Below are 72,089 nucleotides of genomic sequence, written 5' to 3' on the forward strand. Positions count from 1 at the left end.
GAAGCAACGATGGGAGGGCAGCCTTCGAGTACGACAAACCAGGACAATTGGCGAATGACCATGACGAACCAGCAGCGACGTTGAGATTAGGGGTGGCAAACGGGCCGAAACCCGTAGGGCCGATCTGCGTAACCCGCCAAAAAAGGTGGACATGGGTTGGAAATTTGAAATTGCCAAACTTAAAAAGCCCGCCTAACCCACACCGCCTAATCCGTGGGATTTGGTGGGGCGAGGCGGGCTTCCCCGGTGGGCCAGGCATTTTTTTTGTCAGGGCTATTTTTTGACAAATTTTTATGATGTTATTCATCTACAAGCGGATAAAGATAATAATTGAAGATGTTCTAAGTTATATTTTGGATTATATTTTATGTTTGATTGATTATAAACTTAAAAATGTTTAAATATATGTTTTGGACAATGTTTATTTTATTTTGGACAATGTTAATTTTATTATTTTATTTCAAAAAATTTGGTTTACGATTATGTTTATTACATAAATTTTTTTTAAATAATCCAAAAGCACTGTTAACTCTTCTGTTTTTGTTTTTGTTTTTTTAAACGAAGAAGTCATGTATTACTATTTACGTATTAAAAGTTCTTATAACAATTATCAAAATTAAATTAGTTCTAAGTGCATGCTATAATGATTCTGATTACAGTCATTATAGTAGCTATGTATGGTTTTAGTAATATTTAAAAAATGTTATTAAAATTAAAATACTAATTTTTTACTATTTAACAAAGTTTTTAATTTTAAAAATTAAAATTAAAATAAAAAATATTATATTAATTTTAGCAATACTTGTAAGTGTTACAAAAATTCTTTAGTCACCAAAATCACTGCAATTATAGACATCTATAAAGCACGGACATTAGTACTGATACGAGATACGACACGACACAGAACACGCAAACACATAAATTTAAATTTGTATAAGATATAAAGACATGACATATATATAATATAAATTTTTTTTTAAATAAATTATAAAGAATAATATTTTATTAATATCAAAATATAAATTTATATTTTAACTATTTTTAATGATTTTTTAATTATATAAAATATTTAAAATAATATTTATTTATATACATAAAAATATATATTATTTTAAAACTTATTTTAATTATATAAATTAAGAATAAATTAAAATTAAATACGTTGATACATGGTAATATTTAAGTCTATACGTATTCGGAAAAATAATTTATAATTTTTATTAAGATAAATTGAAAACAGAACACACAAATATCGAATAAGTGTTATGTTCAAAATTTAAAACACATACGAGTACGATGATGACTCAACAAAATATTTGTAGTTCATAGATGGACAATATATATATATACTTCTACTTTTAATAATAATCTATGTACACTTTACTGTGTATGCATGTTATATATTCGCGTATGCAAGAAGGAGAAGACTACAATAGCAGCATCACCACACCACTACGTAGTTTAGCAAAGGTCCTTATTGCTTTGTGTACGGCATGAAACAGGGTTTAAAATTACATAAGACAGGTTGGCCCCTCATTTCTTATTACTATTTACCAGTTAGATCTTATCAAAGGTTTTATTAATTGAACTGAAGAATGTGACGAGTCTTATAAATTAAAGCTCGAGAATCACCTTCACGTGTTCACGTACACTGTCGTCTGTGTTCCTTTTTTCAATCTAATTAACGTTTGCAAATTATATATATAATATATATTAAGAACGGACCCACATACAAAATTGTGGGGGCATTTGCCCCATCGAATTATAGAAAATATAATAATAAATATACATAGAAATATATAATGTCCTATTATATCATTGTATTTGTCTCATACTTATTTTTTTATTTATGTCGTTAAAAATTTATATTATTAAATATCAATACAATAAAAAAATTATATATAAATTTAATTTATTGAAATAAAAAAAATTAAATTGACTTAAATTAAAAAATAAATAATGATAATAATAATAATAATAATAATAATAATAATAATAATAATAATTCAATTGGTTAGTTATCTGAAACCAAGTCTAGATTTTTAAATATAAATAAAAGTATTAGTGTTTAATAATTTTTTAAAAAATTAATTGAGATAATATTATATATTATTTATTTGTTTTATTATTTTATTTAATTTAGTTCTAGCTTTGTATATAATAAAGTTTTTCGTCAAACAAACATCTACTATAAATATAATAAAGTTTCAACTTTACAATTAAATAGCAAAATTTGCTAAATAATTATTGAATAGAAAGATATTATCTACGTGAGATAATAACATTAAAAAAACAAAATTTTACTGTTTTATGGTCAGAAAATATTTAGCTTTATTAATTCATAATTTTATATAAGAGATGAAGATAGGTGAGTACCTTTAATTAATAAAATTGAAGGCTCGACTATGAATGCATCGTTAGACCATCAGTCACATAACATAAGGGCAGGGTCACAAGAAGAGAAAGGATTCATTTTATGAAATTTAAAAAACTTTAAATAAAGTGATAAAAGAAGTTTAAATATTTAAAAATTTAAAAATTTTATTTAATTAAAAATAATTAGTAATAATAACTTTTTTATATTTTTTTATATTGTTATTTATTTTTTAGATATTAAAGATCTTAATATTTGAGTTAGACTTTTATTTATATTAAATTAAATATTAAATATATTTTTTAAATAAAAAATAAAATTATATAATATATAATAATTTTATATATTTAATAATTTATTATTATTATTATTATTATTATTATTATTATTATTATTATTATTTTTCTAAAAAGCTAGGGGGCGTATATATGTCCGTCCCTCTATATATATATTTGAAGGTAATTTTTTAATTAAAAAATCAAATAAAAAAATTATATATATGTTTATGTGCAAGATTGTGAAATCAAGACGTCAACATAATTCCTAATTTCCTATAATTATATTGTCTGGATCCTCAATCTGGAATTATAAATTTTTTGTAATTGATTATTGGGACGTAAATTTTGTAAAAAATAAAATTGAGAATCTGCTATTTTTTGACATATCTCTCAATGTGTAGTTAAATAAAAAGTAAGTCACCGTGGTTTTATCTATTATTGAAACTGAGTATATAGCTCTATTTTTTTTGTTGTTCTCAATTATTTTGATTAAAAATTCAATTAGCGAGATTATAAATTGAAAGTCAATAATATATTTTTATTTTGTAATAATATAAGTGTTATAAATATTTCTAAAAATTATATTCTACGTTCAAGAACAAAATGCATTTAAGTGATGAGATATCACTCAATTAAAAAATATGTTCAAAAGAGTAATATTGGAATTTAATTTATAAAATCAGAAAAACAACTTGTTAATATATTCACTAAACCGTTAGCTGAGGACAGAATCTAAAAATTAAGAACAACTTTAGAAATCATTAGCTCTGAATCTTTGATATAATTTTACTAATGTTCCTTTTATGAAAATTTTGTCTCGTAAGACGATGTGAGATATTTCTGGACAGATGATGAGTTTTTGAAGTCGAGCAACAAAAAAAAGGCACTACTTCACCACGTCTTCTCGTCGTCTGCCACCTCCTACCCCGCCTTCTTACCGCCAAAATCCTCTACTCTCACTCTCGAGGTCACTGGTCACCGACTCACCATAGTAATGCGTCATCGCGTGCCTAAGTCCTATCTTCGCGTCAGAGCCTTTTCGCTATCTTTGCATTTCGTCGTCTTCCCGTCAGGGCTTCCTCGTCGTCAAAGCCTGTTCGTCGTCCAGCAATATCAGCCACTTCGCTTTCTTCGCGTCAGAATCTCTTTAAAGTGATTTTGATTCTCTTAGCCCTAACTTATATTTCTGATTCTAATTACTGTAATTTTAATTATGTTTTGATTGCTTTGGTACTGATTATGTTAATTATTTACTGTAATTTTGATTCTGTTAACTCTAATTTATATTTCTGATTCTGATTGTTATTATACTGATTATATTAATTATTTGCTGTGATTTTAATTCTGTTAACTCTAATTTATATTTCTGATTCTAATTGCTATGATTTTGATTATATTTCTCAAATTTTTTTTTTCTGTTTTTTCAAGTTTTTTCTTATATTTTTTTAAATTCGCAGATATCTACGAATACCCAGATCTCTGGCGGATATGGGGTCTCCACTACCCGTCGCGAAAATTGAACGGGGACGGGGTGAGAGCATGGAGACCAATTACCATTCCTAATTATAAGTTAGTTTTAGTTTTTGCGAACGTTTTGTTTGTACACATCAAAAGAAAACTATTTGAATTATTTTGAAACAGATGATGCTATTTTTCGGTGCTTCAATTTGCTTCTCATTTAAAAATTAGAAGGAAAAAAAAATTAAATTCCAGGTTACTTATTTCAATTATTTCAAAATGAAAAATATAATTTTTTTAGTTTTTTGAAGTTTTTTTCATAGAAGTAGTTATAATAATATTAAGTATATTATTCATAAAAATTAAATTAAACAAAATTGATAGTAGTTCCTTTAAAATAGAAAATATAATTAATTAATTGATTAAAAAATTAATGTAATATAATAGAATTATAGTTGTCAAAATTGAACCGATAATCAAATCGATCAGACTAATAGATCACTGGATCATTGATTCAATCGGTGGGTCATTGGTTCAACCGATCAACCAAAACTAAATGACTAATTTATAGGAATAATATACCACAACAATCTACTAAGAATGATATACAATAGCAACCAACATATATAATAAATAATCAACAATCAACAATCTAAAAACAATAGATAATCAACAAACTGAACCAGTGTTATCAATTTCTGTTTGAACTGAATAGAAATCAAAACATAAATCAACAATCAACAGAAATCAAACAGAAATTAACATAGATAATCAACATAGATAACAGCAATATATTACAAAAAACTAAACAATCAACAATCTAACAGAAATCAAACAGAAATCAACATAGATTATCAACATCATTAATCAATTAATTCTAACTAAAGTATTAAATTATTGAAAATTTGAAAGACTGAATAACTTAAAAAAAAATGCATACCTGGCTGATGCACCGCCGGCAGATAAGAGGGAGACCGGAGAAGAAGCACAGCGCCGACGACGATAACTGGACACACAATGGCACATGACAGGAGGCGACGAGCAGTAGCAGTAGCAGGAGACGACGAACACATAGGAGCCGACGATGTTCGAATGTTCGATGGAGGTGGCGCTGGCTGTAGTGGATAGTGCAGTTGCAAGACTGCGAGAACGGAAAGGTGGCGTTGGCTGAACGGGTCTCTTTTACTCTCTCACGCTCTCAGTCTCAGACTCTCAGCTCTTACACTCTCACTCTCTCACACTCTTGAGCTAGGATTTCTTTCAACTCAGTTTAGTTTAATTTTTTTTTTAATCGAAACGACGTTGTTTCACGTAAAGAAAGAAAAAGAGTTCGAATCGGTCCGAGTTAAATCAAATCCGTCGGTTCACCGATTTTAGTCAAATCCGATCAGTTTAAATCGAATTTTGTCGTTTTTTTATTCGGTCAACAAATTTATCAAAATCGGTTTGATTACTGATTCATTGGATTTTTTATCCGATCGGACAGATAGGTCCGATTTTAATAATACTGAATAGAATAATTAAATTTAAAAAATATTTAAAGGTTGAATCATTGAATAAATTATATTTTTCATGACCCAAATAGTGACGTGGTTCCTTACAATTAAGGCAAAGTATTTGATGGAACTCTCTTTAACAGTTGCATGGAATTGTGTAAAATATTTATGAATTGGACCGTTTCGTATAACAAAATTTTTAACTGCTCCAAAAATTTCAATAAGTATCAACTGTTATTTTCCTATTTTCAATACTACTCTGATACAAAGCGCAATTCATTGGAAGTGAGCAAAAATATCAGGAATTCGATTATCAAGAAGTTAAAATGCAAAAAGAAGAAATAATAAAGAATAACCACCAAGTTAACAATGAAAAAAAGCAACTTTAATAGGATATATTTTGTGTATCAATTTTAACTTTTATATTAATTGAATTAATTTAAAATTAAAATGTATATTGAATATAATCTTTAAAATAATGCTAATATCAATAAAAAAATATTGTATTATTTTAAATAACGAGTAATACAATGTAGTCACTTATATTTCTATTAAACTCATTAAATAAACATTATAATGTTATTAATAAATTAAAATGAGATCAAGTATTAGATCACAAATTTTATATTGAATATCAAATCAATTTTTATGATATATAATCTCATAAATATTTATATAATATTTGGTAAGATCTAAAATGAAATGAAACTAAAACTAAGTATTAGAGATGTTCCAACTGAAAATCCTTTCAGAATCAAACTCTACAAAATTTTTAAAATTCATCACCAAAAAATCTAAACAAATTATCAAACAAATTAAAGAAGATGCATGTAATTTTTTTCCAACAAAATATTTGTCCTCATCTTTATTTTGGTTAACATACAAGACCAACCCTACAACATAGAATATACCCAGATCCATTTTGGCCAGGTGCTGAAGGTGGCCTGTCGTTGAATTTTTTTAGCGGCTGCGTCTACAGTAAGAGCTGAATCTAGGATTATTTATACTGATCCATGAGTTCGATTCGATTGAAAATCCATCAAAATCGATTCTTTTGTAACACTAATAGTAAGGGAGCATGTGATTGAGTTGTTGTACTCAGATGGAAGGTCGTCGTCGTTTGATGGGTCAATGATGTGTTTGTCATCTGGTTGTGATTTGTGAACTTTTACCAATATGATCGTTGTTAACAAATTATTAAGAATTTTGTTGTCAATAAATAAATATAAAAGAATTATAATTTGGGACAAATTTATAAGCATTTTGGACTGTTGCACTCAATGGAACTTTGTATAACAGATCCATCAAATACTTTGCCTACAATCAAAGAGGTAATTAAAAGGAATGTTGTCAAAGAACATATAGTTGGAAAACGCGTACAACTAGGCATAAGGAGAGATTTAAGATATAAAAGGAAAATTAAAAAAAATAGGGAAAACACCAACAGGTGACAAGGAAGCAAAAGACACAACCGAATTATATAGTGTTAAAATAGATTCTATTCGAATAGTTTATTAGATTTAGGGTTTAGAATTTAAATAAACTAAAGTTTAGTATTTAGAGTTCTTAGGTTCTGAAATCTCCCAAATTTAAAATACTCAATAAAAACATGTTCCATGTCAGATTAAAAATAGAAGATAAAAAGACATAAACTAAATCTAGTTAAATATGGAGATAATTCTTTTGGGAAAAGAAAAAACCCACAAGGGAAGTCTCAATCCAAAGTCATTGCATTGTGAGAAGAAAGAAGTCAATGCAGTTCTTCTCACATTTGGTTTTCCATCAACATCAAGACATACAGAGAGAAGTTGTTTTATGATTCCAATATATTTTTATTATGTGTAATCTATACAACACATATCGAATTAAATGTACTATACAAACCTTGATTCTTTGATTCATTTCTTCCTCGTATTCAAAACACATACAGAACGAAAACCATAATGCCATCCGATAAATCAATATCTCCAAAGAAAGAAAAAATTGATGAGGATGGTGGGTTTTGCTTCGAATGCAGACCATTGGCTTTCGTTCTTGGATTACCCTTCGCTTTATTGGCATTGGTTTTATCTGTTGTGGGTGCAATTGTTTGGATTCTTGGGTATGTATTCATTTTCTTCCATTTCTTCTGGAATTTTCTTTTTGAATTCTTTGTTCTAGTTTATTTTCTTTGTTATTTGTTTACAACATTATATCTACAATCTCATGTAATATTTGCTATTTTTATTTGGGGGAAAAAAATCTCTTCCATCAATGATTGTTTAATATTCATATTCAGATATGAAAAGCTCCTCTTTATTAATTACATCTCTCTTATCTTTTTTTTATTTTTCTTGTTTGATTTGTTTTCAATTTTCTAAACTTGAATTGTGAAAATGGTAATAATGCAGGGCAATATTGAGGTGTTTTTGTCCATGTTGTGGATGCATAGCAGAATTGGCCAATATAGCTATGGATCTTGTGCAGCTCCCAGTTCGAATTCTTAGATGGTTCATTGACCTAATTCCTTGTTAGAACCTAGAAGATAAAAGAAGATCAATATATTTAATTTGTAGCATATTCATCTTTTTTCTTTTTTAATAAAAAAATTTTGCCCTATAGTAAGAGTACACTCTTTTCTCGGTATACTAGGTTGCCTCCTTTCTATGCCATTTGTGATTACCTCTCCTCAATTGCTAGTTTATATTTGGGTTTATTTATATATATATATATATATGGATGATAGAAAATCTATCTTGAAATCTAAATTTATCTATCATTTAATAATTGGATACCCAAATTATTATTATTTTTTCTTTTTTGGAATTAGATTTGATAGAATAACTCAATATTATCATCCGTTGTCGAACTTAAAGTATTGTATAATTGTATTCATTATGGTCCTCTCATATGTCAAAATATTATTAGAGATAATGTTATACAACATAAAGAGATAACATATTTTATTAAAATAAAAATGTGATTACATAAATATAAAAAAATAAATATTGAAAATAAAATAATTATAAACTTGAAAATAATTTACAATATCCATTAATTATTAAGAGTGTGGTGATATATATATAGAGAGAGTGTTTATTTATAAAGAGAACAGGAGAAGCAAAGAAATGGAGGAGATGTACCAAATGAATTAATATCGATTAGGTGAATGAATTACAAATGAGAGATACTAGCTTGAGTTCACATATTAGTTCAAATAATAAGTATATAATTTATAATTTTATTTAAATAAATTATAATATATATTAATATATATTACATATTTATCAATTATATTTTATGTCTTTTGTCAAAATCATATATAAAAAATGATTGTAAAATTCTATATCAAAATATTAGGATATAGATATGTTGTTCTCTTCTATTATAAAAAGAGCGATATTATATATCAGTAAATATTATTATTTTTTGTCAGTACTTAGTCAATAATAATTTATATTTATATTTACAAAATTTTGTATACAAAAAATATATAATTTATATTTATATTTACTAAAATTTATATACATAAATCAATATAATTTGTACTTATATTTTTTAAAATTTATATACATAAATTAATAAAATTTATTTGTTAAAAATAATTCAGTATTTGTGTTGATTAAATAATAATAAAAATTATTAATTCCTAATAATCATGATTCTGAAAATCGAACCGGACTGGCCGGTTCAACCGGGTTAACTGGGAACTGGTCATATGGTCGATTTGGTTAATTCTAAAAATCGGCTAACAAAAAATCGGTCAAAAAACCGGTCGAACCAGTAGTTAACCGGTGAACCGTCAGAACTGGCCGGGTTTTTTAAGGGATTTCTGGTTCATGGCTACATTCAAAATGGCGTCGTTTCTAGTGTCATATATATGACAAAAACACCCTGAAGATTGAAACCCTAGCCGCTATCTCTTACCCTCATCCCACCCCTCTCTTTCTCTTACCTTCATCCCACCCCTCTCTTCCTCTCTGAAATTTGATCTCTGGAGAAGAATCCAGCCCCAAACCCTCTTGGAAGCCACAGCCACCATCCTCCCTCTGTTTTGTTAATTTGGCTCTGCTCTTGCAAAACCAGATATCTTCTTGGAATTAGTATTAATCTCTGCTAGAGGATTGGTTATGAAGCTTCCTCCATCGCTATGAAGCCTGAGTCTATGGCTTCTCAACTCAGTTTCAGCATTCATGTCATCTTGGTGGAGGACTGCGGCAAGCAATTGGGTGCCGTCAGATCTAGATAATTGGGAGGATGAATACCGGCTCTGTGTTCTCTTCTAGAACTTAGCGCTTAAAATTTCAGAACCTGGTAGCAAGCAACATGCATACCTAGGAGCACCAGGTTTAGAAATTCTTCCACTTGATACGGCCAAATCATAAGAGATCTCATCCAACGCAAACTCAAGGCCTTGCACACGAGTCTCCAGAGAACGTATTCCACTCTCAGATCTTGAACCCAACCCTAATTCTTTTTCCACAGCAACACCCAGCCACCATCCACTCTTCAGATCGGCCCTCTTCTCGTTGTCGCCGTGCTCGGAGCTCTTCTCACCGTCGCATCTCTCTCTTCAAGCTCTCTGTATCTCTCCCACGGTTGCTTACTCACAGTAGCAACCCTTGCTTTCACCTTCATCCTCCGACAGTTGTTGAAGTCCACTGTCCTTCTGACTGAGTTAATTTTTCTAGTTTTGAGTTAATTTTTCTGAAATAATTTTGTTGATTGTTGATGGTTTTTTGTTAATTTTTTTGTTGATTTCTGATTTTATTGTCCAATTGTAATGGATTTTAACTTCTGAATTTCTGGATGTATGTTAAATGTTGATTGTGTTCTGAAATTGCATGTATCTTTTAATTTCTGAGTTTGTCTTTTGAATTTTTAGATGTAATTGTTAAATGTTGATTGTGTTCTGAAATTGCATGTAAGTTTTAAGTTTTAACTTCTGAGTTTGCTTCTGAATTTCTAGATGTAATTGTTAAATGTTAATGTGTTCTAAAATTGCATGTATGTTGGTTTGTTGATGTGATTAAAAATTGTATAAATTTTTGTTTAATAATTCATATTTAGTTGCTGATTGTATTTAATTTGTGCAAGTTTGTGTTTGTGTTTGTGATGGTTGCTGATTATAAAAAAAATATTTTATATTTAATTAAACCGATTGAATCCCAGTTGAACATCGGTTGAACCGTTGAATCGTTAAACCAATCACCTTACCAATTCATTGACCGGTTCAGTTTTCGGAACCTTGCTAATAATTTCTCTTATAAAAATCTAATTAGACTTATCACATTTTAATTTATCGTCCTTTCAACTTATGATAAAATAAACAAAAATATTGTAATTTAAATATGACAAAATAAGAAATAATGCACCCTTATATATATTTAACAAACATAAGTATTATAATTATATGCATGTGTGTAAAATCATATCTTATTAATCATTATGAATTAAAAATATATAATATATAATATTAATTATTATAACATGTATAATCAAATTTAATATATGAATTCAAATTCAAATTCAAACTCCACTCACAAATTTGTGAACAAAGATAATTTAAGCTTAAACCGACTTATGAGTTTGACTCTTTTAATTAAATTACTTCCAAGAAAAATTTAACTATGGAACCAATTTTTTTAGTTAACATTAAACAATTTTTTTAAAAAAAATGTTAGAGATTAATATTTTTTATTAATATTAGTTAATATTTTAAAATAATACTTGATAAAAAAAAAAGAACAAATAATAAATAAAATAATAAATTAAAATTAAATAAAAAAATTACTCTACTTTTTATTCAATTTTTAATGATAGCTTGAAAATTGAATCGAAAAACTCACTCAATTTTTTACCCAATTTTTCGATACAACAAGAGAATGACTCACTCAACCTCACTTGTCCATACCATATATAGTTTTATCATGAAACCAAAAAGTGTTTTGTTACTCCTTGAATCTCGCTATATTGCGACTATAATAGTTAATGATATATTTATAACGTTTAAATTAAAGAAAACCCTAATCCCACGAACATAAAATTCAATTTGATAACTAAACAAACAAAATTAAAATTCATAAAATGAAATTTAACATTTTAAAATATAAACTAATAACTTCTAAATAATACTTAAACTCTTTATATCACGAAGGTATCATTAATGATAAAGGACTCAAAGGATAAACAAGAAGACAAGTACTCAAATTGAATGAAAAAGATAAATTAAAGTTGAAATAGAAAATAAAAAAATAGATTTAAATTGAATACAAAGAAAACCATTTTATTTTTTATCCAATTTCTTGATACGACAAGAAAATGACTCACTCAATCTAATTTGTCTAAACCATAGTTTGGAAATTGAATCGAAGGGACTCACTCAACTTTTTACCCAATTCTCCGATGTAATAAGAGAGGGACTCACCCGACTTCACTTGTCCACACCATGATTTCATCATGAAACTAAAAAGTGCTTTGTACTATCCTTTAATCTCTATATTACGACTTCAATAGTTAATGAGGTATTTATAATCTCTTATTAGGTTAAAATAAAAAAAATCGTAAGCCTCCAAACATAAAGCACAATTTAGAATCTAAATAAACAAAATCAAAATATATCGAATTAAATTAAACATTCTAAAAGTATAAACTAATAACCTCTAAATAATACTTAAACGCTTCATATTACGAACATTTAAAACACGTATCATTCTTCTCCTCTTAAAAAGGATTCGTCCTCGAATCTTGTAATTAAGAAAATAGTATATGAAAATGACAAATACAAGAAAGATAATTTTTTTCCTTTTTTTCCTTTTTTTGCACTATATGTTTTTTTGTTATCTCTTTTAAATAATAAAATCAACAAGAACAACAAAACAACAATAAAATACAAATATGGAAGACAAATACGACAAGAATCTAAAGAAGAATGTGAGAGATCAGACACTGAAACTCAATTTTTTAGGACGCAAAAAAAAAATATAGATTAATAAGGATTAAACTAATACCTGAAATATGATACCAAATAATAAAGAAAAAAAGGGATAAACAAAAAGATAAAGATTGAAATTGAATAAAAAAATAAATTAAAATTAAATAAAAAATGAAAGAATAAGTTAGAATTGAATACAAGCAAAATTTCTCTTTACCAAATTTCTTGATGCAAACAGAAAGGAACTCACTTAACTTAACTTGTTTAAATCTTAGTTTGGAAATTAAATTGAATGGACTCACTCAAGTTTCTATCCGATTTTCCGATTTAACAAGAGAGACGTACTCGACCTCACTTGTCTACACCATGATTTTATTACGAAACGAAAAAATACTTTGACACTCCTCTGATTTCTCTATATTACAACTATAATAGTTAAGGATGTATTTATAACCTTTTATTAGATCGAAATAAAGAAAATACTAAACCCACAAACATAAAACTTAATTTAATAACAAAATAAACAAAATCAAATATATCAAATTAAATTGAACATGTTAAAAATATAAACTAATAACTCCTAAATAATACTTGAATTCTTTATATTACGGACATTTGAAGTATGTATTAACATCTTATTTTTATACTATTATAATTTAAGATTTAGTATTTAACGTTTAGAATTTAATTTTTAATGTCTATAGTTGGCCAAATATTGGACAAAAATAATAAAATATTTTGATAATATATATAGCTTTCTTATTTATTTAATTTTGTTACGATCCAGCTCCCCAACTAGGTCGAGAAATGTGTAAGCGACCCATGGCCCAAGGTATAATCTCTAACTATAGTTGTAAAAATCAAACCAGATCAATCACTGGTTCGATTACTGTAAAAATCAGATTTTCAATCAGTCCGGTTCAATTTCTGATTGCATAAGGACAAGAACCGATGTGATCAGTCAAAGTCAGTGAAAATCGGTCAAAATCGATAAAAATTGGTGAAAACCCGATCTAATCAAACTGCTTGAGAGAAAATTTTATAATTGATAAAAGTGTGGTTTGAATCTGGCTCCTTATTACTGCATATTTCTTTTGTCATTGAACTATGTTATTCCTTGATATTTATATGCTAATTATTAATTATATAGTAAAACGGCACAATAACTTTTTAGATATTATTTTAGTTTTGTACTCATTTATATTTAAATTAATTATATTTTTATTATTTATAATTATTAATAAAAATATTATTAAATATGTATAAATAAAAATATCAAATATTTTTATTAATTACAATATAATTACTTTTTTATGATATGATTATATGTTATTTATTAATTTTATTTTTTAATAAATATATATAGTATATAATAATATAATAAATATAAAAATAAAATTAAAAATTTTTAATTGTAAAAAAATACTAGAATTTTATATACTTATTTAATAATAATTGTCTAATCGGATTATAACTTGTTGATTATAATTTATTGAAACTTGATTGTTTTAAAATATTAGTGAAAATATGTATTTTAAATTTAATTTTAGGTTTTTGATTATTTTATATTTTTTATTTACATAGGACTAGTTCTACCGATTCAAATAATAAGTCATCGGTTGAATCAATAAACCAATAAATTAGTAATCTAACTGGTTCAATCACTAGTTCGATTCTAACAACTACGTCTCTAATCCTATTTTTTGTGCCTTTTGAACCTTAGACCGACTTGATCTCAGAGTCATTGTAGGATCCCGCCTCATTTGACTTCAAAGCAATGACTGACTGGTGACTCTGTGTCTCATTCTCATTCAATACTGTGAATAATTCTTGATTAGGACAAATTATAAATTATAAATTATAAATTTATATCCTAAATTCTAAATTGAAGGTTTTTGATAACCTAGATAAAGGGGTTGAATCTATAACCTTTAAAACTTGAATAATAAAGTCTCAAATCAAATCTTTTAACTCAGCTTCTGTTTGATTTGTGTATATGATTATGTATGAGACAATTTCGTTTTGTCTCATAAATTATGAAAAACAGAATAAGAGCAGAGAGAAAGAAGATGACACAGCCATATATCCTAGTTCAGTTGCCTAGTGCAATGCAACTTACATCTAGTCCCCACTACAACGTTGATAGAATTTTCACTATTTTTCAAGTAATACATATACCAATTCCGATTCCTATAACTCAACATAATCCTATCTGAGATACACAAACTTCAATATAAACTTGATTTGGCTATGTAACTATCTAAACTCAACACACTAAGAGCTTACCCAAGTTAACAAGAGATATCTCTCAAGTACATGATACAAAACAGAAATACAACAAAAAAAATTCTGAAATAACTCTTAGCTTTTTTCTCTAAGTGTTTCTCTCAACCTTTTCTCTCAATGCCTCTCTTTCTTGCCTTTTACCTCTGAATGAATACAAAAAAAGATATAATATTAAAACAGAAATACAAATAGTAAACCATGAAAGAGATGATGATTTACAACCTTGATTTTATGTGCTGAACTCAACTTCTGAACTCAAAACGTTGTTCTTCGTCTTGGTGGAGTGTTCCCTTTAGTGTAGGTGCAATTCTTTTAAGACTTTAAACTCAGTTTGTGAGGTTTCTCTCTTCTCTTTCTTTCAGGTTTTCTCTCCTTATTTTCAAATGAAAAGTAATTTTTTCTTTTGTATTTTTCTTGAGCCACGGCTAACACAACTAGAAAATAGATAAATACAGACAGATTTACAGACAGATTTAGTCTTTATTACAGACGGATTTTTGGTTACCGACGAAATTACCGACGGATTTTGTCCCTCTGTAAAAGCTCCGTCGGAAATTATTTACCGACGGATTTTTTTTCCGTCGAAAAATTACCGACGGAATTTTACTAGTTACCGACGGATTTTCTCTTTGTAAATTCTCCCTCCATTTCCTGAAGGCGACAAACTTACAGACGGATTTTCCGTCTGTAATTATAGACGGATTTTCAGACAGATTTTCCGTCTGTAATTACAGGCAGATTTTCAGACAAATTTTCCGTCTGTAATTACAGGCGAATTTTCAGACGGATTTTCCGTCTGTAATTACAGACAGATTTTCAGACAAATTTTCTGTCTGTAATTACAGACAGATTTTCAGACGAATTTTTCGTCTGTAATTTGAACTTTGGAAAATCATGATTACAGACAGAAAATCCGTCTGTAAGGTAAAATAGAATTTTTTTACTTTTTTTAATTACAAAATAAACTTGCTTTCATACAAAATAAATATAAATTTAATACAAATTTTTATCTAATTTATATTTGAATATTTATAATATTTTACAAAATAAACAAATTCATCGTATTAAAAATAAACAATATTTACAATAAATTATTCAATATGAATTTAAGATACAGCTGAAGTGATTTCATTTGTTCTAGGGTCAGCACTTTCTAAAGAAACGCCACAAGGATCTTCTTTAACCAGAAGGGCAAGAACATTGAGTGAGCTCCATGTTTTTGTCACATTGCTGCTTGAATCTCCCAAAGTAACAGCAAAAACAGCATCAAATCCTCCTGCTCCTGGAACTCCAGCCAACAACACTCCTTCCAAGTTCAGTGTAGCATCTAAAAGTTTTGTTTGTGATTCTGGTTTAATCTGCATGAATTGCAAGGAAAGAGTAGTGATATTCTACCAGCAGATATAATTTATAATCAACATCATTCAAACAGAAGAAGCCTAATAATAAGTGCCAAATCAATGAAAGGAACTTACAGGAACACCTGCAGCCTCACCCATTAGGCGCATATGATATCTAATCCCAAGCATAGCTTCTTTTGCACCTAGCAATGCTTTAATAACTGCTTCCTTGTTGGGTTCAGAAGCTTGCTCTATCCACTGCAAGAATTGCATTTTCAACATCAACACAAGAAGAAAAGCAAGAACATGAGAGCCTGAAGTGTAGTCTCAAGAACATGATATCACATATGTGCATTAGAAATTCAGTCACACCACTTGAAAATTGAAAACCAGGCAAACAGTAAAGTTGGATATATAATCTCTTTCAAACCCATCAAAAGTCAACTTAATTGTATAAGTCTAATAGTAAAGATGTCCTATCTCATTAAAATAACTAATAAATAGGAATGTAGAAATTTAATCTAATGCAAGGCATACCATAAGGCCAAAATGTTCTAGTTATTTAACAGTGAGCATTATCAATCAGTTTACTCTACATCCACAGGAGTAAAAATTCTAATTTTGATGTTACTTCCATTAATTAAACAACCACAAATGATTTGAAAGAAATACCTTTTCTGATCTGAGCTTGCTACAGCTATCAATCACAGATTTATATGCATCCCATTGTTCCTTTGCTAATTTACTCAAAAAGTTCAGTTGAATTTCTAACTGCGAATTCGCCTCTGACAATCTTCTCCATGTGTCCAAGGATTTCTGAGGGTCAGACTTTTGCCATTTTTTTACAGCACCAACCATTGATGGCGTAGATGAACCACCAGTTCCTGGTTCTCCTGGTAACTAAAAAACGATATATAGTCAGAATATTAACCAATAAACTTCATATTTTTCTGATAAGAAAGTCATTCAACCTGAAGTAAAAGGAAAATGTGGGGGTATAAGAGATTTAAATTGCTTACCAGAGTCATCAAAGGTGGTAAAGAGAACTCAGTCCTCTCATGGTCCCAGTTTCCATTCAGAATGTCACTGATAACTTCTGGTGCAGGCAATGCTTGTGCTGCAACCTGCAATGTCAGCAAAACAATGTCTAGTCACTATAAGAGATAACCAATAGAAGATCCTAACATGTTTAGCAACTGGAATGGCAAACTAAAATGATGGGGCTAATAGCAAGAATTAGAAAGCTCAAGTTTTGTTGTACATCAAGGAAAACTAATGTTCTTGTAATTGAGTATATTTAGGCCAAACAAATCAGGAGAGTCATTCATACCAGTTATATATTTAGACGATAAATATTCACAATACCAGCATGACCAGTTGAAATGCATATATATACACAAAAGTGTGCAACAGAAATCAACATAATTAAAGCATTTTTTGCCTAAAACACAAGACACATTAACCCCAAATTCAATAACAAAAAATCAAAATACTATACAAAATCAATACCCTATAAATGTGTCAAGTTTTATGATACCCTCAAAAAACCCGACCATTAACATTATGCAATGGCAATTCTACATCAACTATTAAGGCAGCAAAACTCACAAGGAACTAACAAAGACGTGCAGTTACTGCAAGGCTATGCTTTCCACTGGAGATTCAAACAAGATTCCAGAAAAACAAAAGGAAAGAAGCATGAAAACTTCAGAGGAGAGATGAATGACTACTTTGGTATCTAAGATCACAATCAGAAGCTAATAAGCTATATCACTATGTGAAGGAATATATTCACCAAACAACAATATCACGAGGTATATAAGTAACTAATACCCTACACTCCATCTTTTTTCCCCTTCTCCAGTGGTTAATCCACCAACCTACCATCAAATACATTAACCCTGTTTTCTTAGTTATTCCACGACTTCAGCTAATTTCTAAAAAGGCTTCAGCTAATTTCTCTTTCGTGGTAGAAAATGTTAAACCTGCACCAAGATTTTCATTCAGTTCATCTCACGGGCAACAACAAAACAAGAGAATTTAAATTTCGGGGCAAAGGCAAATCAAACACTTCTACAACAGTAATAAATAAATAAATCACATACGCTAATAAGGATTTCCACTTTTTAGAATATATTCTTCCACTTTTAAACGACTATAAAGCATGGCTAGCAGCCTAGCAACAGTGCAACACAATCCATACTACATAGAGCCAAATAATACGAACATTTATTTTCTTCTTTTACAATTGCTGCATCTACTTTCACACCTTGGTGGCCTTGACCCTATCACTCTTACCTTATTCTTCACAACAACATTCTTATATTAACACTTAATTAACATGATGCCATTAATTATTAAAACATTAATTAGCTAATAAGTTTGATTATTTTAATTTGTACCTGGGAAACTTCAATTACATTGGACATTGCTCTTCCTGCATGCACATATTATATTAATTAACTAACTTAGAAGCTAATTAAGCTAATAAGTTATTACTAACCTTGAGCCATGAATAAGGAAGTAGAAGAAGCTGCAAAGAGAATGAAGATGCTGATGAAGGTGGTTTGTCTATATTTGTGCCAACATGAGGATCCATTCATTCCCATCTTCTAAGGAAGGGGCACAATTCAATTGAAAGAGACTGCTGCACACAACAACAAACCAATATATATATATATATTCTCACTACTACCTTCTTCTATTATTGCCACTCCCACTAACCTTATTATGATGATAAATGAATAGTATGGTAAATGAATGGTACTCACCCTAGAATAGTAGAGAGAGAGAGAGAGGAGGATATATGTGCATGTGGCAGTATAGAAGGGTGAAATTCTGAAAAGGTGTCCTAAGATGGGTCACCTTATTTAATGCGTGTACCCTATGTAATGGTAAGGTCATGTAAGCCCTCATCTATTGATTCTCAGAGAAATTATTTTTTCACAAAACAAGAAAACAAAATTCTCTACTTTTAATTTACTTTATATGGATAATTTAATTTAAATATATATGTATTTAGATCATTATTCTTAAGTAGTAATTTATTAATTAATACTAAATTTGTTATTCTTAAGAAAACCAATAGCAGCCGTGCTCTGCAGTTATTCAAATCTCCATAGTAAAAGCAATTGCTTGAATAGAACTTTAAGATAAATCAAGAAAACAGCTCAAATTAGCAGACTATTGAAAAAATCGAACTAAATTTTTGGTACTCCAGTTTGCAAATAGTAATAATGATATTACACAAGAGAGGGAGAGTCCCAGGAAAACAAAAAGGCTGTGTGTAGCTATGTACCTTTGACAAAAATCTTGGAAGAAATTGCTCGGAGGAAAAGAAGTTGAGAAAGAGAGCTGTGCTGTTGACACCATATTTGCCGCAAACCCTCCATGCTTCAGCTTCATCATTGGGCAAGAATATTCGTCATGGTTATGAAACAAGCCACATATCTTACAAGATTTTCCAACACCAAAAAATATAATAAAAAACAGCAAATGACAAGCAAAAATATGCTGCTACACTTTTCCCCATAAAGGGCTAAAGTGAACTTAAAGCATGTATAACAGTTGATACATCGAAGTGAATCTGAAGATTGTACCAATCCATAAAATTTTAATTGCAAAACCATCATCAGAAGCATATATATAAGAGGCCTAAAACATGAAACTTGAAGCAACTAATAAAACTTAATCATGAGTTGCATTTCTAAACTAAATGAAAAAGAATGAAAATATTCTTCACACAGTTCACGAGCTCTATGTAACAGGTAGATTGAGCATAATTATACCCCTGATCTTCTAAACTTCCAAACTTCACTTGAGTTCCTCCAATAACAAAACCTTTCTAAATATGCCGAAAACTGATACTTTCTACTTACCTCAGGACAACTGCAGTTGTATATCTAAATTAAAAAGAGAGGTTAGTGGCAGACATATATATCAGCAAAAGGAAAACTAATCTGAAATTAATACAAGTCAAACAACCAAATAAACAGAAACACCGTCATTAAGAAGTAACCATAAGCTTTCAAGCTATAGAACAAACACACAAATTGAACAGTACAAAGTACCCTTTTCATGTAAGGAGAATTTGCACATCACTGAATATGAAGATAAGTAATTTATAGAAAAACTAAAGGGATAAAACAAAACACATTATTGTAATGTAATGTATCGTAGAACAAAGGGATAAAAATGAAGGTAAAAGACATCACAGTCATTGTATCAAACATGTGGTGATCATTACCCCAAGTGGTGCCAATACAGAAGGCCTTCTCCTTCTGCACTTCCAAACACTCCTGCCAAATAAATAAATAAACAGGGAGTTTAAAAACGAATTAGAATTAGTATTCATAATTTCATCTGAATCAGAAGTGAAAGCGTGAAGAAGCTGAGATGTTCACCTTGTCGAGATCCTCACGAGAACGAGAGGTTCTCGTAGTTCTTGTACTGCTTCAGTCGAGTCTCGCGGTACTTCTGTAGCTGTGGTTAAGCTTCACCCATGGAATCCATTATATATCCTTCCCATGGAGCTTCAGCACAGCCACACGCAGGAGGAGACAGAGACCGGCGACGCAGGAGGAAAAACATAGCGTTACGGGTTTCAGCCATGGAGGAAGGAGCGACGTTTGAAGGCTTACGAGAGAGTGAGCACGACAGAGGCTTTGAGACGGAGGGAGCGTCGATGGAGGGAGCGGCGAAGCAGGGGTTGGAAGCGCGACAAAGTTCTGGAATTAGGGTTGGAGGCGCGACGAAGCTCTGGGGTTAGGGTTGGATGCGGCGGCGGAGGGAGCCCGTGCGACGCAAGGTACGACGGAGAGAGATCTGTGACGTCAGCGGCGGACGAAGCTGGTGTGATGGAGAGAATAAGCAACTCGGTGACGGAGAGAGGAACAAGCTCGTTTGATATGGGTAGAGTGTAAATGGATCGAGTGGATAGAAATAAGATTAGGGTTATCTCAATATTTATCCACGGAAAATTTAAATTACAGACGGATTTTCCGTCTGTAACCATTTTTCACGGAAAAAAAATTAATTTTTTTGATGGAATTATCGACGAATTTTTTTTTTTGTCTGTAATTTATGTTAATTCATTTTTTTGGTTTTCTAACAAAAAATCTTTCTAAAATTCTTTCTGTATTTCTGTGGGATAAAATTTATCAAAAATATCTGTCTGTAATAACTAGTTTTCTAGTAGTGTAAGGTTTCTTTTACAAAGGTCAACTTCTTGGTCTTTTAACCAGCTAAAAGTCTCTTTTACCTTTTTTTATTCAAACCATAAAATTAGGAATTTGAAATTTGAATATTGGCTTGATCGAAGAAGGAAGAGCAGCACAAACTTACTTGCTTACTGATGATCCCAAATTTAAACTTTTAGATTTGTGCTTTGGCTCCAAATAACAACATCAATCATTGATTTATAGCAAAAAAATTTTGTCACCACTTTCATTAATTTTTTTCAAAATAATGGTGTATAAAAAGGAAAAAATATGAAGTAATTGACTTTCATATTAAAAAAAATTAATTACCTTTAACTTCTCTAAATTCTGCTGAATTTGCTTTTAATGCACTTGATTTAACATTAACTTTTTTTATTAGTTTTTTCTTTCTTCTACTTTGATATTTGAATTAAAAAGTGAGCTCTTTCATGTCTGACCAATACCCGAAATGAACAAACGTTGGGACTTAACTCAACTAAGGGTTGTTTTACTTTTGCTTGGGCTGAGTTGGTATAAATCATTTTTCATTCAGTAGCCTTGAATGCATTTGGTTTCATATGTTTGGACTGCAAAAATAATTTGAACCTAAACACTAAATCAACAATATTAAACCCACTTAAGGTTTTAAGTTATTAACCCAAATTAATATATTTGTCATCATTAATTTGTTATTTATTTTTCTAAACTCAACATAAACCTATACTTTAAGTTCTACAAAATAAAAAATTTTTAAAAATTAATAATATCAACTATTTAAAAAATTAGTTTTCAATATTTTTATTAAAAAATAAATTTTAGAATAATCTATAACTTATGTCTAATTTTTTATTTAACTTATTTTTTATTATAAATTTTAAATATTTAATAATTTTTTATTTTTATATTTTTAAAATTAAATATTAATTTTTAACTTTTTTTAATAAGTTAAACAAATACTCTTAGACACTATAGCAATCTATACAGGCACGGATTGAGTAACAAGCATGAGGGGCACTTACTTCTATACAGGCACGGATCGAGTAACAAGCATGAGGGGCACTTACTCCATTGTGTTTTTTATTTTTTTTAAAAAAAATAGTTATATATAATGTGTTTCTATTTTAAATTTTAAATGACTCTATTACAAATAAATTAAATTCAATGGTCAAAGTTTTAAGTTCACTTTTTTTTCTATTATTTTGACTATTATTTAACCTAATTAAATTTAGTTTTTGTGTCATCACTTTTTTATTCTCTTTAATATTTTTCTTATCTTTATATTTTCAACCTTCTTTTTTTATTCCTTATCTAGTGATCATCTTTTTTTATCAAAAGATAAATTTTAAATTCTTTATGTTTTTTTATATAGCTCTCTATGACTTTATGTATCTTCCAATTTCATTGTTTCTCTTTTTAAAATTTTCAATTACAAATTTTAATTCAAATAGTTATAGTTTTTAGGTATTAATCTAATGTTTTATTTTCTTCATGACTTTATATATTTTATTTTATTTTCAATTTATTCATCCTTATTATTTGTTTTATATCTTTTGTTCTATTATATGTACCTATATTACATATAAAATTTTAAAATGAATTGATTAATTTACTAATTTAAAATATATTTTTTATTTTTAAAAATAATAATAAAAAATATTTCAATATTACAATACATAATTAAACATGCATAAAATCTTTTATCTAATATTATATCAAAATTAAATTAAAAATATATAACAAATTTGATTATTTTAAAAGGAAATTAAAAAAATTATAAATTATATTTCTACTATTTTATATAAACATACTATACAAATTTAATTTTTCTAGTGTTTATATATAATTTTAGTTTCAAATTATAAATACTAGTGTATCATTAATCGCTAATATGCTAATTAATTCAGATTTTTATTATTAAATATGTATAAAAAATTAGTTAGATAACAAATTTTCTATAATTTAATAAAAATATTTTAAATTTAAATTTTTAAAATAAAAAATATATTTTTTATAAATTATATATAATAAATAATATTTTAAAAATAAAAATATTCACTAACTTTTTAAATTTTTATATCTCTATATAATTAATAATATTCAACAAATTTTATTTTAATGTATATATTTTTAACTCCACCTTTAAAATTTTTTGTCACTGATTAGTGATTCCATAAGCATTAAGCATACGTATAAGGCTAGAAGTGTACGTGCGTTTCTGGAAATTTCCACGGAGATCGAGATACACTTCACTGACACCTACGAACTATAAACAGTTAAAACGAAAGTGTTCATTCATACACACTTATTTCCTTGCCAATACCATTATATCATTTGTTCAATCAACTGACACAACAGAAAAAACAGCAAAAGTGAAGAGAAAGAGAGAGATGGGTGTGGATTATTACAAGATCTTGCAGGTTGATAAGAATGCAAAGGATGAAGACTTGAAGAAGGCTTATAGGAAACTTGCCATGAAGTGGCACCCTGATAAGAACCCCAACAACAAAAAAGATGCTGAAGCTAAGTTCAAGCAGATTTCTGAAGCCTACGAGGTATCTTTCTTCTTATGGCAATTGCAAACTTTTAACCTTTTTTAATCGGAATTTGTAGTGAAAAACTGAACTGAGTAGAACTTTGAACCCGGATCATGCTTACTTTTTTGTATGTGATCCTTACAGTTGATACTGCTGATATTCTTTCTTTTATCCTGAGATGATGGTTGAATGGTGAATATGAAAGATTTATCTATCTGGATTGTGGTTTTATCTTCTTAATACTCTTATAACTTTATTTATTTTTCCTCTTCCAGAAACCAGGATCAAAACAGGGCAATCTGAAAGATGCTTATTATGTTTTGGATTTTCTTGTAATTCTATGTGATGCTAAATAGCTGATGGTTTGTCCTATCTGAAAGGGTAGAGCAAATTTTGTAGCTTTTACCAAATTGTAGTAGAAAAGGAGTTGGATTCAATAAACAGTTTGATGATAGTAATGCTTACTTTGTTCCCATTATGAATATCATAGGTTCTTAGTGATCCTCAGAAGAGAGCTATCTATGACCAGTATGGGGAGGAGGGGCTTAAGGGACAGGTACCCCCTCCTGATGCCGGTGGACCTGGTGCAGGTGCTGGAACTACTTTCTTTTCGACCGGAGATTTCCCAGGAGGATCATTTCGGTTCAATCCCCGGAGTGCAGACGACATTTTTGCAGAATTCTTTGGGTTTTCAAGCCCGTTTGGTGGCTCCGGTGGGAGAGGAAGTGGCATGAGGTCGAGAGGATTTTCTAGTGGAATGTTTGGAGATGATATGTTTGGATCCTTTGGCGAAGGAGGAGGGGTGCATGTGAGCCATGGGGCGCCTCGCAAGGCGGCTACCATTGAGAACAAGTTGCCCTGTACCCTGGAGGAGATATACAGAGGGACCACCAAGAAGATGAAGATTTCTAGAGAAATTGTGGATGCTAGTGGGTGAGTAATAACATTTTCTATATGGTAGTAAATTAGAGCATGCATGCAATCATTGAAGAAGAAATTAACTGCATTTTTGCATGTGTGCAGGAAAACCATGCCGGTAGAGGAGATATTGACCATCAACGTGAAGCCTGGTTGGAAGAAGGGCACGAAGATCACCTTCCCGGAGAAGGGAAACGAACAGGTGAACGTGACGCCAGCAGACCTCGTCTTCGTCATCGAAGAAAAGCCGCACGGCGTCTTCACTCGTGACGGAAACGATCTCATCGTGACGCACAAGATCACCCTCGTGGAAGCCTTGACCGGTTACACAGTGCGCCTCACCACACTGGATGGCAGAACCTTAAACATACCAATCAACACCGTGATTCATCCCAACTATGAGGAGCTTGTACCGAGAGAAGGCATGCCATTACCAAAGGATCCATCAAAGAAGGGCAACTTGAGAATAAGATTCAACATCAAGTTCCCAACCAGGCTCACTGATGAACAGAAATCAGGAATTAGGAAACTCTTGCCTGCATCAGCATCAGAATAAAAATTAAAATATATATTGATGACAGTCGTATACAAGCTATTTAGAGAAATATTATACGTATTATTTTTGTCTTTCTTTCAACATTTTTCATGTTATAAATATAAATAGATCTCTAAAAAATTTTTCTTATTTTATTACGTCTAGATTCTTGAAATTTACAAAAACAATATATATATATATATATATATATATATATATATATATATGTTTTTATTTTAATCAAATTATTTGGACAAATAAATCTTTAAAGATATGAAAAAAAAAGTATATATCTTCTTTTTATAAAGTTTAGGAACATTAATATAATAATTTTTTTTTAGACATGAAAACGTCTAATGCAATCTGTCAATTGTGTGAATTGAATTCGGTGGTTTGGTTGAGAAATTCAACTTTAATAGGATCAAATGGTATAAAAATTTTATGGAAAGGCGAGAAATGATTTGAGTACCCAACTCTCTGTACACTATGTTTAAGTATTAACACGTTATCATTCTCAGATTGACATGACCAAACTCACTCAAATAATACAAATCAAGTCTAGGAGATGATTTTGCTGTCCACGAATCTAATTTCTCCCAGCGATGCCATCATTTAACGAGAGGGGAGAACAAATTTCCTTGCACATTTTTGTATTCTACAAATTCTATCCCGAGTACCTACCCATTTACCTATTCCTACATTACTTGAGCGCATATATATATATATATATATTCAGAATTATCCTACAAACACTATGGTGTCACTTTATTCATGGCATGTTTCTTTAATCACTGGACTCTGATGAGGTTGAATCTGTTCCATTAGGATCCATGTTCTGGTCGGCATTTTCTCCGGCGTCAGTATCTGATTTGTGGCTTATATAATCTTCAACATCAACTTGTCCGTCTTCATCATCATTGTCATCAACGTCCTCATTTTCATCATCATCCACATTATGGTTGCTCCCCTCTACAAAGTTCTCAGATTTTCCACTAAATCCACCCTCATATCCATCATTATTATCATCAATTAGATATTCATACGCATCAACTGTTGACTGATAAATATCATTTTCATAGGCCAATTTTTCTGAGCTGCTAGCACTTCTAGCAGCAGCTTCCACTTCACTTCCATTCATCTTTTCATTGATAAAGATACCAGCTGTATACCCTGTGATATCATCTGGAGTGTCCTTCTCAACACCAGTGACACAGACCTTGACAGCCGGTTTCTGTCTACTTCGAACACTCCGACGAGCACGTACATTTTGTTCTGCATGCCTACATGATCTCCCTTTCCATCCAAGTAAATTTCCTATTCTCATGCTGCTAGAGGTCGTGCTTCTCTTTCTAGAATCATGTCTTGAACTAAGAACCCGTCCTTGTGATCTCCCACTCGCACAAGAATGGCTCCGGCCCTGTCGGGACCTTTGTCCTCTGCTGTAGCTTGCAAGGCCAGCACCAAGACCAACCATGTTTTCAACAGTATGCTTAACCTTATGCATGCTTTGTCCCTGCCGGGATCTTTGTCCCTGTTGGGACGTTTGTCCTCTTTCTTCAATTGCACTATCACGGCAAGATGATTTGGCAGAAGCATATTTTGTCGGAAGCTTCTGAAAGTGACAAGGACTGGCGTAAATTTTTCAACGAGAAAACATAATTTGATCAAAATTCTATTGATGGCATGCCAACCAACTCTAACTCAGAAACTCAAATATGGTTCCTATCGAATAAATATGTCTAAATTCATATAAAAGTTTACTATATTGAATCAGAAATACCCACCATAACAATTCCAATTCTTTTATCCTTTTCAGACTCCATCTTCTGCTGAAAGGTGTAAGAGGTGCATGCATCGAGTTCCATGAGTCTCAGAGCCACCGCAGCTGTTGTGCACGGCACCCATGGAAGTATCCTTTCAGCACCTACAAAATCATTAGTTGGAGGACATCCAGAAGAACTTCTCGAACCCAGCAGCTCAGAGGTAGTTTCATAGTTTGAATCCAAATACTCCCTCTTTATAGCGCTTTCTAATACAGTTAATATCTGAAAGTGTAACACATTATTAACTGGTAAATAACAAGCTTAGAACAAAAGAATACATCACAGATACTCAAGTAGCTTCAGGCTATTAAAAAAGGAGGACAAACTGATTTGGATTAAAAAAAAAAACCCAAATCTTAACACATTAGCAGAAATACTATACTTTGAGATGCTTAACTTACAAATAACTAGACATATACCCTTTTAGTTAGGTCAGAATAACTACACATATACAGATTACTATTTCAGAAGAAAGTGTTAACTTGTATACACCATAAAATTGCAATAGGGAAAATTTAAGAGATTATTGTCCACAATTTTACATTTAAGGCTATGTTATTTCCTCCGGGTACCAGTGTTCAAAACATGGCAAATCTATCAACCATAGTAATCACCTAGATTTCCTCCTGTAATCTTCGAAAAACATTTGGCAGCTACAAATTCAATTATTAACACTTAAACAGTCTTCAAAACCAACCATCAATTTAGCATTAGTTATACTTTTTGTAATGAGAAAGGAAGATCAAGGATTTATCATTGACAATATGATGACAACTATATGACAGGCCAGTATAAAAATGCTTAACAAGTAGCAAAACAAGTTGAAGTTCCAAAGCATGCTCTATCAAAGATATGTTGAAATATAACCTCCAGGAGGTCTTCAGTTGATGAGCAAGCATCCAGTTTTGTACACCATGATTTCCTATAACTGTTGGTCCAAATACCGTGAAAAGCTTCTTCGGGAACTGAAACCTACCACCATGGCTAAATATGATCAGTTGCAGACTTCCAGTGAACAAGAAACAGAAACAAACAATAAGGAAACACATTATCTAAATGCTAAAAATCATTGCCAAACAAAATAAAAGTAGGTCATCACCTCAACAATTGACAATAAGACCTTCAGCAATCTCATTCTCAAAGGAAGATAAGATGAAACATGAAAATAATCAGTGTCAATCTTTGCCTTGCCGTGAGCATTGAGAGTTCTATTGCAGGAAGGGCATTTGATTCTATCAAAGAAATAAACATCATGACATGAATCACACACAGTCAACAGTTTGCTACGCCTCCTCTTCCCAAACTTCAAGGCACATAATATTGACGAATTTAGGCATTCATTTAGCATCCATTTCTCAAAGTCCTGATATCTCAGAAGAGCATCCCTGTTTTCAGCTTCATTTCTTCCAAGCTGAACTGCAAAAGATGTCGAGACCTCTGAAGCATCTGAATTATCGATGCACACAGATGTAGGATGGTGAATATCACTACAATAATTGTTCGTATCCACTTCAAAAGCTTCTGTCTTGAGCCTCTTGACAGTGTCCCCATTCTCCATTCTTGCATCACCATTATGGACATTCCTTCTAATAGATTCCTTGAACGCCATCTCAATACTTTGCAACATCATATGCAAGTGTGACTCCCTGATCCCACGTACATCCAACGAACCCAATAGGGAATCAAATCCCTGTAAGTAAATGGAATACATAAAAGAACCCAACTAGTTCATGACATGGATACAAAAAAATGCACATGCAACAGAAAGAATTAGTTCATGACATCAATGAGAATTAAACTTGATATCTAAATGCTCAAGAAATGAAGACATCAAACAACTTCCAATAAACAACAAACTTCATAACACTGAGGTGATCATTTCCACAAGCAAAACATCAGTAACAGACATCTCTTGGATAAAATACATCAGGCTAGACAGGGTGTGACGACTTAAACAATGAAAAATGCCGCCATATGGCACACAATGCTCACATGGAAATCATATAATGGACATCAATCTCACAGAAGCAATACCTTTTCAGAATCAATCAATTTCCAACAACCATCATGCAACTCCACAAAAATCCTGCCACAACCAGGATCATTTGGAGAAGCAGATGCAATGAACTGCCAGTATCGGTTATGTCTGCGATCCAAGCCAAGAGGCAATGTCCTATACATGTAGGTTTGTTCTGCCAAGTAACCAATGTAAGATTTTATATTTGACCTTGATTTTTCAGGAGCAAATCCAAATTGTTGAAGAGAATAATTATCTTGGTTAGCAGAACTTTGATGGAGCTGGTGGCTAACTTCTAATGAGGAACTCTCAATATGATTTGGATTTTCCAGTAGTTCGTTGATCTGATTGCACCGGCCAAGAGGGGTTAATAAAGCCTCGTCATTCTTGTTATCAACAGAAAGGAATGGCTTCTGTTTGTCCTCAAGTGATGGAAATGCACTATTTGATTCACTCCTGTTGCTGAAATTAGATACAGGATGCATCTTAACAAAGTAGTCCTCTTTGATACGACGTTTACCCAGCTGTGCTTCTGCCCACATCTGCTTCTTTAAAGCATTTGCAGCTTCTAGACGATCCTGAAATATCTGCTCATCAGAAAACCATATATTTTTAAGGCAACCCACAACAATAGAAAATGATTTTAAAATGAGGAATACCTCAAGTGTAACACGAATTAAGTTCCCTTCAATTGCCACATTAACCAAAGCAACGAGAGCATTAAGACGCTCCTCAACACTGAGGTCAGAGTACTCTCCTTCCATCAACCCCTGTACCCACGACTCATCTGGAATGCTTTCATCAATATCCATACCTTCAAGATTAGGATTAGACACATCATTGCTGCAAACAGCAATATCACAAGAGGCACTAATCCCTTTGTGCATATCAATGCCTTCAGAAACAATTGACAGTATATCCTCATCCAGTTTCTCATGGTCATAGCAACCAAGTGTTTGAGAAACCTTACCAGTGTCCTTTCTAATTCTCATTACGGTTTCTGAATTAAATTCTACAGAACTGAAACCCCCATTTTTTATATTAGTTTCAGCTCCTAAATCATCAGTTTCAATATCTTCTGCTACATCACTTTCAGAATCATCTTCTCTTCCCCCCTCTTCTGCTTCACCAGCATCCATATATCCACTTTTGAATATCCTGATTCTTTCCCTGGCAGCTGAAAAAATTGCTTCAGCATCAGACAGATCCTTTCGATATGCAGGACGTACACAATACGTCAAAGGAGCTATCCTTTCAAATAGCTTTGTGTCTCTAGACAATGCAGCAGATATAGAAGCCTCTGGAGTTTTGCTTGTTGTAAGATCACGGAGCCCAGATTTCTAAAGAAAGAACATAGGAATGCCTGAATAATTCAGTTTCAAGAAGAAGACATCCAGGAAAACATAAAAAGAAAATAAAAAATAAAATAAATTGCACAAAACACCTGAATTTTCTCTGCAACTTCCAATATATTGAGGCCATTGCTCCCTTCAACAGAAAGGACGTGAAATGCAGCAAATTTAACAGTTCCAGGAGTCAAGCGATGTCTTGATCTACTTGGCTTAGATAATCCCTTCTCTTGCATGATAGCAACTGCATTTTTTACTGCAGCTCCACTGCGTAGATGAGAGATTATGTCTTTACAATCATGACCCTGCACTTGCAACCCGAAGAAAATAAAGAAAAATACCAGTTTTTAAGAAATGCTTAGAATGTTTTTTGTTCCTAATATGTAATTTTTGGGTTAAATTACTCTGACAGTCCTATAGTTTAACCAAATTTGAAACTAAATCCCTATAATTTAAAAGCTTTTAATTGGGTTCTTATACTGTTTTGAATTTTGTAATTAGGTCATTGCTGCGCAAAAAATGATAAGAGTTAGCAGAATATTCCTCTCCAAATTGAGGCCTTTTTCCAGTATAACACTTTTTAAAACCTTTTACCAAAACGTGACCCTTTTCAAACTAGTGCCCTCGTATTTTTTTGGCACACTGACTCAGAGACGGCCAATCCAAATCTGTATTCCATGTAGAAAGCACCAATCACGAAAGCGCCTCCTATGCAAAAACGCTAAGTGTTTAGCACATTCCGCTATGGATATGCTGAAAGTAAAGGCGCATTCAAGTTGGAAACGCGAGACGAACAAGCACCTCGTGGAATAATAATTTTTTTATACATAATTAATAATTAAAAATAAGTAAATTAATAAATTAATGTTGATAAAAGTAGTGTTACATTTAAATATATTTATCAATTTAACTAAGTTTAATATCATAAATAAATATTGATAAAAAATACAAAAAAAAAAACTATAATACAATATAACGAAATATATATTCTTAGTTAAAGAAAATTGTTACAATAAAATATAGTATTCCAATTAATTATATGATATTTTTTAATATACTCATGATAAAAAAAATATTAGATAATTGATCAGAGTATTATTTTATAATAAAAAAAATTCTAAGATTATGTATTTCACCATTAGGTCTTTTAAAACCTTTTTGTTTTACATTTATTCATAACTTATTTATGGGAGTACTGTATTCCGTGATTAAATTTTTTTTACCCAAATATTTCGTTAAATTATATTTTAGATTAGCTGTGATTAATACTCATACCCATTGTAGCTTCATGTTGCATTTGATTCAATGACAAACAATTAGAAGCTTAGTTCACACGGTGTCAGTCAATCAATATTTTTTTAATTCCTTGTGGAACAAGTTTTAACTTTACGTATTAATGCTACAATGGGGAAGAAAAATGTGGACAATAAAAGGAAAGTTCCAATTAAAGATGAGCCGGCATGGATAAATATACATGATTAGACTTTAGTATAATAAGATTTTGACAATATGATGCTATGCACTGATGCTACACCTGCAGTACATAGCCGGTCCAAAGTTCGGATAAACGAGGAGGATTGTGTTAAGTTTTCGACAGCCAACATAAAAATTTAGTCGAATCTTCATGACATGGATTAAAGACATTATTGCGCTAAACCTAGGTCGTTGCCCGAAAGCAACGCGCTGTATGACCCACGTACAATGTCAAATGAGCAAGAGCTACTGCATCGGTGCTCGGATGTAATGTTAAATGAGCAAGAGTTCCCACGTTTTTGTGAACGGGCGAGGGTAAATAAGCTAGTTCACAAAGGAAAAAGTAAAGGTCAGAGCGACAGAAGGTTGAGATTTTGGACATGGAACATAGGCACTCTAACAGGAAAATTCATGAAGGTGATGGATACCATGACAAAGAGGAAGATTAACATCATGTGCCTATAAGAAACAAAATGGATCAGTGCAAAGACTAGGGACTTGGATACCTCCGGATTCAAACTTTGGTATACAGGAAAAATGAATAATAGGAATGAGGTAGATATTATCGTGGATAAGCAATGAAAGAAGGACATAGTGAATGTCAAGAGGGTGGGTGATCAGATCATCTCTATCAAACTTGTGGTGAATGGGAGTACTTTTTATATGATTAGCGCCTATGCACCGCAAGTGCGTTTGGACGAGCAACACAAGATAAGGTTTTGGGAGGATCTAGAAAGTTTGATCCAAGAAATACCTTCGAGAGATAAAATTTTTTTAGGAGATTTAAATGGTCATGTTGGAAGAGAAGTGACTGTGACTGGATATGGAAATATTCACGGAAGCCATGGTTTTGAGGTGGTCAATACGGAGAATAAAACTATTTTAGACTTTTCCTCAACCTTTGACCTTCTCATCACAAATACATGTTTTAAAAAGAGAGACGGACATCTTATAACTTATAGGAGGGGCATGACAAGCTCTCAATTCGACTTCTTTTTGTGGAGGAGAATTGACCGGAATTTTGCATTAATTGTAAAATTATTCTTGGAGAGAGTTTAACAACACAACATAGGATGCTCGTCATGAATTTTCGCGTTGAGCAAAAGTTGAAGAAAAGACGACCTACGAAGAATCCAAAGACGAGGTGGTGGCGGATGAAAGATGAGGAATAAAGAAGCTTCCTAAGACGGATAGGAAAAGAGGCAAAATGAGAAAAGGATAGAAGCGCAGAGATGTGGAGGGAGATGACAGAAGTTATTAGAAGAACAGTAAAAACAAGTTTTGGTGAATTTAGAGAGATAGGACCAAGAGACAAGGAATCCTGGTGGTGGAATACGAGTGTATAAGAAAAGATCAGGCAAAAAAGGTGTGCTTTAAATAGTTGACTTTGTGCCGTAATATAGATAATTGGAAAAAATATAAGGAGGCTAAGAAAAAGACAAAAGTGGTTGTAAGTGAAGTAAGAACAAGAGCGTATAAGGATCTCTACCAGTCTTTAGGCACGAAGGAACGGGAAAAATTTATAAATAGAAACGAGAGACTTGGTTCAGCTTAAATGCATAAAGAATAAAGATGGAGAGGTTTTGGCTCAAGATGAGAAGATCAATGAAAAGTGGAAGAGCTACTTTTATGAATTAGTTATTGAAGGACAGAAGACTCTTCCGAACCTTGGTCGGTTATGCATGAGGGAAGAAGATCAAAACTTCGACTGCTATCAAAGGATTCGAGACTTCGAGATAAAAGAGACTCTAAAGCGGATAAAAAATGACAGGGCAGTAGGACCGATAATATTTCGATTGAAATTTGGAAGAACCTTGTAGAGAAAGGCATTAGTTCGTTAACCACGCTTTTTAATGAGGTTTTAAGGTCAAAGAAGATATCAGATGACTAGAAAAAGAGCACATTGATACCTATCTACAAGAATAAGGAGGATATACAAAATTGCGCAAATTATAGAAGGAACAAACTCATGAGTTATACCATGAAATTATGAGAAAGGATGACAGAACGAAGGCTGAGACAAGAGACACAGGTAAAAGAGAACCAATTTGGGTTTTGTGCTAGGCAGATCCACCATCGAAGCTACATATCTATTAAGAATGATGATGAAAAAGTATCGTAATAATAAAAGAGATCTACATATGATGTTTATTGAATTAGAAAAAGCATACGATGGGGTATCAATAGAGGTCTTATAGAAGATTTTGGAAAGGAGGAGAATAAGAATCGCATATATTTGTGCAATTAAAGACATGTATAATGGGACTACAACCAGTGTGAAGAGTTAAGATAGTGTGACACACGCATTTCCTATTGGTATAGGATTACACAAGGAATAATTCTTAAGTTCATATCTTTTCACATTAATCCTGAAAGTACGCAGAGAGCATATCCAAAAACGTGTGCTATGGTGTATGCTTTTTGCCAATGATATCGTCCTTATGGGAGAGTGAAGAAAAAACCTAAATAAAAAATTAGATTTACGGAGAGAAGTTCTAGAAATATATGGTCTGCGCATAAGCCATACCAAGACGGAATATATGGAATGTAAGTTCAGCTACCGAAAGAAAAACTCTAATACAGAGGTAAAGATTGGAAAAAAACATCCTACAAAAAGTTAAAAATTTTAAGTATCTTAAGTACATCATACAGGATAATGAAAAGATTGAACATGATGTAGATTATAGAATCGAAGCAGGTTGGTCAAAATGACAGAGTGCGTCTGATTTTATATGTGACAAAAAAATGCATTTAAAACTTAAAGATAAATTCTATCACACTGCTATCAGACCGATTATGTTTTATGGTACAGAATGTTGGACGACCAAAAGGGAACAACAACATAAGTTAAGTGTAGCAGTGATGAAGATGTTAAAATGGATAGAATAAGGAACGAAGATATAAAATAGAGTTGGAGTAGCACCTATTATGGAAAAGATAATAGAATCGTGTCTCACGTGGTTTGAACATGTGACAAGAAGACTGACAGAACACCCAATCAGGATGGTGGATGAAATGAAAGATGGACAAAGAGTGAAAGGCAGAGGAAAACCTAGGAAGATCATCCATGAAGTGGTCAAACGAGATCTACATGTAAACGGTTTCTTTGTAGACATGATATATGATAGAACTCAATGACGTCGTTGTCGTTGTCGATGCTATGCACTGATGCAAGTACAGATCCATTTAGGTACAGATACTAAAGTTTGACATTTTTCGTAGTATATAGTATACATATATGTATGATTTAGTAGTTTGACAACATCTCTATCTCATCCAACTTTGTACTATCCTTCTCTTCTCTCAAGACATTTTTTTTTTTTTACTTTAATTTCTATTTAACCTTAGTTTTAAGGGGGATGAGTGGTCAATGTACTATTCTTGTGCGCATGCCTATCATCCCTCTTTGCATAATTGTGTGCAGAGGAATAATGGCAAAGAAGAAGGCAACTACTCAAGCTAGAAACTATGATTGTTGAACACAGCCAGCCAGTCAAAATAATTAATTAACAGAAAAATATAAATCACCTCATTGTTATCACAAGGATGCACCGATTCACTATGTCTCTGCAATTTTGGGCCAAATCCAGCTGACAAAGCAAACTGCCGCAAAATTTCAGGCCATGTTAATGGATTTAAATGCCGTTGCCAATTTCTTATATCAAAACCCCACACATATGCCTGAGAACAGTAAGTAAAATAAACCTTTTCCACGTTATTAAAACAAACCTTTTCATGTTAAGCAAGGAACAGAGAATGTAAACCTAAATTCTAAAGCTGTTGGAGGAAAAAAAAAATAAAAACTTACCCCTTCAGCTACTTGAGGATGCCCCCCACCATAATTGGCAACATTGTTTTGGTTACCTCCTAATCCAGTGGAGGGAGTTCTTGCAACATCTTCAATATCTTTCATAATAGATCTCAAAAGAGCAATATGAATCTCACCTAACAACCTTGGATCCTGCAATATTAAGAAGAGATAAACCAAATCCATTGCAAGAAATCACAAGCTTAACCAGGTAAGAAATAACTTACATAGTCATGGAAAGCTTGAATAAGTTCATCCAAGGTAAACGACCATATTCCAAGAACATCAGCAAAAGTATTCAAGAACCTCCAAACCTAAAAATGAAGTGATCAGAAAGTTTTAGCATATTTCTTATAAAGAATGCCAAACATACATACATACATATATGAAAAAGAAAATCTAACCATGAGAAGATTTCCTGTTTTCTCCTCAGAGTCTGACCAAGGTTGGATTGAAAATGGTTTTTTCAACTGCACAGACTCGGGTGGGAATGGTGTTTGCCCATCTGAAAACAAATTCCAACAATGGCTCCCTTGAAGATGAGCATTGAATTTTTCAACCATAAGACTCACAGGCTAAACCAAAATGAGAGTCATATTTTAAGCCAAAACAATCAATTAAAATTATGATTTCAAAGTGACGCTCATTTTTTATGTTTAAACACCTAATTGACCATAAAAATATTTAAATTCCTATCCCTCGTACAGTTATAAAGACAAGAAGAATTCGTACAAAAGTTAACCTTGAGGTTTTTGTCATCATCATTATTTCATAACCCCCCCCCCCCTTTTTCCCAAAAAAGAAAAGCCAAAACACAACACACACACACACACACACAAAGTAGACACCACTTCATTTCAGTCAAAATGAAATAGATGTTAACAGATGAGAAAAATTAAAAATACCACAAATCAACTTCAATTTCCAAACAGTGTAATCTTTAGGAAGCAGATAAACACAAGATGCATAATCCCATTGAATATGTCTTCACCTCTATATAACTCGAGATTTTGCATAGTTTCATAATCAAGAGCCAGTATCGAAGGAAGTCTCTTCTTCAATGTAGCTAGTTCCATGAGTTCCAGACGTTCATCTTCAATAAGTCCCATTGATTCTCTGGTCATTCTGCGGGCAAGAGCTCTCTCATAAGCAGCTTTGATCCTTGCTGCCTCTTTCTCCCTGCGTAGTTCTTCCTTCTGTTTCAGTTTCTCAGCCTATAAGAATAACTAAGATTAGCATCACTTATTTTCATTTAACAGATCAGAGTGAATTAGTAGAAAAATCTTACATACTCTTATTGATTCTTTCTGTAAAAGCTTCTCCCTACGCTCCAGATCACGCCTCTGTTCTCTTTGGTACCTCTCCTCCTCTCGCTGTCTTTCACGTAACAACCTTTCTTCTTCTTTCCGCCTTTCACGGTTATTCCTCTCCATCTCTTTCTTTATTTGCTCTTCCCTCTTAATGTATGGCATGACAGTATTAGCTATATCATAAAATAAATTTATATCAAAGGGAGAAAAGTTGAGAGTGACTCAAACCTTTCGCCTTAGAATATCCTGTTTTTCAATCTCTTTTCTAACTCTTTTCTCATGAGCTTCAAGTTCACGTCGTATTCTAGCTTCTTCATTCTGCAAGCAAAGATGAGTCAGCAAGCACTAAGCAACCATTCTATGGAAATAAACATGGTGTTGCAGGTCTATATACCATTCGCTTCCTCTGAAGCCTTGAAGGTTCCTCCTCATGGATAACCGTGTTGTCAGATGGCACTAGTGCAGTGTCGGTCAGAGTTATTGGGTGAACCCCACTATGAGTAACAACTGTTACATCAACAAATGTGTTCTTTCGTGGAATACCCTCAATCTGTCCAGAAGCAGAAGGCAAAACATGATTCTGCCTGACATGCTGAGACAAATGATTCAAAGCAGGCATCTGATCTTGAACTCCATATCCATATGGTGTAGATTCATTCCCACCAAGCAAAGATTTCTGGCTAGGTAGTAAAGTCCTGGAATGTGAAATGCCATCAGGAGAACTGTAATGGATAGTGGGGGCAACTCTGTCAAATGTCTCATTTCTAACAGTTAGCTGCTCTGGAATAAATTGATACTCGTGGAGAGTCCTTGGAATGCCCTGAAATCGAACATTTCATCCAAGAGATAAAACATAAAAGTGCATATAAGCAGCTTATTACCCCCTAACACCCCCCCCCCCTTCTCGCCTTAAGATAAGTCAAGCATGTATACTTGGTGACTGTTATTTGTTAACTTGTTTGGAAACTACAAGTCAAGTGAATTTGGGTAAACTAGGATAAACTTAGGTAGGCTAAGGTACTATTATGACTTGTGAATTAACAAATTTAGTCAAAATTAGGTCGCTTATTAACCAAAATACAGTATCTTACAAAAAAGCACTTTTATTTAGAACTCGCTAAATTTATGATAACAGTTTTAACATATTTAAGCATTGATCTGTTACTTTTTTTTCTGGAATTTAAATTTAATTTAGGATTTATGATTTGTGTTTGCCTCAATATGATGTTGCAAGACAAGTTCTGAATTGTCTTTAAATTACTATGAATAAATATATTATAATTAGATATTATATTATATTTTCAATGTTATTCAAAAAAAAAACGTAAACCCTTATAAGTTTACAAGTCATGTTTAGACTTCTGACAAGTTTACCGACCTTGTTTATGACAAATGAAAAGAATAACAAAGGAAGGAACAGATATAAAGTATATGAATATTTTAAGGTTAAAATAGTAAAAACACTTTCCTCACACACATTTAAATCTGAGCATAAAGGAAATAAATAATGGAAAAAAGAAAAGAAATAAAACCTTGTTTCGTTGATCATAAATTTTTGCCTCGAAAGGGCTTCCAGAATGCCTATGCTGTCCCAGTGTCACTTCCTCTGGAATAATATAAGAAATTGGTGAGGGATCAAAGCTTTAGCGCTTAGAGGAGCATAAAGCCATCCCAAATGAAACAAGCGAAACTTCTCTCGTGCATAACTTTAAGAACAATATGATTGAATAACCCTTTCATAATCACTCCTTAAAATTTTTCAAATATCAGAAGTGTGATTATTGACCTTGAAAGCTGTCTTTTGAGTGTAAAAAATACTTACAACGAAAGAAAAAAATTTCAAAGTACCAACTTTCAAAATGGAGATACATGTTTAAAAGCCTATAAATAGATCTCATTCGCTTCACATATTAACTACCAAATATCCCACAATTTAAATGGATAATTACCTAATCAAATCTAGACAAAGACCGGGTTCATTTAAGAAAAACTCATACAAATTTAAATTACCCTAACGTGAGGCACATTTAATGTTAAAATGTATTTATGCTAGGATACTTGACTAAGGCATTCCCACAGGCATTGCTAATTTAAAAAGTTTAGACATACATAAGTTGGTTCTAGCATATTCTCATATGCTTAATTATTAGCACATTGCTATGTTTGTTCTACTAAATAAGCAATGAAAATTATCCCATGCAAATGCACAAAAGCATTTGTATAAGAGCTGTACTTATTAGATACACATTTATAAGACACAAAAGTAACTAATCCATTGAGGCCATATGCACTCCATATTATTGGAACTTGGACATGCTAAATCTCTAATATTGTTGGAACTTGGAAACACTGCTACTTATTAAAGATTTTTTTCTCTTTATAAAAGAAGAATTTCATTAAGACAGAGAGAAAAAATAATACAAGATAGAGAATAAGAGGTCCTCTATACATGAGCAGAAAAAACAATAAAAGAGTAATCTATGAAGCATAGGATAGCTTTCCAATCTCTCTAGATTCACTCTAGAACATCTATTGATCTAATCATCTAGCACTACAGTAGAAATGCCATTATTATAAGTCTTCTACTCCCCATCTCTCAATTGTATTCATACCCATCTATGCCAAAAGCATGGATTACAGATCATTTTTCTCATTAAAATAAAATGGCATCACCTTTCCGTTCCCACCCCTTTGCTATGTTTGTCCTACAGATGTTAATTGCAACAGCCACTTTAGTAGTATTGCTAATGATTTTAGGTTGAAAAAACAAGTTTACCTATTGGGGCACCAAATGCCCCTGGGGGCAAGGAATCAAATTCCATTCCCAGAATTGGTCCATCCTCTCTTAATGGCTGACCCAACTGTCTCTCCACAAATGTAATTGCTCGCAGCACCTCGATGGCCTGATGTGGTTCATAGTAACTATTGTTCTCCATTGTTGGCAATCCAGCTCCTCTTCCAGTAAAGGAAATCGAAGGATTTGGAACAACTCGCCTCGGATCCGAATATCCAAATGGCTTCAACCCAGAAGCTAAACCACAATCATGCATGGCATCAGCCACTGCCATTTGCTCAAGACCCTCTCCTTCGGGCACTGAATCCGGTGCCACAGGCGGGTGATCATTTCGGGGCTTCTTCGCTGTTGGTGCTGATTTCCTATCCTTCAGCCTCCGGTGACAAAACCACATTTGCAGTTGACGATCAGACAGACCCAGCTTCGCAGATAACTCAGCTCGCACTGCTTCTGAAGGGTAAGCCTCCCCTGAACCAAAGAAATGCACAATCATCACAGCCCAAAGTTTCACATTTCAACACAAAATTCACTTCACAATCCACCAAAACTATGGGAAAAACCAAAACGCAAAAGGGGTACAACAAAATTATTCAAAAATGGCTAAAAGCTTCCCTTACCAACATAAGTTTTCTCCAGAACTTCCAACTGAAAAGCAGTCTTCATTCTGCGCTTGATCTTGTTCTCAACCTCCGCTGGCTTCTCCTTCCTCTTCTCTTCTTCTGAACCACCACCCTCCATACCCAAAGATCAAAGTTCCACTTGCACGAATACCCAGACCCAGAAACAAAGAACCACAGAAAGCCCCCAAAATAAAAAAGAACCAAAACAAAATCGACACTCAGAATCACACAAGAAACCAAAAACACAGATGAAAATCAAGAAGGGAAAGAAACCCAGATTTTTTTTCATCCAAGAATCTGAGCCAAAAGGAGTGGTTGGGAACACGAATTCAGAGTTTCTCTCTCTAGCATTCAGCTACTCTCTCTAGCATTCAGCTACTCTCTCTCTCTCTACGGGAATCGTTGAAGTTCACTCTTCTGAGAAGGTGCGTGATTGTGATGCGTGGTTAGATTTTGGGAATAACGAAAGAACGATAATAATAATTAATGCAAATAGTTGAATATTCAAGACTAAACCAATTATGGTGGGAAATGAAGCAGCATTAGAAGAAGAAAATTTGCTAAACTATACAACTCATACGAAAAATTGAGAAGTTGATTTTGTTTAAAATATGATGATCTCTGATTAAAAAAGAAGAAACCACGAGCAGTAATGCTGCCCCAGTCCCCAATCACAGCCATGAAATTGTTTTTTTGTTGTTCGTTTTTTCGAAATTTTATAAGCTTTTGTATATACCGTAATGTGTTCGATAAAATGCTCCACAGAGAGTAAAGAGAAATGAAATTCTAGAAAAAAGTAAATTCAGATTTAATGCGTGTTGAGAGAGCGAGAGGAATTGTTGTGGATATATGACTTGACTGACTTCTTTTTCTTTTCCGAGTATGATCGTGGTTTTCGTGTGTTTCTCTCTCTAAATCTTTTGAGGGTTTCTCTCTCTAACTTTTTTCTTGTGTTTTTCTTTTGGGGTTGGAATGGGGTGCTCCAATTCCAAATCCTTAGATCTTAACCATTTCGTTCGTTTCAAACTTTCAACGGTTTGTGGCTTTGTGCGACTGGAGTTTCGTTTTATCGTTTTGCATTGAACAAAAGAGATAGGGCCATAGCCCATAGGGGTGTGGTTTCGTACTCAGTTTTCACCTCTACCATGAACACTACCCCTTTCCGCGCGTGTATTATACGCTCATTTGTTACCGTGGTAAAAACTAAAAAGTGTCCAGAAAAACTGAGTATTAATTAATAAATTTTTCAAATAAAATTTAATTGGATTTTAAAAAATAACTTAGAATTTTAAAGTTGTATTTGGTTTAAACAAAGCTTCTTAATGTAAAAATACATTTTCAATTTTCTTAAAAAAATATTTTTGTTTAGTTATTTATTTTTCAATTTTAAGTATTTTTATTTTTTAAAAATTAAATAAATTGACAAATTCAAATCATAACATTTTAAATTTTAATTGATATTTTGATCTCATATTTAGTATAAATTATATTGAGTTTAAATTAATTAGTGTTTGTTTTTAAATCATAATTTTAAATAATATTAAATAATTAATTATTAACATAATTTTAAATTTTAAAATTAATCAAATTATATTAAACTAAGTTTGTTAAGTTTTTAAATATAATTTGCTAACCATACGAATTTTTACCATTAATATAAATACATATTAAAACTAATATCATAAATGTTTAAAAGAAATAACATATATAATTAGGTGGAATCCATCTAATTTTGACCAAAATCATAAGAGGTTCACCTTAATTTTTATCCTTCCAAAAAAAAATTTATTTTAGTATTTAATTTTGTTTTAATTTATTTTAAGAAAAATATTTTTTTTTATTTAAAAAATTTTCCTAAGCTTGTGGCATACATGCATTTTATATATTTTAAAAATCCAATACTCAATTTCAATTCCATAAACAAATACATCCTAAATATTTACTTATTTACATTACCCTCATTCTTTTTTCCCACTCTTCACCATATTTTTTTATTTAAAACTTTGCAAATTAAAGGTGCTAAAATAACATAACAACCATAAGACTAATTTACTAATAATGTTCCAAAAACTTATAATTAGTGAGCTTATGGTGTCAATGATCCATATTTTAATAGGAGAAGTGTTAGAGACCAACAAGTTTTGTGATTTGTAGCTATTAATTAATTATTATTAAAGTTTTTAATAGTGTAAAATTTTATTAATAGTGTAAAATTACTCACTTTTTTTTACTGATTAAATATTGATCAAATTTTAATAAAAGTGCCGACTCTAAACTTTTTCTTTTAAAAATAAGTAGCTAATAACAGTTACTATTTTGTATACTTACATATAATAGTATTATTTAATCTAGGATTATATTAGATATACACAAAAAAATTAAACAGCAAATTAATTATTTATATAAAATATATATTAAAAATAAGATAAATAATACAAATATTTATACATAAACATTATGACTGATTTTTCTCTTGGGTGTAACATTTTTGCTCAAATCTAACATGACGACTATTCACGCGAGAGAGGGAAGCCAATCCCATGTCTTTGGGTAGGAAATGCAACAAATAAAAGACTGCACACAAATCCAATTCCCATGGGCAATGATGCTAGAATATCCTTCACTTCTTCCGAAGGGTTTGGAAAAAAACAACCCACAATGTTTTTATCAAACAGTGCAACCGCCACAAAAACCAAAATGGAAGAGAATGCATGGAAGAAATCAATGAACCTAAGTCTATACTTATATGCCTCTTCAACTGGGAGCTTGATAGACTCTCCATCCATAACCCATAACCCGTTTAGCGACGCCACGCCGTATCGAACCTTTCCCCTTTCGTCCCGGAAACTATCCGTGAAGGACAACAGAAAACATGAAATGCTGCAACAGGTTAAGAGACCTATGGTCATGAATTTGCTAGTTACGGTGTGGCATTCGCCTTGGTGTGTGAAAGCTGGTGCTAGCATTTGGAATATGAGCACGGTTCCTGTTGGAAGAAGATTTGCAAGATATGCTGATCCTTTGAGTGCTCTTCTCATGGTCTTTATTGTTGCTGTTTTTGATGGTTTTTGAGGTTGTGTTGGTGCATTTTCTAGTAAGGGTTGAGTATCTACACCAATATCCATGAATCTAGAAATGTATATTCAGAACAAAGCTTTGAATATGAGCTTCCGACTTTAGAATTTAGGGTTTAGGATGAGTTTTTCTCGAACTTTTTGATGTTTTTTCGAAATTTGTATGCACTTGTTTTGTTTTTTTGAATTGATATATATTTCATCTTTATATATAAAAAGCGAAAACAAAATGTGCGTATGTTGCAAACAGAAAAAAATTGAGTTCAATATTGTTTTTGGGAGTTGAGGATAATATTGTATATATTTCTTTTTACAAGCCATCTTTGGTATTAGAAGCTCGTTACCTCAACCAATTCGTTTGAACCGCATCAATTCTTTAATAACGATTATGGAAGTGAAAGTTATAAAGCTATTTATGGTAAAAAAAATATGTTACATGCTCTGTGTAAATGAAAGAAAAAGGTTACATGTGGTAAACAAAAAATTAATATATTTGTACTTTTATTAAGATACATTAAAAGTTATTTATTATTTATTTTATGTTAGGCAAGCTAAATTAGATTTAAAAAATGTTTAGAATGACATACTATTTCTAGTTGTCATTTTTTTTCACATTATTAATGTAATTTCTACCTACAACTTTGAAGTATATATACCATATGAATCATCTTCAAGTGTTTTTCTTTCTTGGTAGAGGTGGAAACAGGACATATCAAGCTTTATTTTTAACGGATAAGACTTGACCTACACTCTTGTTTGTTATAGGCTATTTTATAAAGTATTAAGATTAACTTATTGTTAAGTCTCGTGTGGTCTAAAACCTCTTAGAGTTCCTAGAATTTTAAAAATAATAAATAAAAAGTCTAAAAAAAGAACACTTCAACTTATAAGAAATTTCTGCAACAATAAATAATTAAAAGTGCCAAGAGAAAATATACAAGTAAAATTAAAAAAAAAAAAAGGAGTAGTATATAGTTGTAGCTTTCCTTAAACTTCTTGATGGTCAACCGGTCAAAATATATATATATATATATATATATATATATATATATGAGTTAAGCCCCACTTTGGTCTTTGAGATTGGCGAGTTGCACTGAATTAGTCTTTAATATCCCAATTGCACTAAATTAGTCCCCCAGATTCGAAAAAATGCACTACATTAGTCCTTCTTCCAATTTCCGTCACCGGAGCATTGACGCCGTCAGTTACGTGGCCAGTTCTTGCCATGCTGGACAGAATGAGACGAGGTCGTTTCTAATTTGGCGCTAAACACCCCTTTGAACGACGTCATTTGTATGTGATGAGAAATAAAACACTAGGCACCACTTTTTTGTTTCTACTTTTCGTCTTCTACTTCTCCATCAGTGCAGAGAAAAAAAGGTTTCTCTTCCATGAGTGACCCAAAGTAGCAACAGGTGGCTGCAATAGGATTTCTCGAGACCATTGGAACACGACGTTCGCTGTGCAGTTGTCGGAAGAGTATGTTTGCCACTACAGGGATCTTCTGTGTCGTCACTGAGGTTAGTGAGGATGAATCTTTTTTTTCAAATTTAATGGAATGATGTGATATGTGTTGATCATGGTTAAGTGTTTTGTATATTGTTAGTTCACAAGTTTTAAAGCTGATTTTGTGTTAGGGTTTTGTTTTGATGTTTTGTGGGACTGTGTTTAAGGATTTCTTTTTATGCTCTGTTCCAATAGTGGAAGAATCAGCACCCATCGAAGACAATAAGCCCCACTGCCTTGGCTGATAACACTTCACCACCCAACATCACAGAACCAACAAATCATGATGAAGCTGTCTACGACAAAGAGAGACCAGGAGTTACAGTAAGATATCACTTCAATTCATCTCTACTATTGGAAAAAAAGAAGGTTAATTGTGGTTGTAGTGTGATGGTTTCGATTTCAAATTGTTGAGATTTTCAGTGGCCAAAGCAATTGAATGCCCCACTTGAGGTTGTTGATCCTTAAATTGCTGATATAATTGAGCTCGAAAAAGCTAGGCAATGAAAGGTAATTTATTTACATATATGTTGTTAGTCATGAGACTCTTCATTTATGCAGCTACAATTGTTGCGTGCAATGTGATTGCAGAGACCATGGAACAACAAACTTATTTCTGTTTTAATCGTGGTTCTGTTCAAAATTACCGCACCTAGAGAGAACATTACATAAGGATTGGAACTCATTTTTTTCTTTTTTCAGTAGCTTGTACTTATTAGAATGACTTATCTAAATATCACTTTTCTGGGGGTGAAGGGGCTTGAATTGATACCATCAGAGAATTTCACTTCAGTCTCTGTAATGCAAGCTGTTGGCTCAGTCATGACTAACAAGTACAACGAAGGATATCCTGGTGCAAGATATTATGGTGGAAATGAGTATGTCACTCACTTTTCTTCTTTGTGTTTGTTCACCTCTCGATAATTCAACACAATAATATATAGTGGCTAGCATTTTGGATTTTATTATTGGACTCCTGCTTCTAGTCCAATTAAAAAATTGTTGCCTTTCTTCCGCAAGGTACATTGATATGGCAGTAAGACTATGTCAGAAGCGTGCCCTCGAGACATTTAGGTTGGATCCAACTAAATGGGGAGGTAACTGCACAATAACTATATTGGTATACCCTTTTATTTGGCTTTGTTGATTGCACATTATTTCATCTTGTTGGTCATTGGCATGTTGTTCTAATTGTTCTAAGCTTGCAGGTGGACATGATCTATTCTTTGTGATTACATTTTTTTTATTTTTTTCCTCTTTCTTCTACCACTTGAGGCACACGAGTTTTTGTTCAGAATTCAGAAGTAACATTTAGGTTGAATTCTCTTGTAGACTTTTTGCTGGTTAAATTTCAAAATGAATGCTCATAAGCTTTTTTGATATTCAGTAGATTATTTTAAAATATTTAGGTGTCAATTTTTCTCATATGTTATTACCCATAAACTGCAGTGAACGTTCAGCCTCTATCTGGGTCTCCTTCAAATTTTCAAGTTTATACTGCATTGCTAAAACCTCATGACAGAATCATGGCACTTGATCTTCCTCATGGTGGACATCTTTCTCATGAATACCAGGTATTTTCAATTTCCATCATCCACCATTTCCTGTGATAATGAAATCTATCAAGTTCATGGGTTATTGGTAATTTCTTTTGGTAATTTCTTCAAGGATTAGATAGAAATCACTTTGTAGTTATTCATAAAAATTTAATGCTTTTATTACATATCTATTTATGTATAATTCTTATTAGTTGAGACTTTGTTGGGGTTAGCCTCTGTTGTGGACCACCGGAGAATAGGACGGCAGCCACACCCACACTACTTTGGAACACTCGATGCTCTACTGGTTCCTCTGGAGATTCTTTTGTTTGACCGCAGGGAACTCTGGCTCCCACTTGCACTCATGATCCTAAACCCAAAAAGCTGCACAGTAAGGAAGAAGACGAAGAACCAGGAAAAGTGGGTAGAAGAAGAAGAGGAAGAAATTAGGGCAGAAATCTTAGTTATAAAAGGGGACAAGGAATAAATTGGAGCTAATCAAATTTATTGCTATGTCATCTAACCGTTGCTGGGTCCAACATAGCAAGAACTGGCCACGTCACTGACGGTATAAGTGCTCCGGTGACGAAAATTAGAAGAAGGACTAACATGGTGCATTTTTCCGAATCTGGAGGACTAATTTAGTGCAATTGGGATCTCGATTATCCAAAGACCAAAGTGGAGCTTTTATATATATATATATATCCCAAGCCGATTATCCAAATATTATAAAAAAAAAAAACACATTTATTTTGTAATATATAAATGGTTGAGAATTGATCTTAATATTCTTAAGAATAAATTAAAAATATGTTTCATCATTATACATATTCTTGGAATACGTTCTTAATTTCTAAAATACTATTTGCTAATTGCTATAGTCTTTAATAGTGAATTTTAATTCATATATTTTTTATAATTAAAATTAATAATTAAAATTACTGAAATATTGATAATTATTTTAAAATACTTAAAATTCTTCTTAAAAAAAAAAAACCTGCATGTGCAAGCATTTCCTCTTTATGATGCTTTTGGTGAGTAAGCACCAGCTCCTGCATGCTACATTATTCAATTCTTTCCAGTTGTTGAAGTTTTATTATTTACACTTTGCACTAATGTGTTTATTATGACTTGAGTGTCTTCTTTTTTAAGAGTTAAATGTCTCTAATATTACCATTTATTATTCTAAAAAAAGATACTGTATACTTATGAAGTACGGATATTTTGTTGAGTTATTATATTTATGTGTCGGATACATTTTGGACACGACACTTATTGACATTCGTTCGATACACGTGTTTGTCGTATTCAATTATATTTTAATAAAAAATAAAAAAAATTTCAGACACACTTAAACACACCTAAATGCTATCACATATATCAGCGTGTCTAGCCTTATTCTTAACATGTATTCTCAAAATGAGTTTAAAAATAATATATATTATTATTTATTAAATAAAAAATATTTTAAATATTTTTATATAATTAAAAAAAGATATTAAAAATGGTTAAAAAATTATTTTATATTTTAATACCAATAAAATATCAAAAATTCATTGTAATTTATCTAAAATATATATATATATATATATATATATATATATATAGTGTCCCTGAGTGTTATAAAATTTTAAAATTTGTGTGTCTACATATCCCGTATTATGTTGTGTCCTGTGTCTGTATTAGTGTTCGTACATTATAGCTGAATACTATTATTTATTGTATTTTTCTAATTTTTAAACTGATAAATCAACTTAAATATTTTAATTTTTTAAGTCAAATATTTTAATTATTTCTTTTAAATATAAATCTTTTGAAGTGAAATCCAATGTTGGACAATAAAATGGAGAATTATATATTTCACCACTAGATTGATAAAATAAAAATGAATTTTACTTTTAACTTTTTTTTTTACCAAAAGATAAAAGTTCTTTGAAATCCTCAATTTTAAAGAATCATTTTTCCTAATTTTTAACGTTATTAAAAATTTAAAAGGCTAAAAATCAAAACCTATAAAAATATGCAAACAAATAACAAAAAATACAGTGAGAGTACGTACTCTTTAAAAAATGCTCTGCTGAGATTTTTTGTGCTTTGGTAGGATTCTGTGATTATGCTAGAATTTGTTGTGATTCTTAAATTTTTCTTCAATCAGTAAGTCATAAGCACAAATCATTGTGAGGATCTTTCCTTTGACTCTTCTATCTTCTTCTACACAAATTCTACATGGCAGCAAGGGAGGTACGTGGAACGCAAAATCCTAATTCTCCAGGAGAAGAAGTGGAAGAGATTGTGAACCTTGAAGTGGAAGATGTGAGGGAAGGGATTGAAACTTGTGCAAAAAGTTTGATAGGGAGATTAATGGCGGATAAGGGATTTAGTAGTGGTACAATGGAGGGTGATTTTACTGCAATTTGGAATTATCCAGAGGGATTCCGAGTTAAATCATACGGAGAGAATATTTTTCAATTTTTCTTTAATAAAAAAGCTGATGTTATCCGGGTGGAAAGGGGTCTCCATGGTTGTTCCAATTTATGATACATTTAAAACGGTGGAGTCCTAATATAAAGGTGGAAGAAGAGGACTATACAAGAATTTCAGTATGGATTCAAATGTGGGGAATGCCAGAATTTTGCAAAACCAGAACAGCAGCAATGAGGATAGGGTAGAGATTGGGGGAGGTGGTGGAGGTGGATTCCTTCTTGATGAGAGGGAAGGAGGATAGGACTATGAAAGTGAGAGTCAACTTAGATGTAACCAGAACTCTTCGACAGTCAATTAAGGTATCAAGTCCTGACAAAATTATGTTTAAAATCATGCTGAAGTACGAGAAAATTGGGATTTACTATGGCTTCTGTGGACACATTGGACATGAAACTAAAAACTGTGCTAATTATTTGGAGATCTCAGAAATAAACCAGGAAGTGGAAGAAAGATGGAATAAGGAGTTAAAGGCAGATCAACTTGGCTGGAGAATTGATGAAACTAAGGAGAATGCCTACCCTAATCATAGAAGAAAGGAAGTCAGGTCAATTCACCCAGATAGTAAGCCTACACCAGTGAGCCTATTGAAGAGTTTTTCTCAACTATCACTATCTAACCCAAAATATACTCCTTTCTCTCACAATAACATAGCCCTAAAAGAACACACAAATCCACCACCTATACACAATTTCTATAACACCACAAAGCAGAATCATAACATGGAAAACCTACCACTACTATCTGGTACTGAAGCTAACCAGAGCCTAGGAGGAATTGAGGGAAAGCTGAATATAGGAGGAATAGGAGGCTTTCAATTGGGAACCAATGATGAAAGTTCAAAAAGGTGCAAGAAGAAACAAAAAATCAAACAGCTAGCAAGAAGAACGGAGGTGAGGGATTCTATTAAACCAATCATTGGAGTAAAAAGGAGCTCTGAGCAAAGAGAAAAGGAGACAGACCATGAAAGAACTGGTTATGCAATTGAGGTTTCTAAAGGGCTACAGGGTGCCATCCCAAAAGCGGCACCCCAAGGGCCATGAAGATGCTCATGTGAAATTATCGGAGTTTGGGAAAACTCCTGACAGTTCACAACATCAAAGGGATTAAGAATTTCCATTCTCCAGAGGTGTTGTTTTTGTGTGAAACTAAACAACAACCCTCTTATGTTGAAAGGCAGTTGAGAAATTGTGGTTATCAGGAAATCTTCACTGTGAATCCTAATGGAACGGCTGGTGGACTAGCGCTTGCATGGAAAGAGGGTGTAAAGGTGGAAGTGGTAAAAGCTGAGGAGTTTTTCATCCTTTTTTTCATAAAGGATCAAGAAAGATAGCTGATTTGGGAAGTCTTTGCAGTACATTTACACAGCTCTAATCACATTCACAATAACCAATATGAGGTGCTGCTAAATCTTATGGAGAATAGGGGAGAACGATACTTAATAATTGGTGATTTCAATGCAATTTTGTCTAATCAAGAAAAATAGGGAGGAAGGGAGAAATCAGCTCAATCAATCCAATCTTTCCAAGACTTTATCAATAGAAGACAATTGATAGATATGAATTTTAATGGTGATAAGTTTACCTGGTGGAACCGAAGTTACCAAGATAGTGCTATTCGAGAAAGACTAGACCGAGGACTCATATCTCCTAAACTAAGAGAGGAGTATCCTTGGGCCAATGTTGCTCACTTAGAAGACACAGGATCAAACCACAGACCGCTCTTGATGTGCACTAACCAAACAACACATAAGGGCAAGAGGAACTTCAGATTTCAAGAGAGATGGTGTGGAATGGCAGAGGTTGATAAAATTGTATCTGAGGCATGGCTGACTTCTTTTCCAGGTTCATCAATGTACCAACTGTTTCAGAAATTAAAGAAGTACAGACATGAACTGGTTAAATGGCAATCAACTGAAACAAGTAACTCTAAAAAGAAGATAGACGAGCTGAAAGCGCTATTATCAGTGGCCAAGGCAGACCCAACAACAGCAGACAAAAAATAGATTCTATTATTAGAAGATGAACTAGCTGCCGCCCACATTAGTGAGGAACGCTACTGGAAAGAAAAATCAAGAGTGAGCTGGCTAAAATGGGGAGATCAAAATACCAAGTTTTTTCATGCAAAAAACCAGTCCAAAAACAGAAGAAACAAGATATGGAAATTAGAGGATGAAGAGGAGAATTGGTGCACCACACCCGAGGCAATTGGCGACAGGGCACAGAGGTTTTTTGTTGATCTATTTGAAAGCAATAATCCAGAAGATCCCTCTCAATTTTTCACCGAACTTAGAGTCAAAGTTTCTTCTGAAATGAATAAGAGTCTAACTAAACCAGTCTCAGATGATGAAATTAAAAGGGCTGCATTTTCCATTAATGCAAAAGCCGCCCCAGGAGACGACGGATTCACCGCAAAATTTTATCAATTCTATTGGGGCAGGATTAGAGGGGACGTATGCAAGGCTGTGAGAAGTTTTTTTAGTGGCAGCAATATTCTAAAGGGATTTAACCACACCCAAATTTGTTTGATACCTAAAGTGACTCAAGCTACTTCTATGAATCAAATTCGACCAATCAGTCTCAGCACAGTCTTCTACAAAATTATCTTGAAAGTTCTAGTTCATCGACTTCAACCTTTATGAGTATGTTAATAAGCGACAATCAGAGTGCTTTTATTCGGGGAAGACTCATTAGCAACAACATTCTTGTGGCTCATGAATGCATGCATTTTCTAAAGAATAAAACCCATGGGGAAAATGACATGGCGATAAAGGTTGATATGAGTAAGGCATATGATAGGGTGGAATGGAGTTTTGTGTGGTTTATTATGAAGAAGTTGGGTTTTTGCTCAAAGTGGATTGAATGGATGAAGGCTTGTGTCTCTACTATATTCTATTCTGTTATTATGGATGGTACACCAACTGGTTTTTTTAAACCAAGTAGGGGTCTCAGACAAGGAGACCCCCTCTCACCATATCTATTTCTTTTCTGCGCAGAGGGTCTATCCTATCTGCTCCACAAAGGAGAACAGAATAACCTCTTTCAAGGACTGTGATTAAACAATAGATGTCTGACTATTCATCATCTCCTATTTGCCGACGATTCACTCTTATTTTGTAAAGCTACCCAATACAACTGCTCTAAACTATCCCAAATTCTCCAACTATATGGCAGACTAAGTGGACAACAAATTAATTTCTCCAAGTCTTCTGTGCTTTTCAGCAAAAACACCCCTTTACCCATCAGAACTAAACTAGCGGCATCTTTGGAAGTCCCAAATATTGAGACGCAGGATAAATATTTGGGGCTACCCTCCATAGTACACAGATCCAAAAAAAAACATTTGCTTTTATAAAAGAGAAGGTGGCGAAGAAGCTCTCGCATTGGAAGAAATCATTTCTATCTGCTAGTGGAAGGGAGGTGTTGATCAAAGCAGTGGGTTCATCTATACCAATTTATACTCTGGGCTGTTTCAAACTCCTAGATACCCTCTTGGATGAACTGCACCGAATGATGATGCAATTTTGGTGGGGACAGAAATAGAATGAAAAGAAGATGCAATGGATCAGTTGGGACACTATGACCAGAGAAAAGAATTTCGGGGGTATGGAGTTTAAGGACCTAAAGGCATTCAATCTAGCCATGTTAGCTAAACAAGGATGGAGGCTGATGACTAAACCACATTCTCTTTTCTACAAAATCTTCAAGAATAAGTACTTCAGATACAGATCCTATCTAGAAGCCAATCCAGGAAATCGACCATCCTGGCTTGGCAGAGTCTTTTGGAAGGAAGGAAAATTTTGGAGAAAGGAGTTAAGTGCAAAGTTTCAATTCAGGGATCTGTCAGAATCAGAGAAGACCCATGGTTTGGGGACCAAACACCATTTCACATTGCAGTTAATGTATGCAGAGATGAATCGCTTACCTGGGTTAGACAGCTAATCATACCCGAGGGAGAATGGAATCAACAACTCCTTATGGAAGCCTTCCCACTAGACACAGCTCAGCAAATTCAACAAATTTCTATCACAGAAGAGGAAGACTCGATTATATGATGCAATAACAACTCAGGAGAGTACTCGTTTAAATCTGGGTATAGTATAGCATACCAATTCTTTTACCCTCCAGTGAATTCACTCCATCCCCAGTATACAGACTCAAAAATGTAGAAGACCTTATGGAAAATGAGAGTAACACCAAAGGTCAAATTATTTGCTTGGAGATTAGCCCATGAAGGCATTGCAGTTAAAGCAAAATTGAACGAGAAATTACCACATGTTAGCAGCCTTTGTCCCCGCTGTCAATCGGTGCTGAAGATACCGATGCATACCATTGTCTTCTGCCCAGAAGTTCTTCAAATTTGGAACAGCTCCCCAGTAGCTAGCACTATTCCTCGCGACCCTAACCTAAAAGCTTGGGATTGGTGGAGTCAATTCATGGAAGTTGAGAAATCCAAACCCAATTTCAGAATCAAAAGTGCTCAGGTGGCTTACCTTCTATGGCAGATTTGGTTGGCGCGAAACGCTTTAGTCTTCGAGGACCAACGCCAGGAAGGAAAATTCTGTCTCAGACGATATTGTTGGAGGAGGAATACCAGCGATATCATTTTCTCAGACCACCTTCTCTATGAATAGTAGTAACTAATACTTTGGAACTCCTTTCTTTCTTAATTGTTTTCTTTCTCTCCTTTACCCCATTAGATTATTTTTATTTAACATCTCGATTGAAAAATTCCTTTGTCTTGATATAATGTACTCCAGGAGAACATAATGTACTCCATGTATAAATTTCTTTTATGCAATAAAAAATATATCTTTAAAAAAAATAACAAAAAATACACACCATATAAAAAGATATCTTATTAAAAATTTGATTTGTTGATGACTGTTCTCAAGATTTTTTAATAAATAAAAAAATTTATTTAAATTAATAAAATATAATATTTATTGAATTGTGTAAACTTTTAAATATTTATCTATATATGTTATGTGACACATTTTGGATACTGTATCCTAAAACACTCTAAAATCATAAAACGTATTTCGAATATGTAGTCATCAGGATATAACATACGCGTTACACATCTCAAATGCATTCGATATATGAATTAAATGCTTAAAATGGGTTCTAAGTACTTAGGATACCTAACTAATGAATTTCGGGCCTTAGTATTCAAAATATTTAGTTTTAGTTGATATTTTAGGATATTTTGATTTAATTAGTTAAAAAATATATTAGAATAATGACATGTTAGATTAAATTATCTTGATTAATTAATTTTTATGTTAGAATAATTGAATTTAAGTAGTTAGATTATGTGTTAAACATGTAGGGTTGTGTTGCTTTTTTTATGGTTTGTGAGGTCGTATTGGTGCATTTCCTAGTAAGGGTTGAGTATTCACACCAATATCCGTGAATCCAGAAAGGTATAATCGGAACAAAATTTTGAATATGAGCTTCCGACTTTAGAAGCCGAGACCCTCGTCCTTCTTTGGTCGAGTCATTTGGTTCCAACTAATCCACACCATACGCCTTTCAGCCTTTTCTGTCCCACCAGAAATGAGACAGGAAACTATGAATTTCAGATAGGAGAGTATCTAGTAATCTAAAACATGATAGTGTGTATATAGGAACTGCCTCGCCCATAACCCTTAGGAGAACTTGCCTGCCTCCAGTTGACAATAGATTTTACTGCCATCTATCCACCTTTTCCCTTAGGTAGCGTTTGTTTTGAGATACTGGGACAGAGACTGGAAGACTGAGACTCAGTATCATGTTTGTTGGCTCAAAGATTGGTACTAAAATTTCTGTCTCTGTCCCCAAAATTTCAGTATTTCAGTACCTCCAAAAAGTGGGGACACATGGGACTGAAATTTTTAGAGACGAAGACTGAAACTTTAATAACATTTTATACCTTAAATACCCTCATTTCAATTAATTAATTCTAATTTTACCCTTTGTGCAAATGAAATTAGAGCTTCATTCTTGTTTCAATTTCTGTCTCCCACTTTGCACTAAACAGAATACTAAAATTTATTTTAGTCTCTGTCTTTTAGTCTATGTCTCTCAGTCTCAGTCTTTCAGTCTCTATCTCTACACCAAACGCTACCTTACTTTTTCCTTGATTTCACTAAAAATTTCTCTCTTGGATTTCTGGACAATAGAAGGAAGCCTCGAATACATATTCTGAGCTCCAATGTGAGTGATATTTAATCTGTCTGCTATATGTTTCTGAATCTAAAGAGGGGTGTTGTTGTTAAAAAAGAGATCCGATTTATTCAAATTAACTTGTTAACCACTAACACCTTCATATAAATTGAGCAAGTTCATAATGTTTTTACAATTCTCTTTTGAGACCTTACAAAATAGGATAGACTCATTAGCAAATAGCAAGTGGTTTATAATAGGACATCGCCGATTAATCTGAATCTCTGGGACCTGTTTATTTTGTTCTGCTTTGTGTATTAAGAAGGAAAAACCTTTTGCACAAAAAAAAATAGGGAGAAATGGTGTCACCCTGCCGATGCCCTTTTCTAGCTTAAAAAATCCAAAGGGTTAACTTTCCACAACAATAGAATAAGAAACAGTTGACACAAGTTCACGAATCTAGTTAATAAATTTTGTCCCAAAACCTAGTTTGTCCATAATGAACCATAGAAATCTCCATTCAACTCTGTCGTAGGCTTTGCTCATATCCAACTTGATATCCAGTTCGGTCTCCAGACCACTCTTCTTGTTTTTAAGATAATGCATGCATTCATGTGCTATTAGAATGTCATCAGAGATAAGCCTTTCTTTCTTAAAAGTACTCTGAATAGGACTTATCTAAATGCATGAATTTTTGCAGTTTATGAACCAAGACTTTAGAAATAATTTTATATATAACTGTAGACAGACTTATTGGCCATACCTAAGTCATGTTGCTAGCATTAGTAATCTTTGGAATCAAGCAAGTCTAAGTATGGTTAAAACTCTTAAGAATTTTTCCCCCCAAAGAAACTCCGAATAGCCCTGAAAATATTCCCTCCTACAATGTTTCAATACTTCTGAAAAAATCTAGCAGTCATACCATCATGTCCTGAAGTACTCTGGGGATAGACACTAAAGGTGGCTTGCTCACTTCCTCCATAGATACTGGTCTTTGCAGCCGTCAGTTCATGAGAGCTATAACCTTCGACTCAAAGCCCTCAAAAATAGGTCCTAGGACTGTTTGACCTATAAAGGAAAAAATTCTCTGAAGTAATTCTTAACAATTGTTGCTATATCTTGGTGCATGGAAGGTGCATTTCTAGTAGGGCTAATTAATCTCTAAATCTTGTTCCTCTTGGTTCTACCTTTGAACTTCTTATGAAAGAAAGTTGTGTTTTTATCCCATTCTTTGAGCTACTTGATTCTGGATTTTTCTTTCCAATATCTTTCTTCATTAAGCATTGCTTTCTATAACTTCTGTTCTAGCTCCATAATTTTCGCACCTTCCTGAATCCGACTTTGTCTTAGCTCTTCTATTTTCACGACAAGCTAATTAATGGCCCTTTTAGAGTTAGCATTGCTGGACTACTACCATTGTACTAACTTATGGCAGTAAAGTTTAATCTTTTGAGCCACCACATACATTGTCGAGCCTTCTATGCTAGTCTTTCAGACCTCCTCAATTAAACACCAAACTTCCTCCAGTTCACACCATCTATCTTGGAACTTAAACTTGCGTTTTGATTTCTCTGAATGGGGAGAGGAATCCATGAGCAACGGGGTGTGATCTGAGCCAGTCTCGGTTAGGCAAAGAACCATCGGATTAGGTTACAATTGTAACTAGTCCTCAGTCGCCAAACATCTATATAGTCTCTCCTGAATTAACTCATCTCCCCTCCTTCTATTACTCCATGTGAATTTCCTGCCAATCATACCCAAATTAGCCATTAAATTTTCTCCAATGAAATTGTTAAATTCTGCCATAGCCACTGGGGACTTTTCTCCTCTTCCCTCTTTTTCACTTGGGTTGGTAATGGTATTGAAATTTTCTGCAACAATAATTTTTTCTCTGTTTTGTGTGATCAGTGCTGATATCTTTTTAAATTGTTGACGCTGGAGTTGGTCGTTATGATTGAAGTGCACACCAATGACAACCAGCTCTCTCCCAGATAGATATCCTTAATTCTCGCTGCTATAAAGAACTCCTCAACTTCCAAAATCTCCGCATCCACACCCTCTTTCCATATCAAAACTATGCCACCAACCCTCCCATTTGGTTCCACCATGTACCACTTTTCAAAGCCACATTTTCTCATCTTTACCTCCATTTGTTGAGATTGATTTTTGGTTTTACTAATAAAATCAATCTCGGAGGAGTGAGATTTGCTAATCCCTGTAAGATTATGGATTGTCAGGGGTCTCCCCAAATCTCGACAATTCCATATAAGTAGTCTCATAGATCCCTAAGTGCCATTTTACGGCTGGCACCCCCACCATTGCATCATTCTTTTGTTTCTCTTCTAAACATATCAGTTGCTGTGGATTTGCATTTTTCATGTCCTCGTTCTCTATTTTTGCACCAGTAATTCTATTATATTCCTCCACTTTCTTTCTTGCCATCTTCTTTAGGCTCTATTTTGCATTCATACTTTCTTGATGTTCTACCCCCATCATTTGATTTTTCTTCATATTTGGTGGCACTATTATGTCAAATAGAACCTCATGGGACTTGGATTTTTCCAACTTTGTAGCCTCAGTCTCAGATTCTCCCTCATTCCTCCTATTCTCCTTGATTAGATGATAATTATTTGCTTCCTGTTTCTTCATGTGTTCATTATTGTCATTCATTGAGAAATTAGAGAAACTATCAACCAGCCACGCAGGGAAATGCTTTTTTCGAGGAACGCTTCTTGAGTTATCAGCAGAATTTGGTGCATTACGCTGTTCTTCTTCAAAGATGTACACTTTTCTTCCAACTTGATCCACCCTAACCCATTTTCCAATTTTGTCTTGCTTCATGTTACCTTCATTGGAGTCCCACATGAATAATTGACAATGCTTCACCTCATGTCCCAGCATCGCACAACACGTGCAAAAGGTGCCTAACCGCTCATAGCTCAACCCTACTTCAATGAGTTGTTGGCCTGGTCCAACAATTCGCAGTTGATAATTAATCTTCTTAGCGGCCTCCAATTCCATCTTTGCTTTCATAATTCTTGATTCATTATCCTTAATCTAAAAAAAACCACATTCTATCACCTTTTTAATGCTATTTCTGAGTTTTCTCCCCACTTGCAAGGTTTTATAGCTCTCAGGTAGCCCCCAGAATTGTATCCATACTAAAAAGCTATGGGTCAAACACCCTTCTACATGATCCATCTCCTTCCAACGTCGAACATGGAGGATGAAATCCTTGAAAAGCCAAAGAGATCTTTCTCTATTTGTAACGTATGCAATTCACTATTGAAGAAGAATTGGAATTGGTTCCCTCCCCTTTCAACAACCCTAAACCCACCTTGTCTCTGCCAGATAGCATTCAAAGCATTAGTCATTGTCCCTGCTAAGAAGAATTTTACAGCCACTATCCCCCCAACAAGGCTTTTGGAGCATGCCCTAATGCCTTGACGGATGTCATCTTCTCCTACTGCCACAACTTCCTCTGTCTCTTTCTCACTGTCTGCTTGATTGTGCTAGTCTCCTCGTATTCTTTCCTACTCCATTTTGTCTTGTTACACATATTTGATTAGATTAGAATTCAAAACTTTCTTTTCTCACAAAAGCTCATAAGAGCACTTTTGCCCTAGCAAAACTCTTGGGCTGCGTTTGTTTCTAAAAATAGGACAGGACAAGACACCGAGAACAGGATAGGACAAGACACTGATGGACAGAGACATAAAATTTTGTGTTCTTGTATTCTGTTTGTTGATAAACTAGAACAAATTATGAAAATTTAATTTATTCTTATTTTTTTTCATTCAAAAGATTTGAGATGAAAAATATAACAATAAAAAATATAATTATAAAAAATTAACAAGAATAATGAAAGAAAAAATAAAAAATAAGTTGTGTCCCTTGTTAGTGTTTCTGTGTCCTTCCTGACAGGATGGACACAAAATATACTAATTCAGTGTCTCTGGGTACATTGTCTCTATCCATGTCTCCTCTGCCAAACATGATTTTGTGTCTGTGTCCCTATCTCAGTGTCATGTCTCTGTAAACAAATGCAGCCTTGGAGAAATCCTAAGGACATTTACATAAATTAAAAATTTCTTTTTAGATAGCTATTACATACTTGCTATTATTATACTATTGAATTTTATAAAAATGTAGAGTAACAAGTCTATAATACGTTATTTTCTTGATAAATACGTTTGGATTCAAATCTTATGAATAGAAAAATTATGAATATTATTATTATTAGATATATGTTATAGTAATTTTAGATTTACCACATTATTCACACACTATTAAAATATTCCAAATACTCAACTATTATTGGAGAACTATAATAATACCAAATTTTGAAAGAAAACACATAAATTTGTGAAAGAAAATACGGAATTTTTTTTACCTTTTTATCAATAAGTACAACTTTTTTATAGAAAAATACAAATGTTCTACTTTTTTTTTCCATCCTCATCTCTTTTGGTTCTTTTCAATTTGTTTTTCTCTTCTTCTTCTTTGCTTATTTGTTTATTTATTTATTTATTTATTTATTATTATGATTATTTGATACAACAACAACAAACAACAACAAAGTCTTGTCCCACTAAGTGGGGTCGGCTACATGAATCAAACGACGCCATTGTACTCTGTCATGTATTATGTCTACAGAGAGACCGTTTACATGTAGATCTCGTTTGACCACCTCATGGATGGTCTTCTTAGGTCTTCCTCTACCTTTCGCCATTTGTCCATCTTCCATCTCATCCATCCTCCTGACTGGATGTTCTATCGGTCTTCTTCTCACATGTCCAAACCACTTGAGGCGCGATTCAACCATCTTTTCCACAATGGGTGCTACTCCAACTCTCTCCCTTATATCTTCATTCCTTATTTTATCCAATCGCGTATGACCACTCATCCATATCAACATCTTCATCTCTGCCACACTCAGCTTGTGTTCGTGTTCCCCTTTAGCCGCCCAACACTCCGTACCATACAGCATAGCCGGTCTTATAGCGGTGCGATAGAATTTACCTTTAAGTTTTAAAGGCACTTTTTTGTCGCATATAAAACCAGATGCACTTCGCCATTTTGACCAACCTGCTTAGATACTATGATTTACATCATGTTCAATCTCTCCATTATCCTGTATGATGCACCCAAGATACTTAAAACTTTTAACTTTTCGTAGGATGTTTTCTCCAATCTTCACCTCTATGTTGAGGTTTTCCTTTCTCAGACTAAACTTACATTCCATATATTCTGTCTTGCTACGGCTTATGCGCAAACCATACACTTCTAGAGCTTCTCTCCATAACTCCAACTTCTTATTTAGGTCTTCCATTGACTCTCCCATAAGGACGATATCATCGGCAAAAAGCATGCACCATGGCACAGGCTCTTAGATGTGTTCTGTGAGTACTTCCAAGACTAATGTGAAAAGGTATGGACTTAAGGATGATCCCTGGTGTAATCCTATACCAATAGGGAATTCCTCTGTCACACCACCTTGAGTCTTCACACTAGTTGTGGCTCCATCATACATGTCTTTAATTGCCCGAATATATGCGATCCTTACTCTCCTCTTTTCTAAAACCTTCCATAAGACCTCCCTTGGTACCCTATCATACGCTTTTTCCAAATCAATAAACACCATATGTAGATCCATTTTATTACTACGATACCTCTCCATCATCCTTCTTAATAGGTATATCGCTTCAGTGGTAGATCTTCCTGACATAAATCCAAATTGGTTCTCTGTTACTTGTGTCTCTTTTCTCAATCTCCGTTCTATCACCCTTTCCCATAACTTCATAGTATGACTCATAAGCTTAATTCCTCTATAGTTTCCGCAGCTTTGTATATCCCCCTTATTCTTGTAGATAGGTACCAAGGTGCTCTTTCTCCACTCATCAGGCATCTTCTTTGACCTTAAAATCTCATTAAAAAGCTTGGTTAACCAGTTGATGCCTTTTTCTCCAAGACCCTTCCAAACCTCAATCGGGATATTATCAGGTCCTACTGCCCTGCCATTTTTCATCTGCTTTAGAGCCTCTTTTACCTCGAAATCTCGAATCCTTCGATAGTAGTCAAAGTTTTGATCTTCTTCCCTTGTGCATAATCGACCAAGGCTCGGAAGAGTCTTCTGTCCCTCATTAAATAATTCGTAGAAGTAGCTCTTCCACCTTTCATTAATCTTCTCCTCTTGAGCCAACACCTCTCCATCCTTATCCTTTATGCACTTAACCTGATCCAAATCTCTCATTCTTCTTTCCCGGCTCTTTGCGATTCTATATATACATTTTTCTCCTTCTTTCGTGCCCAAAGACTGGTAGAGACCCTCATATGCTCTTGTTCTTACTTCACTTACAGCCACTTTTGTCTCTTTCTTAGCCGTCTTATATTTTTCCCAATTATCTGCATTGCGGCATAAAGACCACTCTTTAAAGCATTCCCTTTTTATCTTTATCTTTTCTTGTATACTCGCATTCCACCACCAGGACTCCTTGTCTCTTGGTCCTATTCCTTTAGATTTACCAAAACTTTTTTTTGCTGTTCTTCTAATAACTTCTGCCATCTCCCTCCACATCTCTTCCGCGCTTCCATTCCCATCCCACTTTGCCTCTTCTCCTACCCGTCTTAGGAAGCTTCTTTGTTCCTCACCTTTCATCCGCCACCACCTCGTCCTTGGGTTTTTCGTATAATGTCTTTTCCTCAACTTTTACTCAACGCGAAAATCCATGACGAGCACCCTATGTTGTGTTGTCAAACTCTCTCCCGAGATAATTTTACAGTTAATGCAAAATTTCCGGTCGATTCTCCTCAACAAGAAGAAGTCGATTTGAGAGCTTGTCATGCCACTCTTATAGGTTATAAGATGTTCGTCTCTCTTTTTAAAACATGTATTTGCGATGAGAAGATCAAAGGTTGAGGAAAAGTCCAAAATAGTTTTACCATCGGCATTGATCACCCCGAAATCATGGCCTCCGTGAATACTCCCATATCCAGTCACTTCTCTCCCAACATGGCCATTTAAATCTCCTCCTAAGAAAATCTTATCTCCCAAAGGTATGCCTTGAACCAAACTCTCTAGATCCTCCCAAAACCTTATCTTGTGTTGTTCGTCCGAACTCACTTGCGGTGCATAGGCGCTAATCACATGGAAAGCACCTCCCCCCACCACAAGTTTGATAAAGATGATCCGATCTCCCACCCTCTTGACATCCACTACGTCCTTCTTCCACTGCTTATCCACAATTATTCCAACCCCATTCCTATTTTTCACTTTTCCTGTGTACCAAAGTTTGAAACTAGAAGTATCCAACTCCCTAGCCTTTGCACCAACCCATTTCGTTTCTTGTAAGCACATAATGTTAATCTTCCTCCTTGTCATGGTGTCCACCACCTCCATGGACTTTCCTGTTAAAGTGCCTATGTTCCATGTCCCAAATCTCAACCTTCTATCGCTTCGACCTTTACCTTTTACTTTGTGAACTAGCTTATTTACCCTCGTCCGTTCACGAAAACGCGAGAACCCTTGCTCATTTAACACTACATCCGGGCACCGATGTAGCGGCTCTTGCTTTGACACCGTACTCGAGCCATACGGCGCGTTGCTTCCGGGCAACGACCTAACTTTAGCGCAATAATGTCTTTGATTTATGTCATGGGGGTTCGGCTATATTTTTATGTTGGTTGCCGAAGACCTAACACAACCCTCCTCCTTTATCCGGGCTTGAGACCGGCTATGTACCGCAAGTGTAACATAAGCAGAGTTATTATGATTATTTGATAATTGTAGATATTCTATTCAAATTTATATTTATATTTGTTTGCATAGTATACTTTGTAACCATTTTATAATAGTGGGATCAGTTTTAATTTTTTTTTTTCTATTTTCTCCATAAAAAAAATTATGCCTTTATTTCTATACTTAGGTTTACATAAATAAATGTGAATACATTTGAACGTTAAGAAAAAGGCTTCATACAAGTTGTCTTACTTTAGTAACGAGTTTTATTATAAGCATTCGAAATAATGATAGAAATATCGACAGAGAGAAGGCTTATTAATGATAAATCATTAACTAGAAAAGTTATAAACTTAAAAATATTTAAATGGAAATGAAATAAGACTTGGACATTCATTTTACAATATATAGAAGACAAACTTTCGTGTGGAGCAGTTTTGCGAGCCCCATTAGCCCTGACTTTGTCCCATTGTCCGCCATAACTAAATGAAAGTGTGGAATTAAAGCATCCATTAGTCTTAATTAAGTATTGTGCAATTTACAGTCCATCTCTTTCTAAGAACAAGAACAAAGGAAGAGCATAAGTCCATTAATCCTAAAACAATACATTTAATACAAAATTTTTGAAGACATATGTTGTAATGTTGAGTCTGGACAGAAACATGCACACCAGAGCCTGACAATCAACTTGTAATATCTCATGTGTGAACACCTATAGATGCAATAAGACAAAACATTTAACAGAAAAACTACTGAATCAGTGGCATTGATGGGATATTTGAATCAAAACATGAGAAATCAAATGCAAAATGTCACAAGAAAAATGCCATGAGAGATGTTTAAGTATGATCAAACAGCAGTAGAATTAAATCAATTGTATAATGTGTTTAGCCATTACCCATTATAAATGCCAAAACACAAAAAGGACTAAACCCGATAATGAGTTCCCAAGAGAATTCCAAGAGAAATGTTTAAGTATGACCAAATAACAACAGAATAACTTGCCTTAGAAGGTTTTCAGAACATGACATGCCCTACTTTCCTTGTTCTTCCCCTGTGCCGCCAAACTCGTCCGGAAGTGACAGTAAACTCTCAGTAAACAAAACCATCTTCAAGTCATTGTCACGACAACTAATTCTTAGAGACTCCACTGATACACCTTTATCACTGACTTTGACTAACTCATTGTTTTTGGTGCCAACAAGTTCACCTTTAGTGAAACACAAAGGGTGGATTCCATGAGCATAAGGAAGCACAACATTGAGCTTAGTCCAAGATAATTCTTTCATTACGCAGATCTCAGTCTTCTGGTCTTCCGTGAAGTTCAAGTAAGATATCCCAAAGCATCCAGCAAACAGCTTTAACTGCGGACGGGAACTGCTTGACATTGGAAATGACACCATTGATAGATGCTTTCCGGCTAAGTCAAAGGCAACAATCACAAAATTCACTCCCATATCTTTAACGGCCAACCAATAAAGAACCCCGTTACAAAACAGTGCACGATCAACAGTAACCAAATGGGGAGGAAGATGGCCAGACTCAATTTTTTTCCAGGAATTGGTTCGAACAGAGAAATACTCCCACTGAGGTCTCCATTCATGTCCATCACCTCATCCTACTACTACTAAATAATCATCACTAGATTCTTCATAGCCAAGACCACCCCATTAATTATTTGACGAGCCAAAACCCATCCAATAAGGAGCATCAGAGTCAGCAACAGGGTACGGCACTGATCTGTGAGAACCCGTTACAGGGTTCCACAGAAGGAGCGGAGCACCATGAACATGAATGCGCAACAGTATGAAGCCCCTGCATGAACCTAGAATACTAAGGCTGAAATGACGACAACTTAGAGGAAGCTGAAGCGCGTAATCGCCGCAAATCGAAGCTTCCAGATCTACACAACAAGCTTCGGGAAGCTCACTCGACAAGTACAGAAGCCTAGTGTTCTTATTGGTGGGTGCGGCATCAGCAGTGTCGTAATGCAATTTTGCAAAACGTGAATCAGAAACCAGAGAAAGCCATTTTTTAGAGACGCACCTGAACCGAATTAGGGATTTTACCGGCAACCATAATAGGATTTTCTCCACCAATTCGAGAGGGAGAACCTTAGCTTCAGCCTCAGCCTTGTGCTTCATCTTCTCAAACCTCGGAGGAGAGTGGAGAGAGACTGAATCTGACTGAGGGTTGAGAACTCTGGACGGAATTGAGCGGTTCTGGAGAAGCGGAGGAGAGTGTGAGACTGTGAGTGAGAATTGAAAAAGCACAAATTGAAATTAAACTTCATCCAAATTCACAAAAATTGCCATAGAAAAAAACAATAAAACAAAGTAAAATGGAACCTGAGTAGTTCGCAGGGGCAGAGACGAAGCACAACAATGCAGAGGGACCGGAAAGTGTGGTGCGGCGGCGGTAAAAGCAGTGGTGGCAGTGCTGAATGCAGGTTGAGGCAGCGACAGCGACGGTAGAAGCTGCAGGGATTGGACGAGAACATGAACATTAGTGGAAAAAACCTAGCAGAATTAAAAGGAAAGGGGAAAAGTGGAAAAAGCAAAACCAGAGGAGCAAAATTTTAATTATTATTTTTTTCAAAAATGAAAAAACGGGGTTGAATTTGTAAATATTTGTAAATGTTGGAGTAAGGAATCCGTAACCTTATATTATCTAATGTAGATAAACATTAGAGATTACTTTTTTTTCAAGGTTCCGAAAACCGAACCGTTATAGTCACTAATTTATTGGTTTATTGGGTCAATCGGTTCAACTAAAAAAATCGTTTTATAATAAAATAATAAATAAATTATAAATAAATATTCTAAAACATAATTATAATCTAATATAAATCTTAAAATATCTTCCAAATTTAAAGCATTACATAAAATATCATTAACCAAAATCTTATAATCTTATAAAATCTTATAATCTTATAAAAGTACAAATTCAAAAATTAAATAACAAAAAAATATCCAAATATGAAATGACAGTCACAATCTAAGCATAATTAACTAACTAAGAATGACAATGTTAAAAGCTGGACAGTATTTCTTCTTTACAGTAAAGATACATTCACCAGAATATAATGGTAATGTTAAATTAATTGTTGTGTGAAATAATAATAATGCATGTTGCAATTGCTGAGATACAATCTTTTAACTTTAACAAAACTTTATTCAACCCAAGAAACGGACAATAAATCTTGAATCTTCCTCAGCAAATCCAAATCAATCATAATACTAAATTGCACCTTCTGAGTTTGCAACTAATAAAATATAACAAAGAAATAAACTCTGAAAAAACCAGAATTAAAGAAATAAATCAGCAACAGAACAAATAAATTAAAAAAAATTCATTGAATAAGTCAGAATCATAGAATCAATCCTAAACCAGAATTTAAAAAAAAAATAAGGCTCAAGTTGAAAAGTCTCCAACTCTGTTTTGGTCTCTCTCATGCATATAAATACTGTACTTGCATAAGACTCAATAACGAAAAGATCAAAATCTAAGTATCAATTTTTGAGCTTTCATTCATCCTTTCACAAATCTTCCTCTGGTATCAGAGAGCTATTGGTCAAGAATCCATGGCTTTTATCATTCCTCTTCAATCAAACCCTTCTACCAACACTTTTTCTGCACCTGTTCTTAAAGAACTTACTGAAGATACATTCAAAACGTGGAATCAAATGGCATTGCACGTTATTCATGCTAATAGTCGGGCTCTCATCTCAATCAACATCAAATTCCTCCCCAATATGAGAATGATGCTGCGTGCCTTGCAGGTACAGTGTTTATATACATGAGAGAGACCAAAACAGAGTTGGAGACTTTCCAACTTGGTCAACATACCAACTAAATCCTAACTGTACTAACCCTTTTCTTTAACACAATCTTGATTGTCTATATGAATCTTATTTAGAACAAAAAATTCAAAGTAAAAAAAAAATAGAATTAACAACTCATCCAAAGAATCAAGAACAACCCAACCAAAGAACAAATCAGATTCAACAATGGGAGAAACAACTGAAGAATAAAAATAAATCAGAATCAAACCAACAATCAGAATAAAAAAGTTCAGAATAAAAACAAATTAAAATCAGAATCAAGATGAGGCTCCATTACAGAGTTATGGCATGAGGGTGCCTTCTATAGCACAGAGGCGATGGAGAACCGGATGGCTGGAGCGTGGTGGAGTGGAACAGAGCCGGCGCGGCGGAAAAGCGACTCTGCGCGAAAGAGAAACGACGCGAGACGAGGGCAAGTGAGACGGAGTGATGGAGACGGCAGTGGACAAGAGTGATGGAGTGACAAGAGCAAGTGGACGGTGACTGGGGAAGGCGGCTTCGGGGTTCAAGCAGTTGCGACAGCGGCGGTAACACGGCGGTAGCTGGACGGAGCAATTGACGGAGTGATGGAGGAACTCGAAGGCGAGATGGTGCTGCTGGTTGTTGTGACTTGTGAGTGAGTGTGTGTGTTCAACGAAGGGGGAGGGGGATTAGGGTTCAGGGGTTCACCTTTTTCTTTATTAATGATCGAAATGGCGCCGTTTTGATGAAAAATCTGAAAATCAGTCGGATTTCGATTTGGTTCGACCGACCGATTTTCGGCCAGTTCGACGATCCAATAACGATGTTCAAAAAAGACAGTTATGATTTCTGACCGAATCGAAATTCTCACCAATTTACAGTTTGACCGCCTGGTTCGAACTCATTTTCAGAACTTTGTCTTTTTTTTGTAAAAGGAACACAATTTTTATTAAATTTAAAAAATAATAAATATTTGTAAGTGTCAAATTTATTTCTAACGTTTAAATCATTTATTTAAGTTCCTGACGTTTTAAAATGATTTTAAAATTATCTTGTCATCGGTGATATATTAACAAAATTGATGGTAGAACAACCTCAAATAATTTTAAAATATCAGGAATTTAAACAAGACAAAAACGTTAAGAACAAAAATGATATATTGTTTCTAGAAGAATTAACAAATCAAGTAAAATGAAAGTGAATTTTAACGAAATAAATTATATTACAAATTCAAAATTTTTATTCATCATAAAATTTTTGTAGAATAACTAGCAGATAAACTTAAAAAAAAATAATATATACAATAAAGTATAAAATATACATTTTTATCTCTAATAATAATATACCAAACTTTTTAGTGTTTAATTTAAATAAGCTTTATTTTTAGATTTGAAATAAATTTTAATTTTATTTTTCAATGATATTAATTTTTTACGTACATAATTAATCAATTTTTTTAATTACATCTAAGTAAATTACTCTTAATTACATTATTTTTATATAATTTTTTTAATTTTATTTTTAAAGATTTTTACTCATTATGGAATAGAATGACTAGTAGATAAACTTTTAGAAAAGAAGAAAAAAAGAGTATAGTATATATATAATAAAGTATAAATTATACTTTTTTGTCTCTAATGTACCAAATTTTTTAATATTTAATTAAATTTTATTTTTAAATTTAAAATAAATTTTAATTTTATCCTTTAATAATATTATTTTTTATGGTAAATAATTATTCAATTTTTTTAATCACATCTAAGTAGATTATTTTTATTCATATTATTTTCATTCTAAGTGAATTTATTAAGAATAAAATTAAAAAATAAATTGAATAATTATTTATCATAAAAAATTAATATTATTGAAGGATAAAATTAAAATTTATTTCAAAGTTAAAAATATAATTTCATCGTTAATGAGTTATAGCTCAAATGGCATAGTCTCCTTATACTCACCTAAGAGGTTGCGGGTTTGAGTCTCCATATCTTTGGTAAAAAAAAAAAAAATATATATATATATATATATATATATATATATATATATATATATATATATATATATAATTTCATCCTTTTCTGAGAAGCCGATGTTCGACGATTTACCAACCTCATTAGCCAGAGGTAGGTATGTCTTATTAGATCGTATGTCAGCCTCATCGTTATCATCAATCACACACTTGATATGCATGGTCGGCTTTCTATACTCGTGGTAGTGCACCACCTTTTTAGCTAAACATGGATGTGAATGCCTCAAATCCACCTTCAACAACACCCAATCTTGCTTTTCCCTATCGAACTTCGCATATATCTTTGCTTTGCATCCCACAGCTGAAATCGTGTTCTTTTTTGTTGGTGCTTTGACACGAGACTCGCGAGTTCCTTTGTCGTCTTGCCCAATGTTGTGGTCTGTATCTTACTTACGAAACGAACTTTCTTTGCATAAGTCGCATAAAATTCTTGTGTCAGTTGCAAAGAATCAAATCGCAATTCAACTGTTGGTATTTTGTCTTCGCGAAAGTCACTGTGATCCGGTACCTACAAATCAATTCACAACAAAAATTACTCCACAACACGGATGATTAATAGTCGATTCCAACATGTCGTTCATGGAAAATCAACAAAAAAAATACATAATTGAACCTCATAACCAAGTTCTATCTCATCAGTTTCTAGCTCAGTCACGTCCGTCACTCCAACAATCTACAAATTGAACACAACCAAAGAAATCAAGTAAGATATCGTCCCATGACATAAATATCAACAATATAAATTACTTTGATACGGCCAAAAAAAAATCTAAACAAAAACACAACACAGACTCATTTGTATTAAGGAATTTAACAAAAAACAACCATCATAAAATATTTATTATTAAAATTCCTAAATGTTACCATGAAATCAAAATATTTCGCTACTTTTACAAGTATCATGGTTTTTTATTAAAAAAAATATTATTATTATTAACCTTTAATTGGAATTGTTATTACTCTCAATTTACCTTAATTACCACAGCTACAAAAAGTTAATACGCAGAGACAAATAAATTCAACATCAATATAAAATATAATTTATGGATTTCAATACAACAACTAGAAAAACATAAAAGATAGAGTGTAATATGGTATATCAAATATCACGATAGAGTGTAATCAGTAAATTAGGAGATATTCCATTTTCATTACACCATAATAATACAAAAATAAATTAAAAAAAATAATAGAATCTATCTTAATAAAAAGTAAAAAATATTCCAAAACACACTATAACTAAGAGATATTGTATTAGTAGATGTTATGATTGTTATGGAGTGACTTAGTATTGGTAAGAGCTAATAATTTACTAAAATATAATAGAATAATTTATTTTACACCAACAACAAACATCCAATTTGTATAAAACTAAACATCCACATCAATAAAAAATTTTCACTGCTTACCTAGTTGGATTGTTGCCCCAATATAGTGCAATTGCCATATGAAAAAGTAGACTTATCAATGATTAATAAGGATGGTGCAATAGAAGTTTGTTCACCTATAGTGGACTCCATCGACGATGACGTTAGAGGAATGCAGGGTTGCTATTCAAGATGAGACTACAACGGTGTCGGCGGTTGACTGTGGCGGCAATGATACGATCGACGGGGGTTGCAGCAGCAATGGGGAGCCACCGGTGTAGCTGCGGAGAGATCTGCCTCAGTTACTGGGAACAGCGGCACAATTTAATGTTTTAGTAGTGTCTGCGGGAGCCCGCGGCGACGTCGGCATGGTCAGCCGAGGGGTTGTAACGGCTCAGGTGAGGCTGCGACGGCGAGAAGGGGATTAGAGAGTGGGGGAATATGATGAAATTAGGAGTAACCATCTGTAGTGTGAATGTGTTTAATTGTTAATCCTAATATTTCAAATTTCAAAATCTAAAATAAATAATTAATTAACAATATGATTTTTAATTATAATATACCTTTCTTTTTTAATCCATTGTTCACAGTTGTCATTATTTTCCTATACTTTCTCTTTTCTTTTTTGTTTTTTTTTTTTTTTGTTTTGGTCATGCTATACTTTCTCTAACTTATGTGGTTTTGGGATTGATCCTTTTGGATCTCAACAACTTCGAGGTCCATTAACAGTGAATTAGTTCTTTTTGGGCTATAGTTTTAGTTATTTAGATCATAGTATGAACAACAAGTATGGTTATGATGTGTGACTAACAATTAATATATAAACGAATTGTGATTTACAAATTATAAATTATAGAATACATTTCATATTAATTTAGATATTTTAAGTTTCTTTTTGAGTTATAATTCACGAAACAAACTTTTTTTTTTTTGTCGATGGATTAGACAACCCCAAATTCTAAATTACACAACACATACCAACTCACACACTCATTAAAAGTTCTATCACTACCCAGCTATAGCTGGGATTCGAACCTGAGATGTGGCTTCTGTGAGGCCAACATATTAGCCATTGGTGCAATGTCTTGGCCACCGAAACAAGCTTTTTAAATAAGCTTGTGAATTTGTCAAATTTTTAAATAGGTCGAACTTGAGACTAAAAAAATCTCATGAAAAATAATACAATCCTAGACTTAGGCCATATATATATAACACGGGCCAAATTTGTGTCTAAGGCTCTAAGCCAAAGCTCGACTCTTTTTTAGTCCATTTTCACCCTTATTTATTCTACTATTTTTCAAGAATTTAATCATACTTTTTCTAATAAAATAATAAATAACAAAAATAGAATCAGATAATAGATATAAAAAATTAGATGCAATTTTATTAATAATATATTTTTAATTAAGAGTAAATTAAAAAAAAAAAGAAGAAGCATTTGTATAATGTCTCATTAATATATTATTTCAATATTAATGCCAAGATCAATTTTAATCACAAAAGGGCAGATCTTGTTTTAATGTTAATCATTTAATAATTTTAATTTTAATCATAATTTGGGAAAGAAATATATAATGAAGGTGCAAATGAGTGAATTTTATTTTTAATTTTAATTATAAATATTTATTTAAACTGAATGGCTAAATTTATATTATTTTATTTTTTGTATAAAGATAATTTTTATTAGATACTCTTTTTCTAATAATGCCTAAAATACACCATTTTTTTAGAGCACACCTGAATATACAGATTTTATGAATTTAATTTTAATACATTAAATAAGAAATGTTTAATATAATTTGGCTGTATTAGCAAAAAGACAAATAATAATATATAAAAGTATAATTTTTTTGAGAGCTTTTAAATATGTAAATTTTATA

At 33.0% G+C, this 72,089-nt stretch overlaps 5 protein-coding genes and 1 long non-coding RNA gene across 21 annotated transcripts; 2 read left to right on the top strand and 4 right to left on the bottom strand.

The window, feature by feature from the left end:
• Positions 1 to 15,797: 15,797 nt before the first annotated feature.
• Positions 15,798 to 21,097, bottom strand: LOC112737715 (phosphomevalonate kinase, peroxisomal). Of its 11 annotated transcripts, XM_072211477.1 has the most exons (10): positions 20,549 to 21,097; positions 20,392 to 20,443; positions 19,444 to 19,544; positions 18,917 to 19,029; positions 18,649 to 18,792; positions 18,548 to 18,582; positions 17,165 to 17,269; positions 16,818 to 17,045; positions 16,281 to 16,403; positions 15,798 to 16,163 (listed from the first exon to the last, which is right to left on the bottom strand). In XM_072211477.1, the coding sequence occupies exons 5-10, from the start codon at positions 18,752 to 18,754 to the stop codon at positions 15,912 to 15,914; spliced, it is 849 nt and encodes a 282-aa protein (XP_072067578.1). In that variant the 5' UTR covers positions 18,755 to 18,792; positions 18,917 to 19,029; positions 19,444 to 19,544; positions 20,392 to 20,443; positions 20,549 to 21,097; the 3' UTR covers positions 15,798 to 15,911. The 11 variants fall into 11 exon arrangements, with proteins under 11 accessions (XP_072067578.1, XP_072067577.1, XP_072067586.1 ...); XM_072211476.1 differs by lacking the exon at positions 18,917 to 19,029 and having other exon boundaries at positions 18,649 to 18,789; XM_072211485.1 differs by lacking the exons at positions 18,548 to 18,582; positions 18,917 to 19,029 and adding an exon at positions 18,030 to 18,130.
• A 2,409-nt stretch (positions 21,098 to 23,506) lies between these two features.
• On the top strand, positions 23,507 to 25,480 carry LOC112737716 (uncharacterized). The gene is made up of 3 exons (XM_025787764.3): positions 23,507 to 23,895; positions 24,368 to 24,810; positions 24,901 to 25,480. The coding sequence occupies exons 1-3, from the start codon at positions 23,731 to 23,733 to the stop codon at positions 25,349 to 25,351; spliced, it is 1,059 nt and encodes a 352-aa protein (XP_025643549.1). The 5' UTR covers positions 23,507 to 23,730; the 3' UTR covers positions 25,352 to 25,480.
• A 310-nt stretch (positions 25,481 to 25,790) lies between these two features.
• LOC112737717 (homeobox-DDT domain protein RLT2) lies at positions 25,791 to 41,647 on the bottom strand. 6 transcript variants are annotated; one of them, XM_072211472.1, is made up of 18 exons: positions 40,522 to 41,647; positions 39,887 to 40,372; positions 38,643 to 38,716; positions 37,505 to 37,930; positions 37,339 to 37,428; positions 37,093 to 37,257; positions 36,792 to 37,014; positions 36,205 to 36,305; positions 36,028 to 36,114; positions 35,801 to 35,953; positions 35,521 to 35,595; positions 30,615 to 30,824; positions 29,830 to 30,510; positions 29,188 to 29,748; positions 28,253 to 28,843; positions 28,021 to 28,125; positions 27,115 to 27,375; positions 25,791 to 26,942 (listed from the first exon to the last, which is right to left on the bottom strand). In XM_072211472.1, exons 1-18 carry the CDS (start codon positions 40,640 to 40,642, stop codon positions 26,115 to 26,117), a joined length of 5,238 nt encoding a protein of 1,745 aa, XP_072067573.1. In that variant the 5' UTR covers positions 40,643 to 41,647; the 3' UTR covers positions 25,791 to 26,114. The 6 variants fall into 6 exon arrangements, with proteins under 6 accessions (XP_072067573.1, XP_025643551.1, XP_072067575.1 ...); XM_025787766.3 differs by having other exon boundaries at positions 35,521 to 35,673; XM_072211474.1 differs by having other exon boundaries at positions 25,791 to 26,958; positions 35,521 to 35,673.
• A 1,387-nt stretch (positions 41,648 to 43,034) lies between these two features.
• LOC112733029 (protein DMP7-like) lies at positions 43,035 to 43,649 on the bottom strand. Its single transcript, XM_025781875.1, has one exon. It carries the CDS (start codon positions 43,647 to 43,649, stop codon positions 43,035 to 43,037), a length of 615 nt encoding a protein of 204 aa, XP_025637660.1.
• Positions 43,650 to 45,856: 2,207 nt separating this feature from the next.
• On the top strand, positions 45,857 to 46,678 carry LOC112735818 (uncharacterized). The gene is made up of 3 exons (XR_003168553.3): positions 45,857 to 45,982; positions 46,125 to 46,201; positions 46,554 to 46,678. It is a non-coding gene; the product is annotated as an uncharacterized lncRNA (long non-coding RNA).
• A 16,822-nt stretch (positions 46,679 to 63,500) lies between these two features.
• Positions 63,501 to 69,745, bottom strand: LOC112733032 (uncharacterized). Its single transcript, XM_025781883.3, has 6 exons — positions 69,707 to 69,745; positions 69,456 to 69,515; positions 69,233 to 69,350; positions 65,356 to 65,484; positions 64,013 to 65,255; positions 63,501 to 63,719 (listed from the first exon to the last, which is right to left on the bottom strand). Exons 1-5 carry the CDS (start codon positions 69,743 to 69,745, stop codon positions 64,678 to 64,680), a joined length of 924 nt encoding a protein of 307 aa, XP_025637668.1. The 3' UTR covers positions 63,501 to 63,719; positions 64,013 to 64,677.
• Positions 69,746 to 72,089: the final 2,344 nt, after the last annotated feature.

Source organism: Arachis hypogaea, chromosome 13 (genome assembly GCF_003086295.3).
Source record: "Arachis hypogaea cultivar Tifrunner chromosome 13, arahy.Tifrunner.gnm2.J5K5, whole genome shotgun sequence".
NCBI classification, from domain to species: Eukaryota; Viridiplantae; Streptophyta; class Magnoliopsida; order Fabales; family Fabaceae; genus Arachis; species Arachis hypogaea.

Bases quoted from the DNA above. Each gene is read 5' to 3' on its own strand.
- LOC112737715 (XM_072211476.1), bottom strand. From the start codon at position 18,754: ATGGGAATGAATGGATCCTCATGTTGGCACAAATATAGACAAACCACC. The intron at 17,270-18,547 runs GTACAAATTAAA...CTGACATTGCAG, and splicing joins ATGTAATTGAAGTTTCCCAG to GTTGCAGCACAAGCATTGCC. The intron at 17,046-17,164 runs GTAAGCAATTTA...ATCGTTTTTTAG, and splicing joins TACCACCTTTGATGACTCTG to TTACCAGGAGAACCAGGAAC.
- LOC112737716 (XM_025787764.3), top strand. From the start codon at position 23,731: ATGGGTGTGGATTATTACAAGATCTTGCAGGTTGATAAGAATGCAAAG. The intron at 23,896-24,367 runs GTATCTTTCTTC...TGAATATCATAG, and splicing joins AGATTTCTGAAGCCTACGAG to GTTCTTAGTGATCCTCAGAA. The intron at 24,811-24,900 runs GTGAGTAATAAC...GCATGTGTGCAG, and splicing joins GAAATTGTGGATGCTAGTGG to GAAAACCATGCCGGTAGAGG.
- LOC112737717 (XM_025787765.3), bottom strand. From the start codon at position 40,642: ATGGAGGGTGGTGGTTCAGAAGAAGAGAAGAGGAAGGAGAAGCCAGCG. The intron at 35,674-35,800 runs GTAAGTTTTTAT...TACTGTTCTCAG, and splicing joins ATCCTCAAGTAGCTGAAGGG to GCATATGTGTGGGGTTTTGA. The intron at 26,943-27,114 runs GTGGGTATTTCT...TGTCACTTTCAG, and splicing joins AAAGAATTGGAATTGTTATG to AAGCTTCCGACAAAATATGC.
- LOC112733029 (XM_025781875.1), bottom strand. From the start codon at position 43,649: ATGGATATTGGTGTAGATACTCAACCCTTACTAGAAAATGCACCAACA.
- LOC112733032 (XM_025781883.3), bottom strand. From the start codon at position 69,745: ATGATACTTGTAAAAGTAGCGAAATATTTTGATTTCATG. The intron at 65,485-69,232 runs GTAAGATACAGA...CAATCCCTGCAG, and splicing joins AAAGAAAGTTCGTTTCGTAA to CTTCTACCGTCGCTGTCGCT. The intron at 65,256-65,355 runs GTTCCATTTTAC...TCTCACTCACAG, and splicing joins TGCCCCTGCGAACTACTCAG to TCTCACACTCTCCTCCGCTT.